The sequence below is a fragment of the Brachypodium distachyon genome, chromosome 3 (genome assembly GCF_000005505.3).
Source record: "Brachypodium distachyon strain Bd21 chromosome 3, Brachypodium_distachyon_v3.0, whole genome shotgun sequence".
Lineage (NCBI taxonomy): Eukaryota > Viridiplantae > Streptophyta > Magnoliopsida > Poales > Poaceae > Brachypodium > Brachypodium distachyon.
The window spans coordinates 26,211,676-26,282,419 of record NC_016133.3 but is presented as its reverse complement, the minus strand read 5'-3'; the positions used below and the strand labels follow the sequence as shown (position 1 = coordinate 26,282,419).

Sequence of the window (70,744 nt, the reverse complement as noted above, 5' to 3'; positions counted from 1 at the left end):
AAATTTCCCCACAATTTTTGCTTGCTGTAGCTAAATCGCTTAGGAAGAATAGAAACTGAGCTAAGGGTAGGTTCTAAGAAGCCGCCGATGGGTGAGTGATTCCTTGCAGGAGCAGGGGGCAGCTGTGGGGTGGATGACGGTGCCGACGTTTGGGGACTGGGACATGAAGAACGGCCCCGTCCCAGACTACTCCATGGACTTCTCCAAGATCCGAGAGATGCGCAAGCAGAACAAGCGCGAGCTCTCCCGGGCCAGCCTCGGAGGCGATGACGACCTCCTCGCCCAGCAGCAAAAGGCCACGCAGCAGCCGCAGCTCCAGCCCGGCAAGGCCGGCTTCGCCTCTTCAGCCGCCGACGACCCCCACCACGCTGACCAAGACGACTCCCCCACGGTAATCCTAGTCCTTCTAAGCCTTTCAACTCAATAGTACTGGTAAACATGCATGACTTGAGTCTCGTTTCTTTCACCACGTCTTGATTGTGTGATCGATATCTGGTTGGGGAAGTGTGCGGAAATGAAGTGAAATTACAGGGCACACTTTTTTTCTAGAATTTGAAATTTGTGCCTTGCTTTAAAAGGCCAAAGCTAAAAGCACATAAATAGGTGCTTCTTTGGCTTATAAGCCAAAAGTCAAAAACGCAATGTAAGACTAACCGAACAGGGCAGTATCATTGGATTTGTTATGATAAAAAGTTTTCTAGTATCAGTTTTATAATCTTTTAATCACGTCTTCATATAAAAAGCAATGGCAAATGGCATGCTAACAATTGTATCGATGTCCAAAACTAGGTGTATCTACGAACAAAGCAAGCAGTATATATTCATGTGAGTTCTATACGGTACTGCATCCCATATTAGTAAAACGGCACCCATTGAATTGCCATGATTAGTTTGATTTAGTGGCAGTTTAACGACTGTAGTGTGATGGGAGAGATGGGAAGGCTGGCCGAATCTCAGATGATAGCACAAGCTAATGCACCCAGTTATGTGCATGCAGTGGAGAGTGGATACGAGTAATGCTCCTTACAACTTGGCTAAGGACATGTACAAGTGTCCATAATTATTTTGGGTCGAAATTTTATGCCGAACTTTGACCAAAAATTACATTGGTAACATGAGATTATTTTCGCACAAAAATGATATTGTTGGATTTGTATTGAAAAACTCTTTCTAATGGTATAACTTTTATATACATACATTAAATATTTTTTGTATAATTGTTGGTCAAAGTTTGGCACGAATTTCAATTGAAGCCTTATAAACCCGAACGGAACAAGTAATAGATTTGGATGTGCGCGTCGCATCAATGCTGAGGGGCTTGGGGGTTGGACCTCCTCTTGGAAAAAAAGTTGTTAAGGAGCGCACTGGTATGTGTATGGTTAGGTCCACTCTTTGGTAAAAAAAAAAAGAGAACCACTACGCGTATGGCATTTTCAGTACGATTTTTGTACAACACTTCACGGCAGCCATCAATTGCAACACTTTGATGTGCCACGGCCGCTGATCAAGTCATCGTACAAAACTGGGATGCAAGAAGATCGTGCGTGAAGTACTTCCGTAAAAAGAAATGTAACACACTCCGTATGAACTCACCATTCCATAATCTAACTATTGATCAAAGTTGAATTTTGAGTTGAGTGCTTGTCTTGATAGAACGGTTTTTGATACGTGGGCATGCATCGCTGGGTAGAGCTCCGGCCGTTGTCCAAGTGGCATGGGTCTTATCATAACATGGTACAACAGGCTTGATAATTAAATTTAACAGGTGGATATATATCGATCAAGTCATAACCAGCTTTAAGGCTAAAGAAGTGGAACGATTATGACTGACAGGTGGTTATAGAAGTATTCTTTCAGAGGAAGTTAGTGTTTGCTTGGATGTGAATACGTGCCGCAGGTTGGTGGCAAGTTGATGTTGTTGGTTTACTACGGAGTATTCTATTGATACCCTACCCTGATTAAGGTTTATGGTAGCAATTAACTTAACTACACGCAAAGTAGCAGACAGATATATTTGTGAGCCGTCATGGTTTGACATGTGAGCTTGATCAGCTTTCGGCCACGTATCCATCAGGATGACTCCTTTTAGGTAGACAATCTATTTGACATTTTCGATGTATCCTTTTAGACAAGCAGTTGCATGTCCAACTTTTCCTTCACCCAGCATCACATGTTTACACATACTCCTTAATTCATTTTGAGTGGAGGATTGAAAACTTTTAGCGACTCGCTTAATTCATTCTGCCTTCCTTGCTGCACACTAACTCTGATTTTTCAGGGAAGGAAGAAGTTCCTGAGCTATTTCCAGTGCTGTACCAGAGCTTGAAGGTTTGTGGACGCTGCCCATGTCTGTCACGGCACATAACTCCTGCGCAAATAGCATGCAGGAACCGTCTCGTATTGTAAAGTTTGCATAATACTCCCTCCATCTAACCAAAGATGTCTCAAGTTTGTTAAAATTTGGATGTATCTAGACATGACTTACTCTATAGATGCATTTAAATTTGATCAAAATTTAAATGACATCATTTGTTGAACGGAGAGAGTATGTAATTTCCTGTTCCTCTTCCCCCATTCAGCGAGGGGGAAGCGAGGGGGAAGGGGGAAATTTTGAGGGATGAAAAGAGCATCCGTACTTTGTAATATCATCTTCTGAAGGATGATTGCATATGAATTTGATCGGGTTATGGTTGGGACAATATAACTTGTACCGATTGGTTGTTCAATGTTCTAAGTAGTTTGTTCTGTTGTAGTAGGGCTGCTTGCTGTAGAAGCGAAGAATTTTTTGACGATCGAGACAAAGCTCTTCTCAAGCGGAGAAAAGAAAGAAGAGGGGGGAGACGGAGAGCGGCGAATTTAACGGGAAGGCTACCTACCTGCGCGTTTTTCACCGTCCACTGCGTCGTCAACATTCGTGCAAAAAACACAGGTTCACGCGAGCAGATATTTTCGTCGATCTCCTCATCTCCTCCCCGATCCAGAGTTCCAGATCGGGCGCTTCCTCTCCCCTCCTCTTCCCTCACTGCCTCTATTTCCTCCCCCACCTCAACCCGACGGCGCCTCCCTCCCTCCCGCTCTCCTCCTCCCCGCCGCCGCTTGGTAAGGAGGCCGTGGCCCCTGCTGGCCGCCCCTCCTTCCTCCTTCGCACGATCCGCGCCGCCTACCTCACGCTCTTCCCCGCCGCCGCTCGGCACGGAGGTCGTGGCCCCTGGTCGCCGCCCTGCCTCCGTACTCGCCTGCGCGGAGGCCGGCGCCACTGACCCGGGTCTCGACATGCTCTCCCCTGGCGGAGGAAGAGACGAACGGCGACGTCAAGGTGGCCTGCGCCTGCTAATCAATCGGATCTGGTGTGCTCGTTTCGCCCATGTCTCGTCTCTCGCATCTCCAAATCCAGGTCGCCGCCTTCTTCGTCTCCTCCGACAGGACGCGGCCCAGGTCGCCGAGACCACTACCTTCTGGATTTGGGGATATTTTCTAATTAGCTGCCATCTTGGCTAGTTGACTTGGATTTGGATTTCGTAATTAATTTGCTTCTTCCGGTTTGTTCCTCTAACTCATTGAGTTTGTTGGCAAATTTTTGTGATTAGGCCCAGATTTGATTGCGGTAATATATGGTTCAGCAAATTTCATTGGTATATCATTGATGTATCCTCGATTTGTTCAGTTCGAATCAAATTTCAAATATATATCATTGATGTATCATTTGTTTTGTTCCATACCAAGCAAATTTCAAACAAATCTTATTGATATGTCAAAGAAATTTCATAGATGCATCATTAGAATCCAAACATATCATTGATGTATCATTTGTTTTGTTCCGTACCAAGCAAATTAACAAATCTTATTGATATGTCAAAGAAATTTCATAGATGCACCATTAGAATCCAAACATATCATTGATGTATCATTTGTTTTAGAATCCAAACATATCATTGATGTATCATTTGTTTTGTTCCGTACCAAGCAAATTTCAAACAAATCTTATTGATATGTCAAAGAAATTTCATAGATGTACCTTTAGAATCTAAACATATCATATTTCATTGATACATCATTTTGAAATTTGTGAATATCGTTGAACTCTCGTTGATGTATCAGTGAAATGTCCTTAGCATAAATCATTTCAATGATATAACAACAGAAAAAATGATATAGTAATTAACTCATTTTTTTAATAAAATTATAATTGATATTCAGTGATACGGTAATAATATGGCTGGTGATGCATCAATGGTATGATGTGCTTCAGTGAAATAGTAGAAATGAGCACGTGGGTGAGACCCAGCTGTTAAAATACACAACGAATAGTACTAGTTATGGGGTACAGCTGAACTCTGTTAAGTGGCAGACCGTGATTGGAGAACCGGGGCCGGTAGGTAGCCGGCCCGGTAAATAACACTTTGGCGGGGGAGACGAGTTTGCTTTTATTACAAGCTTTCCCTGCGTGTGCCCACAAGAAAGTGATTTGAGCGGGAAGTTGGAAGCCTGCTCCGTTCTTGTTTTCCCGGAACATAGCAACCAAAATTAGACCATGTACAAACTAGTGTGATATGGAGTATTTTCGAAGTATTGCATTTATTTTAGGACGGAAGGAGTATTTATTTTTCTTTTGAAAATGGTTCCAAAATATATGACCTGACCTGGTAAAGAATAAAATACTTCGACTCTTTTTCAAAAAGAAGGATGAGACCTCCGACCTCAGCATCAAAATGACGCACATAACTATTTTTATTATCCCAATTGCTTGAAAATGCTTATGCACTCTATGGACGACGCGGGTGCGCAGGCTTCATCACCGCTCGTTTTCTTCTGGCGAGGGGCGCGTCGTCTGATTTTATTTAGACAGAGCCTATCTGATTCTCCCCCCATGTGCCCACACCCACAATCGCTGGTTGGTAGACCCCCCATAGACCTCCGTTTTTAAAACCCGCGCCGGTACCTATCCCCTCTCTCTCGCTCATTTCCCCCTCGTGTTCTTCCCCCTCCCGTCTCTTCGTATCTCTTCGCTCGCGGGCGGCGATTTTCCATTGATTCGATCGTATCCGTCTCGGCGCTGCTCGATATGAACATGCTAACCATGGATACGACCATTAGAACCCTAATTGTTGGTGTATCTAATAACAATTATAATAAGGTAAATTCAATTGCAAAATGTTTTCAATATGTTACTTGCAAAGAGGCGGAACTACTATCTTGTGTCATCTTATTATGTATGCATCTTATTGAACTTTACAAGTCCAAAGTGAAGATGAAGTGTGACAGCCTGCAAAAGAAGATTCAAAGTGAAGCCTATCAAGTCTACTTTACAACAAATCAAACGGCACATGATTCTGAGCTTGATAGAGAAAGATATCACGAATTAAAGTTGAATCCGATTCGGGTCCGAGCTGTCAGGAGACCCGAATTTGTTTTAATCACTCAGGCCGCATAAGGAGTCCAAATCAAGCAAACAAGTACTTGTTGGAAAGGTAATTACAAGACCTTTCCAACGGATCTGGCCCCATCAAGAGATTCCACTCGTGCTGACCGCGGAAGACAAAACAAGTTGACGGATCTGTTTTTCTGTTTCCTAAAGAGTTGTAGTTCGTTAGGAAAGTTAGAAATAGAGTTGGATTTCGGCCTCCTTACTCAAGGTGGACGAAAATATCTCTCCCTCCTCCTTTATATACCCCATGAGCTCCCCTAAGGAGCTTTGGGTTTTGATTAAATAAAGTTTAGCCTTTGCTACTAAAAAGGGCATGTGATGAAATAAATGTGATACCTGTTGAATTTTCTGCACCATGTGAAATTATTGTCGTACATGGTGATTCAAGTGCACCTACTGTTGAAATTACTTCTTCTAATGATTTGAGTGCACAAATTAATTTTGATATTGATGAGAACGAATCATGTGAGGAGATAACTAATGTTTTGGGAGAAACAAGTGAGATAGATAAATTTGATTTACGTTGTGTCGAGTTGATTAGACATGAAGTGATTGATACACCTATGTATTTGTCACATGCAATGGATAAAGTTTCTGAATTAACAATGTCCAAATCTTTTGCTAATTCTCATGGATACGCTATTCATTTAATTGGAGAACATGATGTGAACAATAACTTTTTTGTGGATGAAATTTGCATTACTTGTGATAATTTTCCTTTCTTGAGAGAAAATAAATTTTTGCATATGCGTAATCATTTTGATAAGAGCTCCAATAAAGGTGTTGATTATTTGCCAAGTAGTTCTTTACACGATTGTTTGAATATTAGTGCTTTGACATGTTCTAAATTTCAGCATCTTGTAGTAACTAATTTGGGTACCATTAATTATTATTCTCCAGTGTTGGGATGGTATAATGGTGAGCGGTGCAAACCAAATACAAGATATTGTTTCACTTATATATGCAAAACATGTTGTCAATCTTCTTGCTGGAATGATATTCATGATGATTGTTTGACTAATTATCTCATGAGATTGTGTTATAAAACATTAATTGTGCAACATGGGAGTGGAGTTAAAAATAACGATATATACATATACCATGCGCATACCTCGTCTCTTTTGTTAGCATATTTTCAGCATAAACGACGCCGAGAACGGCTTTCCTTTCAAGAAAGGGAGGATGATATGGACATGCTAACCATGAATACGACCATTAGAACCCTAATTGTTGGTGTATCTAATAACAATTATAATCAGGTGAATTCAATTACAAAATGTTTTCAATATGTTACTTGCAAAGAGGCGGAGCTACTATCTTGTGTAATCTTATTATGTAGGAATCTTATTGAACTTTACAAGTCCAAAGTGAAGATGAAGTGTGATAGCCTGCAAAGAAAGATTCAAAGTGAAGCCTATCAAGTATACTTTCCAACAAATCAAACGGCACATGATTCAGAACTTGCTAGAGAAAGATATCACGAATTAAAGTTGAATCCGATTCGGGTCTGAGCTGTCAGGAGACCCGAATTTGTTTTAATCACCCAGGCCGCATCCGGAGTCCAAATCAAGCAAACAAGTACTTGTTAGAAAGGTAATTATAAGAGCTTTCCAACGGATCTGGCCCCATCAAGAGATTCGACTCGTGCTGACCGTGAAAGACAAAACAAGCTGACGGATCTGTTTTTCTGTTTCCTAAAGAGTTGTAGTTTGTTAGGAAAGTTAGAGATAGAGTTGGATTTGGGCCTCCTTACTCAAGGTGGACGAAAATATCTCTCCCTCCTCCTTTATATACCCCATGAGCCCCCTAAGGAGCCTTGGGTTTTGATTAGATAAAGTTTAGCCATCTTTGCTACTTTCGTGTAATCGCGTGTGTCAGTTAGACCATCTGTTTTACCGTCGTCAAGACTCCAACTTATCGTCTCGTTGAGACATTGGTTTGATATAGTATACTCGCAATTTTAGATTGCATCCCCTATTTATCTTGTTTTTGCTTGTTCTTCGATGGCTTGCAGGAACAAAGACCTTCGTGGTCAGGTTGATCGTGCCCCCGCGTGATCAATAACCCTCTGGAGTTGGTGTATCGATTGCTAAGGCGTTGCCTCCTAGGCCGTAGTCGGATCGTCAACATCACCTCCTACCCAAATCGAGAGTTATCAATCTCATGGAAAGATCGGGCCACCCCGACCCACAGTGACGTGGTCGCGAGAAGGGTGGTGCGGCACTCGGTGGCAAAGGCTATCGAGGTCGAAGGAGGGGGGGGGGCTGATTTTCTCTCAGCGTCGTCGGACGGATTGCGGGCGGTCGGGGCTTGCTCGGGAGTTGCATGTCAGAGGATGGGGTGTTGGCGCTTGCGTGAAGCTGTCCCAGGCAGTGATTCGACTGCGGCGCGTGCATCGGCGACTCCAAACTAGTTCATTGCGCCGTGCCCCCAAACCATCCTTCACGGTGAGCGCCCTGCACCAAAGCCACCCCTCACCCCCGCGATTCATCCATCACATGCCCTTCCCTTCATGATTTTGCGCCTCGATTTTGTGATTTCTACAACGAGCTCTAGTATGGGTTTCTACGATGTGGATGTTACCGTGTGGTATGGGGTTCTGAATGGCTTTTGAGGCGTACTTGAGGCATCTATTCTATCCATGGGACCAGGGATTCGCCATTGGATCATACCGTGTTATCTAATCTGTTACTGTGCGGTCTAGCTCCGTGGGTTTTTGCGTTTCGTGCATCAGTGCGTCTGATATGATCATATGTTCATGATTGGGCTTTTGATCGATGTAACCCTAGGTGTTCAGGTAGGTTTAGTTGTTGGGGTTTTTGATCTGAATCCTATTGCCTTGCAATTTTACCACCCAAAACCTAGATTAGCTTTTGTAGTTGCTTTTTTCCCGATCCAATGGCCATGCAATTTTAACTGCTTAACATGTTCCTAGACGTTCTACAGATGATTAGCCCCCCTAATTCTACTTGGACTCTACTTTGTGTAATGTTTCTACAGGCAACTTATTTTTTGCACACGATTAATGCTCACTCGTTTGTATGTGCAACCTATCATTAGTTGCTCAAGCATATATATGTGTGTGTGCAACTTATCATTAGGTGCTCAATCAATTTTTCGTGTGTTGTTAAGGAGTTGCTTCAATATAGGTGGTTTTTGCATTAATAAGTAGCCTTTGCGAGATTGTGTTTTCAGGTTCAGTAATTGCATTAAGGGCAGTTTGTGTTACTTGTCCATCACTTTTATGCGGGCAACTTACGCTGGTCTATTGTTGCTCACATGGAAGATTCCCAAAACGCATGTCATGCTAGGAGTTGCTTCATTCTAGTTATTTTTGCATTACATCCAATTTAACAACTTCTGGAGTAAAAGTTGCTTCTCACCTTAATTGTTAACCCATGAATCGCATTCCTACGAAGCATATTTTCCAGTTTTATAGGTTATACCAAGTTGCCTGTTAACCTCAACATACTTTACTGTGGTAAAATTCGATTCCCTAGCTTTAAATGTTGCCAAATGTTTTGACATAGAAGTTGCATAATCTAGGATTCAGTCCTTCATGCAAATTTTTCAGCTTTTTTTTGCTATAGGTGCATGTGTTATTTTTGTTCCTATTCTATTTTGACATCTGTGTTTGCTGCACCGGGGGGCACCGTGAATACAATCGATGATGTAGAAGAGGTTGAAACAGGGGATTTAGTGCATTTGGTTGTGCAGGAGTAAATCTGTGTCAAGCTGCTCTTCAAGCAACAGCCTTATCCATAGTTGATAATGCACTGCAGGTTTGTGCCAAAGCGCCTGAAACATGTATCGCTTAATATGGTTTGCCCCTTACGTTACATTGGTTTCACTTCATTTTAATGGATTTTTTTTGTTGCATTTTTTATTTTTTGCATGTGGAGGCTACCAAGAGTGATGAAGCAGAACCTGTACCTAAGCGCAGACGCCACAGTATCACAGTGCAAGATGTAATCCTCACAACTCTATTTGTTTTTTTACTTGATTCTTAGTTGGGTGGTTGTTAATTTTTTCTTACTTCGCAGTATCGCTGTTAATTTTGTTGTTGTTAGGTGCTTGTTTATTTGATTTGCCTTAAAATTTTCTACTGTGATTATTAGGTTGGCAGGAATAGGGCCTCACCAGAAAGGCTATACAATCTCAACAAAGAGTTATCCCCAGAACAGATAGCTTTGATCAAGTCCAGGGGTTTTGGGGGTTTAACCAACATAGCCCGGAAGTCGCCAAGTGAGATGAGCAAGTGGCTCATGGGCACATACAACCCAGAGTCAAGCGAGATGGTTAGACTAGAGAAGGGCAGAATCGCAGTAACAGCTGACCGCGTTTACAGGAACTTTAAGTTGCCAAACACTGGCAAGAAAGTGATTTACGAGAGGACCCAAGAATCTGTAGATTTTATAGCGAAGGAGTATGGTATTGAGGGGGGGGGGGGAGTCACCTGTAATCACTGACTGGTGCAAGATGATAAAGGATATGAAAGGGAAAGATGACGACAAGTTTTTGCATGCCTGGCTTATTGCAGCAATGAGTTGCTTACTGTGGCCAACAACCAGCCTTCATGTCCGTCCACGATGTTATCCAAACTTCGTCAACCTCCAATGATGTCGTCAATATTAACTTCTGCGAGTTTGTGGCTGACCAAATTCATGAAGTATCCTTGAAGTTGGGCGATAAGAGCTCAATGAAATGTTGCGTCTATCATTTATTGGTAAGTAGTCATTCATCCCTATCTCTTGCTTTTACTAAGAATCACTGCCGTGCAATTACTTGGATCTTTTGCTTTTTTTATCAAGCTTCAACTAATTTCATTTTCAGCATACCTTTGGCAGATCTTATACCGATTAGCTTCACATCAACGAGGCCGTGAGCAACTGTCCTATTCGGGCCGAGGCATGGACAACAAAGCTGATAAACAAAGTTGTCCAACTAGATACGAAGGCAGATGGAGGATACAGGAAACTCGATGTAAGTAAAGCAATAGGGATCACCACCTAAAGCAACACAGGGAATCCTTGTGTATATGTCCTTACTTCTTTTTTTTTGGCATGCAACAGCATAAAGCACACTCTGGTGCTCCAATTGACACTACCGCAGCTAACGATGATAGCCTGTTCAAGGGCTTGGCACATGCTGAGAAATTTGTGTCCTCAAAGTTGCCGGACACGTACAACCCCAGCGTATGTGACTTTTTGTTTCCTTTTTTCCTGTGTATGTACCGACTATTCTGGTCTAGTTGTTCGTTGCCAAAACAAACATGCGTTGATTCAAAGTTCAATCTATCTGTCTTGCAGAAAAAAAGGAAGATTGCAATAATGGTAGGAGACTTATGCATTGTTCTACATCGATTCAAGTCGGAAATTTCAGGCAAGCGTCGTTTTTCCCCTCTTAGATCGATTCCGCCTAGCAAACTCATCTAAAATCCTCGTTTGCTGCAGTAGATTGACCGCTCTCGCCGAGTTAGGGCTTTGCGGTTAGGGTTTCGGTGATTTCTCTGTTCTTCACCAAGCTCATCCTAGGTACACTTCAAATCTTCATTAGATGAATCCTCACTCCCGTAGATTTCTATGTTTGCGTAGATTGATGTGCTCCGTATTTCCGAAGTTCTAGCTAAACAGATCTAGGTCGAAGCTCTCTAGTAGTTTTTTAGTTTAGATCTGTGTAGCTGTCTTCGTTGAAGAACAGAGCTGTCATTCTTCACAAACGTAGTAAATCTGCTTCAACTAAAAACTCTTTGTCAAAATCGTTTTGTTGCTGAGAAATTGTGTACTTCTTGCCTATTCTTCGTATCCTCTACTTCACGGGTATCACCATGTCTGATTCAACCCGCTCCAGCAATGACTCTGACAGAGAAGAACGGTACCAGTTTGACTCAACGCCTGAGCCCTCACCGCCGGTTTCTCCTAGAGTAAACATTGAAGACCCAGATGAAGAAATTGAAGACCCTGTGCCTCTGAGAGTGACACCCTCTCCTGGTGTGCGCCTGAAGTATGCCATCAACTCCCCACAGCCCGGTGAAGTATTGCCCAGTCGTGGAAAGAAAGTGGCGTCGAAGCCAAAGGCAGAGAAGAAAGAGAAAGTGAAGAAGTTCGAGGATGTGCCTGCTCCCACTGTTGAAGAAATATTTGTCTTCTATTCTTCAGAAGAAGATGTGCAAGGGGAGACAAGGATGAAGAGAAAGCACCGTCTCCAGGACATAATCCGCAAGCACTCCCAAGCGCTAGCCGCTGAGATTCGCTGAAAAACCAAAGAAGCAAAGAGTGCCAGCTTATATTTTCCGGCTCCCAAGCTGGGAAACTTCAAGATTGCCCACAAGGAAGGCAGACCTCACCATGAGGAATTCAACAGAAGAGCTCTGCTGATCATCAGAGATATCAACTATGTTGACCTCTCCAAGAAGCCCAAGTGCAAGAAAACTTCAGATGTTGAAGACAGCGATGTGTTCTTGTCTGAACCAGCCGTTGAACTGCGCGGTCCTGCTAGAGCATCCAGGATCAGAGATTCTTCACTGCCTCCTCTTGCGCCTCGCAACAAGCCCAGTGAAGACTCCAAGGGCAAGGCCAAGATGCCTGAGAAGAGGAAAGCCGCTGAAGACACAGAGAAACAGTTCCAAAAGTATCTGAAGAAAGCTAGGAAAGCCTCTGCTGTTGGACCCGGTTCCTCATTCAAGGACGCTTCTGCTGCTACTGCTGCCGCCATGGCCTCTGGAGAAATTCCTTACCCTCCTCAAGTCGTTCACATTGATCCAGTTCTTCTTGCTGCTTTCAATGAAGGAACGCTTCCAGATTCCCTCATGAGCCATGTTGAAGGCCTGATCGTTGCCAAGAATCAAGCTGAGGAATGGGAGAAGAACCGCACTGTGCGTGTTGCCAAGCGGTTGGAAGAAGAAGAACGTGCTGAGAAGAAACGTGTCGAGAAGGAGAAGGCAGAAGCTGCCTTGAAGGAGAAGAAAGCTGCTGAATTGCAGAAGAAGAAGGCTGAGAAGGAAGCTGAAGAAAAGAAAAGGGCTGACCTCATCGCCCTGGAAGAAAAGGAACTTGCGTTGAAAACTCAAGCTGAGCTTGAGAAGAAAAAGAAGAAAGCTCTGCTCGCTGAGCAGATGAAACAGGGAAGAAAGCCGCCGAGAAAACGCCTGAAGTACAGGGCGGAAATGAAAAAGTTGATCGGGAGAAGACAGAGTATGAGAAGACGAGGGATGCAGCTCGTGAGACCCGTCGTGAGATTGGTCTCAAGGCCAAACATGATTCAGCTGCCCCTCCGCACTGAAGAAAGTCAGGATTTACCTCAAACTGTTCCATCAAAGAAGATCACTATGACTCGTCAGGCGTCTCAGATCGCTGAAGTGAAGAAGACTGCCAAGGAGTTTGGTCTGAGGATCAAAGTTCCCGCCAGAAGAAGCACCTCCACTTCATCATCTGCGGCAGTTTCTCTGAAGAAAGCTATTGACACACCTGTGCCAGATACATCAACTGTCAAGCTTACTTCACTTGTTGAGGAACAGGAACAAGCTGCTTCATCCTCCACAGTACTGTCCGAGCACACCGCTCAACAGGAAGAAGGAGATGAGGTGCTGGGGAAGAACCAAGAAGACCTCAACCGTCCTGAAGAACCCCCCACCAGTAGCTCGTTGCCTCGCACTGAATCAGTGGATGCCTCTACTGAAAAAGGAAGAACTTGTGACTTCGAAGCTGAAGCCACTCGTGATTTGCATGCCAATGACGTAGAAACTGATGCAGATGCCCCAGTGCCAACACCGGAAGTTCGTGTGAAGAAAGTTGTAAAGAAGAAGAAGAATGTTGCCCCGTCTGACCCATCCGACCCAAATTCCTCGAGTGATGAGGAGAAAGAAGAAGAGAAGGAAGAAGAGAAGAAGGAAGAAGAGAAAGACCCCGCGCAAGCATCTGATGATCTGATGGAGATTGACCGTCTGCCAGAAGATCTGCTGAAGCCTGCGCCGAAGAAGAGACGATCCGGAATTGCCAAGGATCGTGAAGACAGGAGACTCTCACGGATGCTTGTGAGATCTCAAACTATGTCTGATGAGAACCATGAGCTGTTGTCTCCCAAGCCAAAGATGCCCATATCCTCTGACCGAGAGAAGGTCTACTTCAAGGCCCCGAAGAACGCTGAGCTTCGCCTCGTGAGGCTGGAGAATGGGCTGAAGTACAAGGAGGAGAGATCAGCTGAAGACCAGAGGTTTTGGTCTTTTGAGCAACAGGACTACTATGCGCAGATTCTTCTGCCAAGGACCCACTTTGCCAAGATGAAGTACATCAATGATGAATGGTTCGACACCAATCGTCAGATTGGTGTCATGACTGCCGCGAATGCTCTTAATGATCTGCATTTGCTCAAGTTTGTTCAGACCTGCCAGAACTGGAATGATGAGCTGATTCTTCAGTTCTATGCTACATTCGGCAGAAAGGTCTGCAGATTTGAAGACAACTCAAAGGGCTACAACATCTACTGGATGACTGATGGTGACAGGCACAGCTGCACCTCCAGGCACTTCAAGGATTTCCTTGGTCTCGCTAAGTTCGATGGCCAACCCAAGATCCACGAAGAACAGGCTGCCTCAGATGAAGACGTCGCCATTCTCTATGAAGAAAGATTTTCTGGTGCCTATGGAGAACTGGCTGGGTTGAAGCCTGAAGTGAAGATTCTCGATGACATTCTCCGTTTCACTCTCTCTCCCAAGCAAGGCAGCTCCAGTGAGATAGACGGTTTTCACCGCAATCTGCTGCTTGCCATCCTCAAGGGTGAGAAGAAAGATTTTGGAGACTATATTCTTCAGACCATCACCCATGCCTCAGCAGAACGTGTGCGTGCCCTGCCCTATGCACCTCAGATTATGAAGATCATCCTGCAGTTGTCTGAGAAACGCTTTGAGTTGGAGCATCAGCACAAGTACTTTTTGCTGAAGTCTCAAGATCCAGAGCCATCTGTGCTTCCTCCTACCTCGGTTTCTGATTGCCCGGAGTCTTCACAGCCCATCCCGTCGCAGCCGCAGCTGAAGCAAGCCCTTCGTCCATCTGACTCTCAGTATGAGACCAGCTCCGGCACGGATGGTTCTTTGAAGAATCTCATTGTGAAGCTCTCCCGCGAGATTGAAGATCAGCAGGATCTCCATGAGAAGCAGGCCGCTCTGTTGAAAAATCAGCAAGTACTCCTCAAGAAGCTGGTGTCACGCGAAGAGAAGACCAGTGCCTTACTTCAAGACTTCCTCGCCAAGCACTACCCCAACGTTCTGAAGCCTGAAGACAGCGAAGCTACACCAAGCCAGTAGTCTTCAACCTTTTTGGCGTCTTGATGCCAAAGGGGGAGAAGGAGTCAGGGGGTTGTTTCGCTTTATTTTGATGTAGGGGAAGTTTTGCTTTTTATCTGGTTCTTCGTCTTCGTCGTCGTCGTCGTCCTAAAAACTTTTAAGTCCTATCGTGTGTGGTTTAAAACTCTTGGTTGTGTTGAAGTAAAATTAATATTGCCTTTTGCATGAGGATTCTGAAATGCCTGTAATAAATTTAATCTTCATGCATTTTCATTCCTCATGCATGCATGTTTACTTCAATACTTGTTGATGCTGCATCTGTTTACTTCAATTTATGAGCATGTATGAATTCTTATTATTTCTGCTCTAACCCTGTACACGATGCACACCCTTGCTTCTGAAGAATATGAAGATTTGCTCACACTCCTAAAGCACTTTGCACTTGCATTCAAACGCAATCTAAATAGTGCATATCTTCAGGGGGAGTCTTCATATAACTCAGAAGCTAAAACCTTCACACTTAATTTTTCCCATCTTTGAAGCTTTAACCATTGTTGTCACCAAACACCAAAAAGGTGGTGATTGAAAGGGAAACCTTGCCCCTATATGGGTTTTGATGAATGATGACAACATGGTTGAGGAACTAATGAGTTACACTGAGTGTTTCAGGTTTTAGTTCCTCAGAGGAGTTGGTTTAACCAGCATCGATGACCCCTAAAAATTGAAGTAAAGGTACTGGCGTGAAGTATGAAGAACTCAGTGAAGAACGGTGAAGAACGTGAAGCATGGCATTCTTCATAGGTCTTTCCGTAGCTTTTTCTTTCACTTGAGTATAGGAACGCCGTACTATTAAGGGGGGTTTGAAGTGTGGAGCTGGTTAGGTGAAACCTTATTCTTCATGTTCAGCTTAGGCGAAAACCATTTTCTGTGTGAGTGTTTTTCGTCGGAGTGAAGAATGGAGCATTTCGGGGTTCATAGAAACTTCCGCGTGAAGTCTTCGCTCTTGAGTTCAAATGTGTTTGAAAATCTGTCGCTTTCGTGCTTGACCTCCTAATCTAACCGTTGTGAGACAAAGTGATAAAGTGTAAGTTGGAGGCTCAAAGTTCACTTTATCCAACGGGTCACAACGGCTAGATCAGCCGTGGCCAAGGCTATATAAGACGACCCACCCCGAAGGAATTTGGTGGTGATCCCGAGTGAGTTGTTTTGAAAAACACCTGATAAAACCCTTAGAGCTGAACTGAGCGTGAAGAATGGGATCCCCTCTCTAACTGAGCACTTGAAGCTTGTTACTCTTGGTGATTGGCATCACCTAGACGGCTAGGAGTCAGTGTTGAAGGGCAATCGAAGATTGTGATTTGCCATCAACCAGTCTGTGAAGGTCCGGAGATCACCTCAAGATCTACCACGAGTAACTAGGCGAGACTTTGGTCTTAGCTCAGGAGAATTGGGTGGACTTGTGTGTCCGCGAGTCTTGTGTGACTCAGCCCCCTCAACGGAGACGTAGGATTGTGCCAACAATCTGAACTTCAGAAACAAATCCCTGTGTCTTCAGTCTTGGTGATTTCGTTCCTCAACCTTTACTCTCTGTGAAGTATAACTGTTTCATTGTGTTCTGTCTTCATTGCTGCTGCTAAACCTGTTCATCTTTCTTCTTTCCGTTGCAACTCTAAAACTGATAAGTGTAATCTAAATTGTTGATGTATTGTGACTGTCTTCAGTCTTCATTTTGAAGAAAGAATTAAAACTGGTCACATTCACCCCCCCCCCTTTGTGACATACTCGATCTTTCAAAATGAAACAACAATTTGATGTAAACTGAATTCTAGGATCAAGAAAGGTACATCTTGGCTGTTGGACGAATGACCGGCTTCTCAGCTTCACAAGAGGGCCGCTTGGTGGGGAGACGAGTAGGACCACGTTGGTACACTTTGTCTGTACCAGAGCTGGAGGCAGCCCCCGCTGAGGCTCCCGCGGAGGTACCAACAGAATGATCCTACAGCTCGTCCTCACCAAAGTCCCCAGCCTCCATCTCAATCTCCCTCACCTCCTCCTGAATCTCCTCCTCCCTGTCATCCTCAGGATCGTACAGTGGATCGAGTGGCGGCGGCGAGGGAGAGGGCTCCCTCCTGGCTTTGCCCTTTGCTTTACGTGCAACGGTCTTCTTCGGGGGTTTTGCCTTCACTTTAGGCGGAGGGTATAGCTCTTCGACATGCCTCTGAGAGGTACTACGCGCGCCCACCATGGTTCAATCACCTGCCATGAGGAAAAGTGAACAAGTTAGTATGGATTATACAAGTCAATGTAAATAAATGAAACAACAACTTGATGTAAACAAATGAAACAACTTGATGTACAACACAAGTAAAATTGAGATTCAACGAACTAACTAATTAAGTAGGACGGATTAAGATGTAAACAAATGAAACAACATCTTGATGTAAATTAAGAAACACTAATTAAGTAGGACGGATTACAACTTGATGTAAACAAAAGAAACAACTAAGCATGGGCATGTGGATTGTAGTCTTCGTCATCGGGATCAACTAGAAGAGCCGCATCAAGATCACTCTCAACATCACTATCAACATTGGCCTGTTCCTCATCGTCGTCGTCACCATCACCATCAACCTCGTCACCTTCACCGTCATTGTCTACTTCCGTGCCCGGAGAATCGGTATACCGTACCACGAAATCAGTTGTGTCCCCGCCAGCTTCTTGGAAAAACTCGTTGCCAGGCTCTCGTCGCGGCAGATAATCTTGGTCGTTTGGTTCTGGTAGTTTACCATGTGGCTGCACGGGGTACACGACATCCAAACACTGAAGGCGAGCCAGTTTAGTGCACGGGTACGGGAGGAAATAAACTTGTGTGGCTTGTTGAGCCACAATATATACATCCTCGCATTCGAAGACACTGTCTCGTTTTACTTCGACCAGGCCAATTGTGTCATCCTTGTTAACGTGTTTCGGATCGATCCAACGGCATTTGAATACAACGACCTTTGGAGGTTTGGGGCCGCGGTATTGTAGTTCGTATATCTCCTCAACCCTTCCATAGAAGTCATCTCCACCGCATTCTACGAACACCCCGGAATTTGTTGAGGTTCGATTGGGCCGACAGAGGTCATACCCTGTTGTATGGAATCGATATCCATTGACGTCGTAGGATTTGAATGATCCGACCTTGACATCAAAACCATTGGCAATTTGTCTCAATTGGGAGCTCATAGACGCATCTTTGTTAGCCTACAGGTTTAAGCAGAAAAGCATCATGTATTAGTCGCACGCAAGGCCTCTAGGTGTTGAAACAACTAGGAGCTAAGAAAGAAAGTACTTGATTTTGGAACCACTCAATGAAACCGGATCCGGGGCCATTTGGACCATCTCTAAGAAGGGCATCATGTTCTAGAGGATCGGGTTTTCTTGTTCGCTTCCAGTTGAGTTGAGTGAATGTGCTGAGACAATGAGAATAAGATGAGTTAGAGACAAACTTGTGATCAATTGCAAAAAGGAATTATTTACTGGGCACTTACTTGATGTACGGCTGGACTTCGTCGAGGTTGTTCAAGATATATAACGTAAAGGATCGCCACTCTTGGTAGGACAGGGTGACTGTTTTCTCGGCTTTAGAAGTTCCAAGGTGCCCTCTGAATAGGCTCATCTTGGACTCATCTTCAGGGTTGCCAAGATTGTAGCGAGAGACTGGATTATGCAGCGTGGCAATATTGGAGATATAGTAACTCATCACTGCGTTTGACACTTCCTCGAGACGGCTTGCCTCCCATATGCATGCTTCAACTTTAGCTTTGTTTAATAACAGAACTAGCAACACAAGTAATTAGTTTCGTCAAATTAATTATGTCACATATTTTATTTGTTCACTGAAAAGGGCATGTGCTGAACTATTCCACTAATAGGTAAGGATAGGTCCTAATCCCACCCGACGGTGTGTAGATTGGGCCGTTTCCGTGCTCCAGTCCGGTCCGAGACGAAATTTTGGCAGCACCTCCCCGCTGTTCTCCAAATACACGTCTCGACAACAAGCCAAGAGAATGTGCATCCGGAGAACAACGGGGAGATGCTGCCGAAATCACGTCTCGGACCGGACTAGAGCACGAAAACGAACCCAATCTACACACCCTCGGGCTGTCAAAAAAATGTGGACAATCCGAAAGAGTTATGCTTATAGATATGCAAAAACTTTTCGGACGGGAGACGCATAGGGTTACGCGACTTTGACATTTAAACTACAAGTGTCATCGGCTCGATGGCCGGGACAGAGCAAAAGGGGAAGGCGAGATAGAGGGAGATGCTTACCAAGCTACACCATAGATGAAGTAGTCGAGGTCGATGTCACCTACATGAGCATGAACATTTTATAAGCATACAAGCATACATGCATGCACATTCGCAAAGAAGCATACATTTTATAAGCATACATTTTATAAGCATTAACATTTTACAAACCCTAAACCCTAACCCTCTAAACCCTAAACCCTAACCCAACCCTTAAACCCTAACCCTAAATAACAATTATACAAACTTAATTATACAAACTTAATTTTTGGATGAGAGCAGAGCATGACATAACTCTGTTTATTATGATACTGATTCTGAAGAGTGAGGGTGTAGGTGTGCCCATGTATTTTTATATACAAAGTATGTTAAAATTTGATTGAACAGATGCAGAAGGGATGGCCCAAGAGCCATTTCAACTTCAGTTGTAGGAGCGATTCCTCCAACAGTAAGACCCATGACTGATGAGGCAAACGATTCAACAGTCAAAATGCCATTGGATAGAGAATGGATCCAAATATCAATGGAAATGTTGCAAGATTTAAACATGTGTTGGATGCATTCGAAATTGCAATATGTCTGTAATCACTACTATTTCAGAACATGGGAAATTTAAAACATTAGTCCTATACTCCTATTTGCTGCATGTCAAGCACAAACTCCACAAATAGGTGAATGATTCACAATCACAAACATTCAGGTATTTGCAAACTGGCACACATTGCTGCTGCCTTTATTTTACTTTATTTCAAAAGCAAAACACACAAATCACACAAGCAGCAAGGTGAATGCATGCAGGCAGGCAAGCACGCACAACCAACTCAGCTGTTGCTTTGTTCAGATACATGGCAAACCCTCTTGTGTGGTCACACAAATCACCCATGTAATTACAGAAGAGAGGTAAATTCAGTCCATTGGTGAGTTGTCGGTTATACCTGCAGCGCTGGCGGGAGGCTTCGGTTGAGGCGGGAGGCTGCGGTTGGGGCGCGAGGCCGCGAGGCGCGGCCGGTGCGCGAGGAAGTGAGGCGCGGCAGCCAGGGCGCGCGAGGGCGCGTGGGATTGCGAGGCTGCGGCTGCGGTGCAAGAGGCCACGAGAGGGAGCTGTGGGCGCGCGGGCTACGAGAGGGAGCGTGAGGGCGGCGGCGAGCGGGCGAGGTGAGGGGAGGGAGAAGGGGGCGGCTGGGGAGGGGGGAGGGAGGCGGGGGAGGGAGAAGGGGGCGACGGGGGAGGGGGGCCGGCGGGGAGAGGCAGGGGGCGGCCGGATCTGGGTGGATCCGGCCGGGGGGCGAGGGGCGGGGACGGGGGCGGCGGCAGCGGCGACGGAAGGCGGCGGTCGGGCGCGAGGAGAGAACACGAGAGAGAGAGAGAGAGTGAGAAAGAAGGGGTGGGGGGCGGGGTGTTTTGTTTTTTTAGGCACCCTTTGCCGGCAGCCCGATAGAAAGCCGCCGGCAAAGGACCTTTCCATTTTTTTTTCCAGTTTTTTTTTAGAAACACAGTACAAACGCAGACGCTCACAACACGTGCATACACTCACCCCTATGAACGCACACATACACATACTACCCCTATGAGCACCTCCGAAAGACTGGAAAACCAAAAATTTAATTCAAGTCCTCGCTAATTTCAGCTGCGTCGATTCTAAATCAGACATCACCCTCTCCTGTGGGCCTCGTGGCGTCTGCGGGCTAGCTTTTCACCAAAACTTGGGTTTTCATACCACTTTACTCTATCATAGTGTTGTATTAGGATATGCCAACATGAAAAAACAAACATCTACCCAAGTCCTCAACGGATTCGGCTCCGTCTGTCCGAATTGCGACTTTTCCCCCTTTAATTGCAGAACGTTCGTGCAGGTTAGTCTAGTTTGTGAAGGATGTGCAACCTCAGATACTTGGATTGTGTTTTCCTCTTAACACCATATTTATGTACCCATTTGATGACATCATGAAATATTTCAAGTTCTCTGGACAGTTTGTCGTGTGATTTCAGGCATCGCCCTCTCCTACGGGCCTCGTGGCGTCTACGGGGTAGCTTTTCAGCAAAACTTGTGTTCTCAAGTCACTTTACTCTTCCTTTTTGTTCTATTAGGACATTTGAACATGAAAAACCAAAAATCTACCCAATTTCTTAAAGAATTTTGCTCCGTCCGTCCGAATTGCGACTTTTCCCCATAAGTCTGGAACTTGCGTGCGGGTTCGTCTAGTTTGCGAAGGAAGTGCAACATCAGATACTTGGATTTTGTTTTCCTCTTAAAACCATCTTTATGTACACATTTTATGACATCATCCAAGATTCCAAATTCTCTAGACCATCTTTCGTGTGATTTGAGGCATCGCCCCCTCCTGCGGGCCTCGTGGAGTCTACGGGGTAGCTTTTCATCAAAACTTGTGTTCTCAAGTCACTTTACTCTACGTTTGTGTTGTAGTAGCATATGAGGACATGAAAAACCAAAAAGCTACCCAAGTCATCAAAAGATTCTTCTGCCTCGGTCTGAATTACGTGTTTTCCACTCTAGGGCTTGGGTTTGAATGTTCCTTAGTGTTTTGTTACTAGCTGTTCACCAAAACGGCCGCCAGCAATGAGTAATTAGTTTCTTTATTTTATATGTGCAAATTTGGTTCAATCTAAACAACAATATATATCGCTCTATGTGTTTACAATATGGTTGATTTACATCACAAAACAAATGAAAAAGGAAAAAAAAATAAGCTTTGCGGGCGGCTATTATTTTTCGGGGCCGCCGGCAAAGGGCTATTTTCCTTTTTTTTCCTTCAGTTCAATTCAAATGGGTCATTTGGGAAAAAAAAAAGGCCTTTGCCGGCGGCCTTTTCTCAGGACCGCCGGCAAAGGGTTATTATTATTTTTTCTTCCCCGTTCAATTTGAAGGGGGGACATTTGGGAAAAAAATAAAGAAAAAAAAATAACCCTTTGCCGGCGGCCTTTTCTCAGGGCCGTCGGCAAAGTGTTAGGTTATTTTTTTTTCTTTCGGAAGGGGGGACATTTGGGAAAAAAACCGCCTTTGCCGACGGCCTTTCCTTGGGCCCGCCGGCAAAGGGTTAGTTTTTTTTTTTAATTCGTGCGCGTGCGTCCGAATTCAAATGGAGTGTGGCAGGAAAAACGAATCTCTTTGCCGGCGGCTTTTTTTTGGTGGTCGCCGGCAAAGAGAGTTTTTTTTTCTCCCACCGCCGGCTGTTTCGCCCGCCGTTAACCTCGCACGTGGGCCCACGTGCAGGGGCTCTCTGCCGGCGGCCATGATTTGCCGACGGCTTTTTGGAGAATTTGCCGGTGACGGACCCCATGCCGGCAGCTTTTATCGGGGCCGCCGGCAAAGGTTCTCTTTGCCGGCGGCCCGATAGAAAGCTGCCGGCAAAGGCCTTTGCCACCGACAACGGCCGGTTTTCCCGTAGTGCTTGCAAAAATATACTGCATACTGCATTCTACCTTCTATATACTGCTTCTGAATGTACTCAATGCTATCTTCTATATACTGCATACTACCTTACCACCTTCTATATACTCCATACTACCATACTACCTTCTATATACTACATACTGCTCCCTCCATTTCAGTTTACCGGGCCGTTCTCTCTTTTCACTGCAACCAAGGAGAGCGATCTGTGGCTAAGCGAAGCGCGCCCGAGCGGCCTTGAAATTCGCCCAGATTTGTTGGCCGCTGAATTAACTGCCATGTAACGCTTGAGTTTCCCATAATTAAAACAGCGATCCGTGGCAATTCTGTGATCTGCGGCGATTTTTTCGGCCATGCAAGTAATCGGGGCCGTAGATATGTTTTCGCGGTTGGATCGTGACCAGATTCTATCCTATTCGGACGTCAGTTTTGGATGAAAACAACGAAATACCCCCGCCATGTCTTTCGGCAACTACCGATCGCGCAAAAGTTTTCTCCAAATTTGAAACCAAAATTTTCGCCTACAAATCCGGCTCCTCCTTGCTCTCTTCCGCACTCATTCCTTTCCTGCTTCTTCCAAGTTTCCAAGTTTGCGCAATGGTTCTTCCATTCGACTTAAGCATTCCACCAGATGAGCAAGATGAAGCCCCCTTCCATGCTGAGGTACGAGGGCACTCCAGCCATGAAGATGGAGCCGCTGGACAAAGCTTATTGCAACGTCGTCATCTCGGTTTAGCCGGCCGCGGGCACGCCGTGATCAGTGCAGCCGGCATCACCAATATGCCGCTGGATCAACTCCGGCATCTCGGACGTGGACGGGTCACGAGTCGCAACACTGTGCACGGTGGCGGGCGCGGTTCTTCGGCGTCGGCGGGACGCGGCCAAGCTGATTCGGCATCGCCTGGACGCGGCCGAGGTGCTGCGACGTCTGCTGGACGCGGCCGAGGTGCTGCGCCGTCTGCTGGACGCGGCCGAGGAGCTCCGCCCTCGCCTGGACGTGGACGAGGAGCTCCGCCCTCGCCTGGACGCGGACGAGGAGCTCCGCCGTCGCCTGGACACGGACGAGGTGCTCCGCCGTCGCCTGGACTCGGCCGAGGTGCTCCGCCGTCGGCAGGACGCGGCTACGGATCTTCGCCTTCGACTGATGACGGCTCAGGACACATCGGGCATGGTTCGTCGTCTTCAGATGGAGAAGACGACACCGGCAACATGAACGGTAGTATCGATCTAAGTAAGTTACACTTTCGATCATCACTTTGTACCACTGTAGTGCTAGATTGAGTCGATAAAAATGACCAGCATAGCAGTAGATTGAGTAGTTTGGAGTATTTGAGTTCATCGAGCAGCTAGCATGAAATGCTTGTATGTTTATTTGAAGGTTAAGATATTTTCAGGGCATGAATATTGCTCTTGTACAGATGGTTGAATATTTCACCATTTTAGTTTAAGATTGATAGTTTCTGTTTTCAGTACTCTTATTGATTGCAGAAAATACTCATGAGTTTATTTGTTGGTTTGTTGCTGCAGATCATTTACACTACACCACGTTCTAAATTCCGAGGCATTTTTAAAAGCCTTAAAATGATGATATATTGCCTCAAAACATATTTAAAGGCTTTTAAAAAATGACAAGGAAGTTGGGGAAGGGGAATGTCATTTTAGGCATTTTTTCAAAGATAACAACCGAGGCTTTCTTTGGAAAATCCTTCAATTGTTATTTGTGGCTTTTTTAAATTGACTCGAAATATCAAATAAGATCCAATTCCATGCACTTTCCAATTCGAGTACCATGCACTTTCACCGGCCTCTATTATCATCATTACAACCCAAATTATATTTATTACTGCCATTTTTAAGATATAATCACATCGTTATCTTCTTCCTTCATATATGTTCCTGGTTTCTCTCTTGCTTTCCCATCCTCTCTGCTTATGGACTTATAAGGTGGTAGATTTTCCTGTTGACAAGCCATGTGGGACTAATATCCAAAGCTGTCCATCACGCAGTAGGCATCGCCCAAGGAAGAGATGTTCGCAGCAAGGAGCTATCCAGAGGAGCGGCGGCGCACAGCGCGGCGGGGCGTCGTGGCAGAGGCAAGAAGATGTCCTGGCGTGGAGGAGGTGGAGAAGCACCGTCGCAGTCAGAGCGCCGGCGGCGGCCGAACTGTAACAGGGGATCAAGAGCAGCGGCTGTGCAGCGGGAGTCGGGACACGCCGTTGCGCGGCGCACAGCGCGACAGGGAGTAGCGGATCGAGGAGTCTAGGATGCTAGCACGGCTGGCCTGGGGCGGAGGAGGTGGAGCACCACTGCGGCAGGCAGAGCGCCGCCGCATTGGGAGAGATTGAGATGGGGAGAGAGAAAGAGAGGAGGAGGAGGAGGAGGAGAAAGATGGTGATGGTGGCGGATCCCTTACACGAGATGGAGAGGGAGGCTCCCATGGTCGTTGCCTTGTCGGCCGGCTTGGTCATCGGACCAAATCGTATTTGGCCTGTGCGGTGGTTCCTCAACGGAAGGAGAGAGGAAAGTGGAGCCTCGAAGAACATGAATAGATCAAAGTGGGGAGGACTCATTTGCATATGTCACAGTTTTTGAGGCATTTTCTCTAAAAAGCCTTGGATCTTAATAATTTCAAAGGCATTTTCTCTAAAAAGCCTCCGATGTTGACAACTTTTGAGGCTTTTTCTGAAAATGCCTTCAATATATTAAAAGTTTCTGAGGCATTTTGTTAAGTTTGCCTTCATAACCTTGCATTTTGGAGGCTTTTCATGGAAATTGCCTTCTATAATGAGTAATTGAGGCAATTTTAAAAATGCCTCTCCCAAAAAGCCTTCAAAGCTCGTACGTGGTATAGTGTTAGCTAACAAAAAGAGAGTGAATTATTATGAAGACGATGAGAAACAGGCTTTATATGCCATGATTTTACACCGCAATGGTGGTGTTGGAAACCTGAAGCATGGTGTCACCAAGTCCTTATCAGCTGAGACCGGTGTGTCACGTCGGTCTCTTACACGCATTTGTCAGAGGAGCAACAAGGGTTTAGGGATCAATGGTGTGATCAACAAGAAGAAGAAGAGATGTGGAAGGAAGAAGATATTGATGGACACTGTTGCAATGGAGGCTATCCCGGTGGAACAACGCACAACTCTTCTAGATTTGGCCAATGCTATGTTCATGTCCACGACCACTTGTTGGCGGCACTTGAGAGAGGGTGCTTATAGGCGGCACAGCAACGACGTGAAGCCCTACCTGACGGTTGAGAACAGGAAAGCTCGTGTGCGTTACGCATTGGAACACCTTCAGCCTGCTAGCCTTCCGGAGAATCCAAGATTCCAAGCTGGTTTCAATGTTGTTCATATTGATGAGAAATGATATTTCCGTACACGGATTAGCCAGAAGCTGTATTTGACAAATAATGAACCTAACCCCCAGAGGTAATGCAAGAACAAGGGTCATATCGACAAAGTGATGTTTCACACGGCTATTACTAGACCCCGTATTGGCCCCGATGGGAATTGCAGTTTTGATGGCAAGATTGGTATTTGGCCGTTTGTTGAGATGCAGCCCAATGTTAGAACATGCAAGAACAGGGTAAGAGGTACACTAGAGTTGAAGACATGTCTTGTTGATAAGGCGAAAAGCCGTGAATTTCTCATCACAAAAGTTATTCCGGCAATCAAGGAGAAGTGGCCAGAATCTGACCGGGCTTATCCCATTTTTCATCCAGCAAGATAACGCCGCAACACGTGTTAGCATCAATGATCCAGCGGTCAATGCGATAGCACAAGCAGGAGGATGGGACATTAGAATCATGAACCAGCCTCCAAACTCACCAGACACAAACATACTTGATCTAGGATACTTTGCTGCAATCCAATCACTCTTCCATAAGAAGATGGCTAAGGATCTTGTGGACATGGTAGAGAAAGTGATGGAATCATTTGCCGAGTACTCCGTTAAGAAGTTAAACAGAATTTTCCTTAGTCACCAAGCATGCATGTGGGAGATTTTGCGGCAAAAAGGGAGCATGCACTACTCCGTTCCACATTTAAAGAAGAAGGCAATGGAGAGAAGAGGCGAGCTGCCGGTCACATTGACTTGTGAACCGGAATTTGTTAATGCAGCGATAGAATTTCTGAATGCATAAATATGTATGCATGCCATGGACTGATAATTTGTCTTATTCCAATCATGTGCTATATTTAGTTTTTAATATGAAACTATTCTCATTGCAATTTCTAGTTGTTATTCTACTCTTTGCCAATGTCTAGTACAGATGCTGATTACTCTTTGCCAATGTCTCACACATTGAAAATAAGTACTCTAAATAATGGCTAGAAATTAAAAACAATCCATGATTCAGTAACAATAGATGTATGACATAAATTAAAAACTCTTCCCATTCCCTACTTCCTTTTCTACCTCGACGATATCACCTAATGTGTCCGGTACAGTACTATCATCTTCATAAGTGTCCGGAACATACATACCAAATAATGGAACGCACGATTCAGAATCTTGTGCGTCACACAGATTCCGTCATCATTCGGATCGATTGTCTCCGCATCAGAGTCGACTAATCCAATTTCTTGTTTGCCTGCATCATCTTGATCAACCTTTTTCACTTGCTCGGACCCAACAACATCTTCTTCATCAACCTTGTTCACTTGCTCAGACTCAGGAGCATCTTCTTCATCAAACAACCATTTCTTCACAAGTTCACGGTACGAGCACTTGGGTTTCTCGTGCACTATTATCTAGAGTACTCTATTATCTATTATCTTATACTCTGTATCATATAATCCATATCCATTCTCGTCTCAATGATTTGTGCCAAATCAAAAAGTGAGAGCAACTCCACTCATTCTCCCCAAAAAAAAAAAAAATCAAAATAAAAGCGCCGGAGAGAGAAAACGCTTTCAACCGCAATTCCTAAAACCAATTTTCATGCCGGCGCAAAATTAATTTCCCACGGCACACTCAGCCCAACTCCAAACCAAAAGGCGGCAAGCCGGGTCGCCGGCTAAACAGCCAATAAAATAGGGCACGCGTCCCACAGCTTCTTCTCTTCTCTTTCATCTTTTTTTTTTCACTGACACAGGTCTCTCCGCCCCGACCTTTCCCTGTATCTCTCTCCCCAGCTGGAGCTCTCTCCGTCGGCTCCTTCCCTCTCTCTGCTGCGGCCGGCACGCAGCGAGCAGCTCGTGGCGGAAGCGCGTGGTGGGCGGCGCGCGGCGGGCAGCGCGGGGCGAGCAGCTCGGGGCGGCGCGCGGCGGCAGCGAGCAGCTCATGGCGGCAGCGCTGGAGCATTTCGGGCCACTGTCGTTGGCGAGCCGCATCGGATTGGCGCCACCGTCGTTGGCGCCGTTGTCGAGGCGGTCGGCGAACCGCGGGAGCGCCTCACGCATCCACCAGTGCGGGCAGCGGTCCATGGCCTCAGCCACGGTGACCCAGGCCCAGCCGCGGCCGGACATCTCGGGCCAGCGCTCCAGCTCGTCCGTGACCCGCCGCGGGGCGCCCGTGATCTCGCTGCGCACGCTGGCCTCCTCCAGGGCCTCGCGCCGGGCCGCCTCGTCCATGGGCTCGTCCAGCTCACACCCCGCCCCGGCCCCCTTCTTCCGCGAGCAGATCACCGGCACCTCCACCTCGCCATCACCGCGCACGCAAGGCTGATTTGGAGTTCGAGTTCCTGCCCGAGGTGTTCCTGGTGGCTGCGGCGAGTCTGCGCGCGCAGCTCCGAGCGCGGCTGCGCGGGGCCGTGTCCCAGCCGGACGCGGGGCTCGCCAGCGAGCTCGCCCTCGCTGCTTGCTGCTGTCCATGGCCACTACGGTGGCCCGCACGGCCTCTTTCCCCTGCTCGCCCGGCCATGCCCGCGACGTGTTTGTTAAAATGTCAAGCAAAAATTTTGTTTGGTATGGGGCCTTTGACTGGGTCCATACTACCCCCTATAATAAAAAAAACGCCGGCGCCCCCCGCATGAGCAAACGCCGGACCTTGTATGAGCAAACGCCGGACCTCGTATGGAGATGCTCTGATGAGAGAAAAAAACAAGTGATGCAAACAAAATATAGTGACATAGTCCAAAGGTGATGGAAAGCCGCCACCAATTTAGTCTTTTCTAGGAGTAAAGGTATGCATATATGGAGGCAAATCTAAAAACATGAAATTAGTCTGTGAATACGCTGTACCTTGTTCTCCTGCATGGGCTTCCGTTATTTCTCTTGAATAATGTTGGCTGCTCAAATTGATATAACCTGCAATATCTTCTGGTTTCAGAGCAACAAGAACAGTTACGGGTTCTACATGAGAAGTTCAAGGACGAGGTTAACCATCAGTTGCTTGGTTTCAAGAACTCTCTCGAGGATTTTGACGCATATCATGCCGAACTTAAGGGGGTGGCTGACAAGCAAAGTAAGTTTAACTTCCAGCCTAACACTGGAGCAATGCAATTGAATTTTTTTTTTGCTGGACCATGTACTACAAGGATACTGTTTCAGATTCCAAAACACTATAAACATGGGAATACCCTAATTATAGATTGGGAAAAATATACTCCCTCCGATCCTAACTTGTTGTCGAAATATTACATGTATCTAGACGCTTTTTAAGAATAGATACATTTATATTTGGGCAAATTCGAGTCAAGAATTTAGGATCAGAGAGAGTAATCATATAACTGAGCCAGGCATTTCAATTTTCCATTCCAAAATTGTTTCCTGCATGAAGTTTGTTGCTGCATAATATTGATAAATCACACATTTAATGGAAAAGAATGTTTGTCAAATCTGCATTGCCACATGATTGCAAGAAATACTGACCAGTCAAGTAATTACAGTCTTGGCTCGTTGTTATCATTGTTTATTGAATTAATTCATCAGAACCCCTTGAAGGAACCTTTGTATAAATATCAAATGCTCCGTGTTTCTAACCATTGGCTATCTGAATTCCCACTGAACCATATGGTGGCCTTTTATGATTATATCAACAGAAGTGTCACACAAAAAGCTCCTCCAACATGCTGATAAAACAATTGGCTCTCAGCTCAGCGATGCTGACATCAAAATCGCTAAGGTTCAGAAGGTAAGGAAAATGCAGTTCCTAAACCCCAGGGTTCCCCCTACCAACCAAAATGCTCACCTTTTCTGTGACAAAATTGTTTCACAGAGAGCTCGAAAGAAGATAAACAGCCTAAAATGCGTGCTCAAGGAGCTTATCACAGAAACCGCTGGTTGACAAGTTCACCCACTCTACACAAGGCAGCTAAGGCGAAACGAGTAGGACGTAGAGAATCGACACCATAAACAGATCTATGGCTCCATTTTACAAAGAGTACAGGAGGAAGCTGCCGGCTTCATTTCTTACAATTGCAAGTTGAGCTTTTCCAAGACAGTTTAGGCCCCCTTCTTTTCAAGCCACTAGCTGAAAAGAAGGGAAAACTTCTCCAAGGCTTATTTTCCCAGCTGCAGCTTCTCGTAGTGCAAATCCAAAAACTGCTCTGGACCAGCTTCCCGAGCTTCTGCCGCACCGTTCATAAAATTGCTACCACAGCGAAACGTTATTACAAGCATAATGCACCGAGACCTGTCCCGAGCCCCCGACTGGCCGACTCTCTCCCTCCCTTGCCACCCGAACTCACCTGCCCGCTAGGAGAGGCGCCGCCGCCGAGTTCCGGATTCCTAAACCGCCGGTGACGCCCAGCCTAACCCCTTCTCCGCTGTCAAGGCTTCCTCCCCTTCTGCTGCCGTTGTCGCTGGAGTACTGGACTCACTCCGTTTATGTTCAAAATTAGTAGCAGTGCATATGTTTATGCTCCAATTTCATGCCCAAATTTGGTTCTAATGCTATGGTGTTTTGGTTTTCTATTAATTTGGTTTTTACCATTTTGTTCTTACAAAATTTGGTACAGTCTGTAGCCTTTTTGCTGTTTTAGAATTGGCAAAGAGGTTGCATGAAGCAAAAACGAGTGATTTCTTGTGTTTAATTTTATCTGCATATGCGTCCGCATTGTGTTTAAAATAGTCATAATTCTTATTATTGTGAACAAATGAAGTCCAGGGGCATTATAGCCTTTTCCTACCCAAATCCAAGGGTAAGCTGTGAATCTGGAAGCTAAAAAGAAGGGGACAAGGGCAGTTTCTCTGGCTTCCTGGGGCAACAGCTTCTCAGAGAAATTCAGCTGAAGCTGCTTCTAGAGAAGCTGAAGCTGAAACGAAAGGGCCTTAGAAGGCTATCCTATCCATATTATCGTTTCTCCCGTTTTAGCTCCTTATTAATAGAGTTATGTCTACTTTTTTGCGTCTGTGGCTCACTAAGTTACCATCCGGGAAACTATCCAGCATGGTGTCTTAATGATGAATCATTTCTAAATTCTTTCTAGACTTGTCTGAGATGGGAGTACACTACTCTTCTCGAGTAATGTAAAAAACTACAAATGCTTAGGTTGGATTAACTGCATGTGAATGTTACAGGGAGATATCAAATTGACTCGTTTGGTGATGTCTTTAATTCCTGTTACATTCTCAACATGAGTACAACGTCGTCTGAATCAGATGTTGTAGTTAGAATTGAGCCAATGCTTGAATCAAAAGAAAATGAGCTGCCCCATTAGGTTAACTTCAGTTTAGTACACAGATCCGTGAAATAAAATGCATATACGGTAGCAAATATAACAATTGGCGCACTAACTTGAGGGAAAGAGTAGGGAGATGATATCAGTTCCCTTCTGAACCTATTTCACTTTCATATTCGACAACGGTATGTCATTATTTCAGCCTTCTTGTTTTGAAATGGAGGCTAAAGTTTTGCCTTCTGTCATCGACTAAGAAGTTTCAAAAGCAGGTGAATTAACAAAAAAACACAATCCAATAGACCAATACCATCAAGGAACATACGCTATTCCAGAGCATCAGAGGCTGATCCGGCCAACAAGGTGTGCTCCACACATACCACCAAGAGAAAAACCACCATCAAGTTTAGTCACAATTATCATCATCATCACACATAACTCTTTGAACGCGTCTCGGACTTCAAGCAAACGGCCACAAATGAAGCCCTCACCTCGGCAGCCCGCAGGCGGCAGCCGCACAAGTCCCGTCTGGGCTAAGCCAAACAGCCACCGCCCAAACATCCCGAAAATAAGGAGTTTGACTTCGAAGACAACCTGAACATCGCCGCACAGCAAACTGCCTTTCACGAGGCATCACCGCACAGCAAACTGCCTTTCACGAGGCATCGCCACTGCCTTGCCGCAAGGAGCACCCAACAAGCTCACCACGAACTGCATTATTTGGTTATTGCTATTATATGCGAAACAACCGTCCTTTGCAAGTTGCATGTACCAGAACTGCAATCAAAAAATTGGCTGTGTGCATCGGGGAAGATTCCCTTTTCGAAAAAAAAATGTACCAGAACTGCAATCAGAAATCATTGCTGATCTAAAAATTGTTCTCTGTATGTACACCCTTCCCATTTTATAAGCCATCCTCGTATTTCATGACTTAACTTTTACCATTACATAAATGATTAATATACAAATAGTTGTCAGAAAACTTACGGTATATTATTGGAAACTTCTTTAAAATGCAAATTAGACGATACAAGTTTTGTGGAACATAACCCACATTTTATTGGCTAAATTGATAGTCAAAGTTGAAACTCAAAATGAATTGAGAAGAGAATATATATAACTAATCTACTGAAGGAATATTGGTTAGCGAGATGCTTATTGCAGCAATCCCGCACCTCAATGATCCGGGACATATTGTGTTTTCTTCATCAAAAAACAGATATGGACATCGGCAGCACTATAGTATAGCTATACACCTGTACTTTTAGCATCAGACGCTAAAGATTTGCCAGAGGATTGGTCAGTGGAAGTCTGGCTGGCCCGTGGATGTCAAGCAACGGTGCCACATCCGGCTGTTTGGATCGACAAACCTTGTAGACTTGATCACTTCTGGTATTGGCAAGTAGACGTTATGTGTGTTGCATACTCCAGTCGTGATGCCGCTGAACCCTGCAAAGGCGCCATGAACCTGCGAGGTTCCATCATGTACTTCACCTCAGACAACAGAACTCACAACTTGTTGTAAGATAGACAAGGCAGTTGGGAGAAATGGTGTCTTACAGCATTCTGACCGAGCACCGTGCACAGGATGGCATCAGATGCGTTGGCACGCACCGCACGAAGCATGTACGTAGGATCAATGTACTTCACATCAGAGTGGACGCCTATTTCATTGAAATGAGACTTGATCTGTGGCATAGCGTGATTTATGTTAAATAATGTTCATTCACAGTACATCAGTCAAGATGAAGATCATTGAATGACATGGGCAAACCTTCTGTTGAAGGTGCGCGCCGATATCACTAAGAACCATGTTCCCTGAAGCATCAGTTGCGTTCGACTTTTGCAGATATTCCTGCAAATATATTGCAGTAGTTTTTACGTAGTTCTTTTAATGGAATATATAGAATAGAATCAATAATTTTCCCTTTTGTTCTCTGGAAAATCAAGGAGATTCAATGCCTAAATTCAAGAGATCCCTGGAAAATCACTTATGCTGGCAGTAAAGTCCCAAAAGAAAATTTGTTTTCTAACGTGAACAAGTACTACCTGCCCAGCTCCTTCGGCAATACAAATCAGAGCAAACCCCTTGGTGTCAATCAAGTGCTCAAGATGTCGAAGAACTCCGTTGGGACCATCAAGAGTGAACGGTACCTTTATTTGGGTTATCATGAGATAAATTAACAATGGTGGCATAGTAACACTAAGGGCATACACAGTAGAAGAGTTGAATAGTTGATACCTCAGGTATCAGGCAGATATCAACTTGTCCACTTGATAGGGAAGCATGCATTGTGATGAAGCCACTGCTTCTTCCCATCAGCTTGACCAACCCAATACCATGAAAAGCAGAATGTGCCTAGAACATAAAAAGTTAACCACAAATATAATTTTGATTGGCAACTAACACGAGAACACATTACACAGGCTACTGGCAGATATGTATGCATGAGACTGAGAGGTTACTTAAATGAATCACCTCAATATACGCAGAGTTGATAGCTCTTTGTGCTGCTTCCACTGCAGTATCAAATCCGAATGTCTTGTCCATCAGCAGTATGTCATTATCAATTGTTTTTGGGACGCCCACAATCGACACTTTGAGTTTTCTCTTGCGGCACTGAAATTAATTTTGCGAAAAGCAATACACAGATTTAAGTATATTACCATTTCCTGCTATATTAATCAATAATCCCAGAATCCAGGATATAGTATAAAAAATGATTGAGGCCAAATATAGTTTGTTTATTACAGCCTCTGATCCAAAATGTGGGTCCTTTTAGAATTTGTACCAGTGAACTATTTTGAAGTTTGACCATCTATAAAATAAGAAATACTAGCATCTGAAACATCAAGCTGATACTACTACATTTATCAAGAAATGTGCACGCATGATGTATAAATATTTTTGGATAGGAGGTAGTACAAGCTGGGAACTGAAGATAAGATACATTTTGTTCAGATGAAATACATAATTTAACCGACCTCCTCATGTATAGCATTAGCTCCAGCATGAGTTCCATTTCCACCAAGTACAAAGAGCATGTCAAGCCTCCTGGCCTGAACGTGGTTTGGTCAAATAAAGTCTATAAGTCTTCCATGTACCACCTTGTTGTAAGCATATCTTGCAGAGTACTAGAGTTGCATATACATGCCTGGATGCTGTCGACAATGTCTGAAACACTTGCCCCACCACGAGAAACTCCTAAGAAGCTGCCACCAGAAAGATTGATATTTTGGACGACATGTCTATTAAGCTGAATGAACGAAAAGAGCCCTGAAGTTAACATCATGATGATTATTAGAGTTTCCAGATACTTGAAGAGGTACAAAGACTTCTTACGGGGACTTCTGATAAATGATCTTCAAAAAATCCACGGAAACCATGCTGTATCCCAACAATGTTCTTCACTCCATATTTTTCAAGTGTAAGCACAATCTACAAAGTCAAGAGCGCAAGATTTAAATGCAGGTGCAGTTCAAGATTGAAAATGGTGTTTTCTTCAACATATTTTTCAGAAGATATAATCATAATTTAGTCTAAATGCCTAATCGTCATTTATTTATCAGTGCAGACAGTAACGATTAAGTTGTTGAGTTCTGTTCTACCTGCCGGATAACATCATTGAGACCAGGGCAAAGTCCACCACAGGTAACAATTCCAGCCTTTACACTCTGAGGCTCAAAATATATCTGTTTGCGCGGGCCAGCACGGTGCACCCTGGAAAGGACAGGAGTTGGTGTTACACAAATAAAAACGATGTTCCAAACATCCAGCACTTGAATTTGTGCACAATCTCATCACCATTGTTCAACCCAGCTGCAATCAGGGTCAATGCAGTCAGCTCCAGCAGACGTTGGCGAGGCAAACTTAATGACCTGAAGAATAAGCAAATAATCTGTAATGAGAACTTTACCTTGACCACAGAAATGATGCTGCACACATGCATATTAAAAGGTCAAATTATCATACACACGAACTATTTCCCCGACGTGCAAAAAGAAACGGCACATAATATATAATTAGATTTATATGTTCAAATTCTCTTCACATAGCGACAGAACCTATTGAAGTGATTGCTGTGGAGATGATCCATGTTTAGAAAACCTGATCACTCAATCATGAAAGTGTACCTTCAAAAGTGCTCTGTCATCATCATTAACATAGCCGTTCCATGATTCATCAAAAGGACCGCTCCCATTCTCCAGAGGAGTCCTGCTGTCAACAAGGAAAACCACATGAATCCTAAAGAGATATGTTTCAACCACCAACAGTGTAGATTAGGACAAATGAATTAGACAGAAAATCAAGCCAACATATGTCACCTGCTCTTGAGGGAAAATGTCGTTGGCCTCGGCTCCAAATGAATTACATCGGTCAAGTGTGGCAAACTGAACCGCCTATCAAAATCCTCTTGGAATAGATTCTTCCAATCCGGAATCGAGAAGTCCAGTTGTGGGCGATCCACAGATATGGCTCTGATGACCAACTGATCTGACGTTCTCGATTTCTTTTCATATGCATTACAACGTAAGTGATTGCAGCTGTGCACTGGGAAACAACTGAGGCGCCTCTGGCCTGAAGTGATTGGGCCAGCATAGTCCACTGGCGATGCTATAGCCATTGTCTGTATTGGTCAGCATGCACAGCCCTGTCAGACAGGTTCCAGTTCCATGTTGCCATCAGTAACAGATGATGGTAAAAAAAAGAGTAAATCATTAAATCAAGCATTGACAGTTTTTCCAGCAGCAATTTGAACTATTAATTAATTTTTAAATAAACTTGAACTTTTTTTAGATCAAAAGGGCCCCGCTCTGTTCCATTACTATGAATGAAACACATGCTCCAGCGTTTTACGGCGCAGTTCACAGCTTATCAAAGACAGAACATCCTTAGGCACCAAGAAACAACAAAACTAAACACAGCTCCAGACTAATCAGACGTTTTCTCATCACAGGAGCGTGAGGAGAAAAAGTCTGATTTGAACATTCCGCTACTACAGAGGCAAAAATAACCTGCACAAGATTTTCGTCCTCCTTATTTCTGAACAAGTGGACTAGAGTACAACATGTGTGAAACTGCAGTATTTGTAAGAACTCGTACAAAAGCAGCAGAAAAAATAAATCAGAAGGGGACTAGAGTACTAGACTCTAGAGCTGCTTTTTCATTGCAATAAAAACTGAAGAATAGAGATAAAAAAAAGTCCAGCTTTTTCCCCCTGAAACTTGAATATAAGGGAAGATTCACGGATTTTTTTTCTCATACATGCTACAGGTCACACCACAATTGTTCCTACATAGTAAATACATAGGTGTACCTAACACCGAAGGAACAACAAAGCGGAATCACCCCTGAATGAATTGCGAGAAACGAACCTGTGCTCGACCTATGATGCAGGCACAGGCAGAGAGTGAGCAAGCGAAGCGATCGAGAAACTGGTGGCTGGAGGCGAAGTGTTATAGAGTCGGGCGGAGAGGAAGCCGAGGCGGCGGCGCCTTGATCTGTCCGTCACCGTCTCGGTTTCTTGGAGAAGGAGAAGGAAAAAGAGCGGAAGGCCAAGGGCGGAAGCCGCAACAACAACGGGGAGAATAGAAGCAGCGGAAACAATTTTGAGGAGAACGGAGAAAATTGGAAAGGAAAGTCGGGGCGGGGGTTTGAGGGCGACGCTGACTGTCTGCTGATGCCGGTCGCCACGCGCGATGGCGATCGATCGATTCGGAGTTTTTTTAAAGTCAGATTGGTCAAAACCCTATATTGATCTGCGTTCATGACAATTTATTGCTGTTTAGAACATTTTCCAACGGGAGTAATACAATATCCAAATCCTCAAGTTGATGCGTTTTTTATAAGGAGCCCCCTAAGGCTTAAGGGCATGTTTGTTTGTAACAATCCCTGCAAGGAATGGCAGGGTTTAGAGGAAAATTGAACTAAAATTTTACCATTTCGTGTCAAACCCCACTTCGGGCCTACCCGAACTAACCCCAAATGGATATTGCTTTTAGTCTTGGGATCTAGGCGTCTCGATATCAAAGCCATCTTTTCTTACATTATACTGGTCAGGTTTTTTCGATACTTTTAGTACAGACCAAAATTTTTTACCTGTGCATTTCGTATTCTCTCCGACTGCTTACTTTGAATGTCATTTAAGGACCGCGCTACATAGCGGCGTGCCCCAGGACGCGATCTCCAGCGGCGCCCGTTAACGGAGCCTCGCACCCGTTACGCGCGCGCACGCCCGTGGCCACGGCCGACTGCCCCCCCCCCCCCTCTGCATCAGCCCAGGATCGACCCAGCTCGCGCCTCCACGGCCAAAACTTGAGCCCCACGACATCGACCATTATCGTCCACCCCCAGATCTCGTCTCCCCCAGCTTCTTCTTCCTCAAGACATGCATAGAGCAACGTTGCAGAAGGATAGAGGAGAAGCCATGGGGATCACACGCCCTTGAAGCAGTTGGACTGGATTTTTTCAACAAGGGACAGAGGTAACCCCCCCACTACTCAATCTGGAACCACCCCCTGGCACCCAACCCCCCCCTCCCTCCCCCCCTCTTCCCTAGTTTACCAGATTCAACATGTTCAAAGAGGCAAAGAGGTAGGGGTGGGGGGGGGGATAAACTAGTAAGTAACCAGAAGTTTTCCATATAGAATCCGGCACAACAAAAGTCGTAGTGCATAGGTGTAAAACACATGATCACAATCACGACAAACCACACACATGCATCACACAACGATTGTGTTCCTAATTACATGACATACTTGGGCTAGAAAAAGCACATCTGAATAAAGACGCATCTGAACGAAGTTTTGTCCATACAAACTACATGAACCAACACACACCAAAGTAGTACTATATCTCCAGCATCAATACTTCAGGCTTCACCTCCATAAAACACCGGCTTTTACTTCCAGCATATTGATCATTAAGACACCAGGCCAGCAATGTCGCCTCCCAATCCCTGTAAAACAACAAGTTATTTACTGTCATGCCATAACAACTTACAAAAACTTCTCATTATGTGCAAATGCAGTGATAGAAAGTCATCAGGACAGACTATTGGGCGCCAAGCAACATGGAGAATCAAGGTATTTGTACAGCTAAAATTGCCATCGTGTACATCCTAAGTTGCCAGGTTCTGGATGCTAAGTTGCCAGGTTATTCCTGCTAAGTTGCCATGTTATAAAACCTTGGTTTCCAGGTTATGCTTGCTAAGTTACCATGTTATAAAACCTAGGTTGTCAGGTTATGCCTGCTAAGTTTCTATGTTATAAAACCTAAGTTGCCAGGTCAGTACCAATTTCTAACTAACCAGGTTAGGACTGCCTAAATTGCCATGTTATACCTGCTAAGTTGACAGGATAGTTGTAATGAGTGGCCATTACACATTATCTAACAAGATTAGGAATATTGTCATATAAGTAGTGATGGATAGCCAGATTAGAACAGCTGAACTAAAAAGGGTAGAACAGGGGACGATGAATTGCCAGCATACTACTGCTGAATTGCCATGATATACCTGCTAAGTTGCCAGATTAGTACTCACGAATTGCTATGTTAACAAATACATAAACTGCCAAATTAGTGCCAACAAAAAACTGAATTTGTCTAAATAAACAGGAACACAACAAAGCGAAGGGAGTAACACATGAGTGGATGGAGATTTAGATACAGGAGGGCACAATCCACCAACATTTACTGAAGCTACATTGGAAGAATCAAGTGCACACACGCCGCCGGCAGCAACCAGAGATGGGAATGAAATGATATCAGAAGTTATGTCAACGCTGCAATGTCCATACAAGGAAATGGTGTTTGATAGCGTAAAAGCAGCGGAGGACCACTACAAGATGTATGCCAGAAGGTACGGGTTTGGCATTAGATATGACTACAAGAGGAAGTCTGAAGTTGATGGTGAAATCAGTAGGGTTTCCATCGTGTGCCACAGGGCGGGTGTCCAGTCCACAAAGAAGGACACATAGAATCCCGAGCCTGTTGTCAAATTGAGAAGCAGAAACATTACGAAAAGAACTGGTTGTAAGGCTAGGATGATGATCAAGAGGAGGCCAAATGGATGGTTGGTCATTGAGTTCACGGATGAACACAACCATCCGTTGATCAAGAAATGGTTGCTGACAAGTTTCTTGCGTCCGCATAGGGACATCCCCGAGGAAGATAAGCAGTTCATAAGAATACTCCACTCGGTTAACATTGAAACAAGTAGACAAATGCAAATGATGGCAAGGCTGTATGGATATTTGGATAACCTAGGATACACACTGAAGGATGTTGCCAACTATCGCGCCTCAATACGAATGGAGCACAAGTACACTAATATGGAGGACACAATGGATTATTTTCGAAAACTTCAGCAGCAAGACAAGGACTTCTACTACAAGTACAAGCTTGATGAGGAGTTCCGAGTCCAGAACATCTTTTGGGTAGATGGAGCAGCAAGAAGGGTCTACAAGCACTACAACGATTGTGTCTCTTTCAACACGACGTACATGACCAATATCTACAAGATGCCGTTTGTGCCATTCATAGGGATAAATAACCACGGATAGTCAATCCAATTTGGGTGTGGCTTTCTACGGAATGAACTGACGGAGAGTTTCGTTTGGTTATTCAGAACATTCCTGAAGGCAATGGACGGTCTCGCGCCGATAAACATTATAACTGACCAGGATTTCGCCATGAGGGCCGGAATTGATGAGGTATTCCCTAACACCAGGCACAGGAATTGTAGGTGGCATATCATGAAGAAAGCCACTAAAAAGTTAGGGTCCTACCTTGCTGGAAGAAAGGAACTTCATGCAGAATTCAACGACTTGGTGAACAGCAGCATGACGCCGGATGAGTTTGAGGAGAAATGGAACACTATGGTGCAAAAACACAGCTTGGAGGAGCATGAAGACTTAATCAGCCTATACCACAAGAGAAGCTGCTGGGTGCCCGCATACTTTATGCAAAGCTTCTACCCATTCTTGCAATCCACGGCACGAAGCGAGGGGTTCAACGCCGTGCTAAAAAAATATGTTAACCCGCAAAATTCAATATCTGATTTCATAGAACAGTATGCTGCTCTGCAGGAAAAGATCATGAGGGCTGTCTCTAAGCAAGAGGCTGACATGGCAATAACAACAGCCCCAACATGGTCTTGGCACCCTATAGAGGTTCATATGTCTAAGGTCTACACCCGGAATATCTACAATAGGTTCCAAGCAGAAATGCAGCAAGTCATGTCTTACCATTGCAGCCAGCTGAACAACAACTCATTTATGCTTGTTTGCATCACAAGGTTTGTGCCGGACCATGGAAATAGATCCTATAGAGTAACTGCAGATGTCGGAGAAGCGAAATACTCATGCGAATGCTGCAAGTTTGAGAGGGATGGCATGCTATGTTGCCACATTGTGAAGGTAACCAAAAACATCCCTAAGTTGCCAGATTTTTGTTTCACAGTTGCCACTTTGTTGACATTAAGTTGCCAGGGTATGAACCTAAGTTGCCAGGGGATAGACAGGTGGATGAATTGTCATTCAACATTTTCATAATTGCCAGTTTTTAGAGTGAGGGGTTGCCATGTTAACTACTCTAAATTGCCAACTTCATCTAAAAATATTGACAAAAACCCCATAGGTTGGCACTCTGTTGCTGCTTAATTGAGACTTCTAATGTACATGCAGGTGATGCTGCAAATGAACGTGCTTGAAATGCCAGATGCATATATATTCAAGAGATGGACATGGGATGCAGAGGAGGCATTGATAGATGAATCAGCACAAGGCGGAACAGGGAGAACGGAGATGCCCGAAGAATCAAGGAGAAAGATGAAGTTCGCATTGATTAGCGCACAATACAGGAACCTATTTAAAGTAGCTTGCCTAACAGATGATGGTCAGCGCATAGATGCAAAACATGCAAGGGAAATGAAAAAAGAGCTAGCAGATCTAGGCCCTGTTTGTTTCAGCTTCTTCTTCAGCTTTTGGTGCTTTTAGCAATCTCAAAAGCACTTCTTTTGTTTACACATGAAGTTGAGAAACATCTTCAGAGGTGTTTCTCAGCTTCATGTGTAAACGGGAGAAGTGCTTTTGAGATTGCTAGAAGCACCAAAAGCTGAAGTAGAAGCCCAAACAAACAGGGCCCTAGAAAAGGATCAGCAAAGAAGAGCAGCAAGAATGGCAGTAGCGTCAGCTAACGCACCTAGGTCACAGCACACAATAGTAGACGTAGGGGAGGCACCGATGTAGCAAGAAACACAGGCAAGAAACGAAACAAGGCAAGCAGCACCAGTAACAACACAACAAACACACACGGTGCCTGCTCCAAGGATGACCAACCAGGCAACTCAGGCCGCCAGTGCCGCGACATCTGAAGCATCGCAGATAGGACAGATAATGGACCCGCCAAAATCAAACACAAAGGGGAGGAAGAGAAAGAAGGCATTTTAGCATCCCTTGGACATTGTTGTGAAGGAAAAAAGGACATGCAAGTTGTGCAGATCGGTAGAGCATGATACACGAAAATGCCCACAAAGAGTAAATAGAACCAACAGAGAAAAAAAGTGGAGAGCATGTGAAAGCTTCTACAATTTCCCTTTTAATTTTAGTTGATGTAATCCTTGTATTGCTATTGAATAGCAAAATTTGATCTCAAAAATAAAGTACTATGAAATTCTGGTATTAATTGATTTTGTAATTTCATCTTGTTATCGGCTGAATTAGCAGGATTACTGTAACTAATCGCAATGATAAAAAACCATGCAGTTGTCAGTTTTAACAAAATTGCCATACCAGGTACACGTAGTTGCCACTATATGTCAACACAGGTGCAGCTGAAAAAACAAAAAATGCTAGGTTTAAAAAAACACAGTATTTGATTTGGGGGAGGGGGGTTACCTTCACTTATTGTTGTTTAGATGCCACTCCCAATCTTTGCACCTGCTGAACTCAGCAGAAAGCCACTGGTGGGCCATAATTTTTCTAATCTTGGGGATGTCAGCAGCACGCAATTGGGGCACGTTTTGCCCATCCCATATCTCAATGTACTTAAGCATGAAAACCCCGCAGTTCTTGCTGTAGCAATACATAGGAAAAAAGGAAAAAGCTTATGTTAGAGGGGAAAAAAACCCGTAAGCAAACAAGAAGAAAAGACACGTACCAATTGCCCTACTTTGGAACATCAATAAAAACTAATTTGTAGTCCCTGATCTGAACCCTTGATTTATGATAGTACATACTCCACGCTTCTTTGATTTTCCCCATTAGTCTAGTTGCATGATGTTCAAGGCAGATATTGCCAGCACCCCGAATTGAGTCCAGAGCCTCGAACCTCTAGGCTATCAAGTTAAGGCATAGCGCATACCAACGGCCCCCACCAGCATCTTTGTCTACAATCTCCAGCACTGGGAAGTAAATCTACACAGTAACAAATTTGGCAGGTTAACAAGATAAGATTCACATGATTAGATAGATGCCGTATGAAACCTGCCAGAATAAAACAACTAATTTTTTTTTGACGAAAAACAGTAGGGAAGATCCCTACTGCGTCATTTTCATTATAGAGGTGGAAATATGTACAATGGTCTATTTACAGAGGAGTAAAAAAGGAAATTATAAGGAATCAAGCCAAGGACTCGTTCCTTCCTTGAGGCTGGGTTTGGCTCTATGTCTAATCAGACCGAAAAAATCCAGAAAGTTGCAGAACACAGTGTCAATATTCCTGGCGACATTGTCAAAAATTATCTTATTCTTGTGATTCTAGATGCTCCAACATCCAAGAATAATAGATTCTTTGAAACATATATTGGCTGCTTGTAGCTGAGCAGTATGGATGAGCATATCAATAATGTCAACTAAATTGCCAGAATAAAACAAGCTACTTGCCAGATTTCAACAAACTAGTTGCCAGCTCCAACCTAGCCAGTGGGGGAATAAAAATAACCCTAATTGTCAAATATAAGCAGAGTAGTTGCCATCATATAACAAACTAATTGCCAGAACCAAATTCTTTAATTATCAGTTTCACATGATTAAAATCTGCCGCGTGGAACCTGCCGGAATAAAACAACTAAACTGTCAGAATAAAACAAGCTACTTGCTAGATTTAAACAACCTAGTTGCCAGCTCCAAAACTAGCGAGTGGGGAAATAAAATAACCCTAATTGCCAGGTATAAGCAGGGTAGTTGCCATAATATAACAAGCTAATTGCCGGAACCAAACTCTATAATTGCGAGCATTGACAGTGTAAAAAGAACTAATTTTCAGATTTAAGCCTAATAGTTGCCATCCCTGAACAAGTTAAATGACAGCATAACTAAAAAAGAAGTAAACTGTTGCTACTTACGCTGTCCTGGCAGCTGAGAGCAAACTTATTAGACCTTTCAAAAGCATTTGCGATAATCCTCATTTGTAATGTGCTATCAGGTATGATAAAATAACCTTGTCCTCAACTTTATTGGTCTCTTGCAAGAAGTGGACAGCAACTTCGCAAAGGTTGTTGGAGAGCTCACCTCTCGGGTGGACAGCATTAGCAAGCTCTTGAGTTCAACAAAGATGGTTTTGTAATCAATGATTTACACGGTCTCGATGTTAGGTCTTTGACTTCGTGGGCATGTCATAAGCTTGTCGTACACATCTTGCTGTTCAGTAGTGACTTGAATAGATTCATCAAATGGAGAACACACAAAGCGCGAAGGCCTCTTTACCCTGGCTTTGTGAGGATTTTCCTTTGGTGTTTTGCTTTTTTCACCTTCAGAAGCAAACTGTACCTTTGAAACAAGGCTGCTAGTGCAGCATCCAGCTGATCAATCTCGAGGGACGTCTCGTCCTCAAGATCAGCTGCTAGATTAAACAAGAAATGGTTTGCCTTCTCAGATGCATTCCAGATAAAATTCTCAACGATGGCCTGATGCTCTCCAGCTTTTTAAAAAAAATTGCCAGCAGTAAAATATTCATAGTTGCCAGATTAAAAAAAAGAAACTATTGCCAGGTTTACTGATAAAAAAACAGAAGGATGAACTTTTTAAGCTGACAGGTTGAAAAATATGCACGCCACTCATGCAAAAAGGTGGCAGGTTCCTTGTACAGGATTGACGGATTAAGTGTGCACATTTGACAGCTTGCAGGGTTGCGCAGGTTAAAAATGCAGGGTTGCCAGGTTAAAACAACAGGGTTGCCAGGTTAAAAATGCAGGGTTGCCAGGTTCACCATTCGTAGTTGCCATGTTTGGTATGCAGAGTTGACAGTTTTAGTATGCATGACGAAGATGTAACTTCGACAATGTCCATATTGATGGATTTCTATCAAGGAAAGATTTCGAGTGTGTGTTGGCGAACTCGTCGGCTAACGAGGACACAGGGGACACGATTTACCCAGGTTCAGGGCCCTCGATGAGGTAATACCCCTACGTCCTGCTTGTCGGATCTGTATTGATGAGTCAATTACAATGGGGTGCCGTAGAGTCTAGAGGTGCCGAGTCGTCAAGTGCGTCTAGACGACTTGTATCTAAGTTGAGGTTGTCTTCTTGGCTCCCCCTCCTGGTCCTTTATATATGTAGGAACTCAGGTCTCGGGTAGAGTCCAAGTCGGTTACAATGAGGAGATATACTCTAATTAACCTTCCTTGTCTTGAGTCGCAAGATTTGGCATGTAGACTCCTGGAGTCGAAGTAGGCTTCCTTGTGGGCCCCCAGCTGGGCTGTACCGGGTATACCCGAGTCGAGTACGTGGTTAGTCATAACCACATCAGTAGCCCCCAAGTGCCTGGTTGAGTTGAAGACTCGACTAGGGACTTTTTCTCGTAAAGAATGAGATTATTTTGCTGTTGAACCAGTTGCACAGTGCCGTAGACTTTGGCATTTTACCGACTCGTACTTCGAATGAGAAGTATTTTGACTCAGAAAATGTCTGAGCTGATGCTTTAGTGCTTGACTGTTAAATGGCAGTTTCACAATATGACCTGATAGGAGATCAAAGCAGTGAGTAAGAGTCATAGGGATATTTGCTTAATGTGCCTAGATACTCGAGAAGTCGAGGCCAGTTAATCGTTCTAGGATGAAAACAACACTAGCTTTCATCAGCATTCGAGTCCCTGGGCTCGAACCTGGCGACTGGCGAATTTTGACTTGGCCTGCTGGGGTCTTATAGAGTCAAATTCCAGTTTTTAAGTACTTGACTCATTCGTCAAGATTGCTTGAACTGGAAATACGCAGCTATAGAAAGCCTACGGGTCTTATCTTCATGTAATGAACATGGTTGCAGGTAGCGACCCTTAAGTGAAAATTGTTACTCGAGGGATGCAGCTGATGCATATCCAGGCCTAATTTTTAGGACTCACCTTCATACAATGAGTATGGATTTGACTGGAAATAACGTAGCTGGTACGATTCTAGGCCCGTAAGAGAACTTTCGGGTCTTATCTTCATGCAATGAGCATGGATTTACTGAAATACGTAACTGGTATGATTTCAGGCTCAATAGAGTGATCCATGAGGCTTATCTTCATGCAATGAGCATGGGATTTACTAGAGCAATGCAGCTGGTACGGCTCCAGGCTCTTTGGACGAAACCCAAGAGGCTTACTGTTATGCAAATGAGCATAAACAACTGAGGTGGCGCAGCATGAAATCGACTGTTTTGTGTCAGGGCCATTACCCTGTTTTTACTGTTGTAAGTAAAGAATAAACAATAGTTGACTGTATGAAGTCTACATAACGCAACAACTGGTTAATTTGCGACTCGAATGAGAGTGTTAGTGTTCACAGTTGAGACTTAAGACGAGTTTCCACATTTAAGATAAACTCCGTCATCCTGTATAAAAGATAATTTTGAGTCATGATATTCGAGTCAGACTTCGTCATTGATGACGTACCTGCTGGAGGTGAATAGCTGTTTTGGTCAGCCGATGTGACAGGATGTACAGCCTAGCCTGACAGCTAGGCACACTGTAGACGTGGGTCAGTGGAAAAACGATCACACTTTGCGCAGTAAACAAAACACAATGATGATCTCATTGGTTCTTGCGCCCATGAAGAAAGCAGTTACTTTCATCCTTGCCGTTTTGTATTCCGACTGATGCGGAACACGTGGCCATGAACGAGATCGTGCGTCCCGGATTTTCTGCCAAAGCAAGGATAAAAATGGAGGTGGGGTAAATTAGTTTTAACCCTTCTTCCTCCTCGCACCCAGACCTGAGATGCCCAAAGCTTTAGCTTTCATAGCCAAAAACCCTTCGTATTCCCTGTTAATCACGTCCTTCGACCCAGCGAGATGGGGAAGAACAAGAAAAGCGCAGAGGCTTGGCCGCTGTCCTCCGTGGATCACGAGAGGGTGGCCGGCATGCAAGAGGAAGGGTTGCTGTCCCTGCAGCCGGGGCATGTGTGTTTCCCCAGCGAGGAGGTAATCCCTCGCCCCATGCATGGAGAGTGAGTGGTGCATTATGATTTCATGACTCGTGGTTTAGCATTCCCAGTCCACCATTTCCTGCGTAGTTTGCTTTTGGCCTACGGGCTGCAACTTCATAATCTTTCTCCAAACTCCTACCTCCACATCGCGTGCTTCATGACGCCGTGTGAATGCTTTCTTGGAATAAATCCCCATATGGGTCTCTGGAAGAGAATGTTCACCATCAAGTGCCAGGGCAAGGACGCGATTGGATGTGTGGATATTCAAACTCAGGCGGATGCCAAATTCTTCAACCTCCGAGAGAGGAAATCATCTTCTCGATGGAAATCGAGGTGGTTCTATGTCATGGATGTGCCGGCCGATGGACGCGACTTCAGTCTTCCCGAATTCTCCGCGACCGCGTCGGTGAAGAAGACGACGGCCTGGAGTCATAAGTTGGGAGGAATAGAGGGCGAAGAAGCCGAGACTCTGCTGGCCCGAGTCCTGTCTCTCATGGAGACTCCTCAGTTGAAGGTGACTAGAATTCACCTCATCGCCGCTTTTATCCGGAGAATAATTCAAACTCTGCAGGCTCGTGTTCATCCCATGCGGGTATATCGGGGGGTTCGTGACCCGACCCGAATTAGTACCGAGGAATTTCGTTCGACTGAAGTATGTCGACGAGTTCGGCGGCTTACTGACTTGGGCGAGTCAAAGCCATGCGAGATTGACCCTCCGGTGGCTCCCTATGGACCCGACAGGCCCTGAGAAAAGGTGATCATCGAAGCATCTGACAAACCCTGCCGTTTTTGGCATGAATTATTTCTGACCGGGGCTTTGATTTCAGGGACCCGACAGTGATGTAAGCGGCGCTTCTCCACCGGCAAAGAAGCGCGGGAGAGAGGATAATGACCCGCCGGTATAGACCCAAACAACAGGCTCGAGGGACCCGAATGTCGAGCCGTCGGTGTCTGTACCTGCGTTCAAGAGGACCAAGTCCGACGGGCCAGTCGCGGCTCGTCGCTTTGGCCTTTTTGCATGAGTCAACCATGCCAGGTGAATCTTTTGGCAATCTTATTTCATCATCCTAGAGATTTTAACTAAACCTCTAAAAACTTCAGCGGTGGCTCAGTCGAAGGCAAAAAGGCTCCTGAGACTCAATCGACTGGTCAGGACTCGAAAGGGTCGGACCAGCCGACTAAAGAAAAGGCAGCTCACACCGAAGAAGCCTCAGCGGCCAATCCGAGCGGAAGAAGTCGACCAGATGAGTCGAGCATTCCTCAGGCGGCGGCTCCTGCGTCGAGTCAACACATGAGCAAATTTGTCTTTCGCTATTATTTTGCCTCTCGGTGGGAGTGATGCTCAAGAAATGACTTGAGATTGCTCTTTGTTTTTAGCCGATCATCCGCTCCATGACAACTCTTATTGAAGAGTTTGAGGAGACGAAGGCAGATCGGGAATGACTTCGAGCAGAGCTGAGTCAATGTCGCCAAGAGCTTCAGGAGCATCCTCCGAAAAGAGTCGTCTTCAGCAACGTATAGACTCCCGTACTTCCGCAGAGGAAGAGCGGGAAAAAAAGTTTGGATTGAGCGACTCGAAAGTGCTACTCGCTCTGTTGCCGGTGAGCGTTTGAATCCGTTACCCAAGTTGCTTTTCCTTCTCATGTAAAATTTGACCGTTTCTCTGTTCTTTTTGCATGAGTCCTTGATGCTTCCGCTGAGGTTCAATTCAAAGGGAGAAGCCGGAGCTTCAATGATGCTCTAGAAAACGTCGAAGTCATCAACGCTGAAGCCAAGGGCTAGCTCCGGCAAGTGACGAAGATTCTAACTACCGTAATCAGGAAAATGTCTCTTGATGGGTCAGTGCCGGAGTCGCTGAATGGCCGCATTGACTTCTTTGCTGCAAGTCAAGACCCTGTAGAGGAGTACTGCCAGCATCGGTCAAAGACCGACGCTGAGTTATTTTTCATGCTTGCTCTTGCGCATGGCGTTGAGGAAGACACTCTCCGTCGAGTAGCCTCTCAATCGACTCGATTGAGAGCAGGCGACACAGTCAGCCTAGGGCCCCTTATGGGAAAGGGCAAAGAGCTGGCTGAGATCTCGTTGTGGCAACCACATAGATCAATCGAGGAGATGAACCCAGCTTCATTCGGCGGCCCAAAGGTGGGCGATCTTTCACTAGATATATTTGATTCTCTTTGTCCTTTGTGAATCCTCTTCTTCTGTTCTTTTATCTTTGTAAAGAACTGCTCTAGCTGAGCCTTTTTTGGAAAGAAATCAAAAGATCTTTATTTCCACCCATGAAGGGGTTCTTTAGGATAAATGCTGAGGCAACTTGAGTCTTTTCCGCGCAATGGGAAAAAGGACAGTCAAGTCACTCGGTTCCAGCTACAGAGGCAGCCTCTCACAACGATGCTCCAGCCAATCTTAGCGGAAAGGGTCAGGCTGGGACTACTCTGTCCCCAAAGCAGTTACGAGAAGTTGAGGCTTGACTCTCTAAACTGAAGCGTGACACGCTGGGTGACGCTCAAAGTAGCAAGTCTAGCCTGAAAGCTGCGACCAACCAGGAAGAGTTTGTCTTTGGAGAGCTTCGCAACCTGAGCGGCCAAATCCAAGGCAAGGATCGCAAGACTTTGCCTTTCGTGACGGTCTGCAAAGTAATCTTGTCATCTTCTGTGCAGCTGTTCACTTTGATCCTGACGATGAAAAGGCCAGAGTGAACGTTGCCATTCAAGCTCGCCGAGTGCATGATCCATCACCCTTTTGGCTGGATCAGTCGAGGAGCTACGACTTGATGCTGTTGATCGAGCGGATCAAGCAGGTCAAAAGGTACTTCACCTCCTGCCGTGACATGCTAGCTTCGACTCATCGGGCCATAAGCAGGAGAAGGTGCCTCATAAATTGGGCAGCCTGATGGTGAAGTTTCAAGGCGAGGAGAAGATGAAGGAATTGGTTCGACTCCAGCTGGTGAAGGGTGCCCAGATTGCCCTCGCATTTGTCCGAGTCAACTGCCCAGAATTGGTTTTCTAGCGAATTGCTACATTGCCAGCTACTCCCACCCAGGGTATAAAGTCGTTCCTGGAGGCTGGGCAGGCAGCGGCGCTGCAGATGATTCGGCCATACCTCGTCGTAGATAGTCATGTAATTCTTCTTTTTTGTAAAGAATATTCTACCGGGTGGGAGTAGCCCCCGAGTTCGGTTGCGACTATGTGTAGTGGCGACCGGACTCAAGGTTGTAATTTGGTATCCTTGAATTTCTTGGCGAAGTTGCTCCCCTTCTTTTATGGAAATGGAACGCCATGACTTGCTAATTAGCGCCAAGTCGAATTCCGACTTGTGGAAGTCGAATTTGAGTCGGATTTGAAGTACTCCCGGTGGGAGTGCCTCACAGTCGAATATAAATAACTGAGTGCGGACTCGAACGTACTAGCCAGCGCAAGGGATTTGTCCTGCTAATTAGCACTTGGGTCTCGCGGGAAGAGATGGATTCCTCCAACGCACTCGAGGTTATGCATATCCGTTTGGGACATGTTGAATACCAACTTGTGCAAGCTCAGGAGGGGATCTCCTTGCTTAAGTCGGAGAATCGGGCCGCGTCAGGCCGAGAAGATTTCCTCCTTGGGGAAATCGTGAAGCTGAGTTCAGATTTGCGAGGTAACGGTTTAGTCCTCTGCTTGAAATTGATGAGTTAACTGAATTTCGACTGACTTGGACGTGCCATATTTTGCAGATATGATGCCAGAACCATACGTTGAAGCTGAACGTGTAAAAAGTCGTCTTGATGCTTTAGCACGATCTGGTTCAGAGACCCCATCCTTCTGGTCGAACCGCGACAAGGGTTATGGCCTTGTACTGCTGCAGGATCGAGTTGCAAGAGCAGTGGTCTGCCTGAAATCCTGCAGTCACTCTTTGACTGAGGTGCACCATAACTTGTTTCCAGAGCTTCCTGTTCCTGTTGACCTGAAGGGATTGATCGAGAGATTTTGCGAAGGAGCAGTAGTGAGGGGGGCTACTCATGAACAATTGGTGGAGGGGGTTGTTCTAGCCCTCTCGTTTGTTCGTCTTCGCTACCCCTCCTTGAATCTGGACTCCCTGCATTTGACTCCCTCCTATGTTCCAGATGATGGTCAGCTTGGACCAGTTTACGACATGATGGAGAACACGGCACGTCAGCTGGTGACTCTTATGGCCTTGGAGTAGAGTAGACTTCGATATTTGTTAAGGATGTAGGCGTAGTTGCCTGAGTAGCATTATTACCGGGTGCGAGACCACGCCCGGGTCTGGGCATGACTGGTTTGCAGTCATGGGGAGACCCAAATACTTTTAAATCTTTTGTAACTAAAAACTGTTAGCATCGTTGAAGAGGTCGCACCTTGTTGTTCTGTACTTTCTTTGATTTTGCATGAGAAAACATCGTGATTCCAATTTTGCATGCTTGGAAACTGCCGACCGTTGAATGATTTTGCTGATGTTTGTTACGGGATAACCCGTGAATGTCGGGTGCGTACAAGGAGAGGTTTTAGAGTCGACTGGACGCAGCCCCCGAGAGTTGGGTGCGCCAGATGACGAGTTTGTGGTCGATTGGACGCAGCCCCCGAGTATCGGGTGCGTCCAATGACAATGTTTTTGGTCGATTGGACGCAGCCCCCGAGTGTCGGGTGCGTCAAATGACAAGTTTGGGGTCGATTGGACGGAGTCCCTGAGTGTCGAGTGTGTCCAATGACGAATTGCGGTCGATTGGATGCAGGCCCAGAGTGTCGGGTGCGTCCAATGACAAGTTTTTGGTCGATTGGACGCAGCCCCCGAGTGTCGGGTGCAACCAATGACAAGTTTGCGGTCGATTGGACGCAGCCCCCGAGTGTTGGGTGCATCCAATGACAAGTTTTTGGGTCGATTGGACGCAGGCCCCGAGTGTCGGGTGTGTCCAATGACAAGTTTTTGGGTCGATTGGATGCAGGCCTCGAGTGTCGGTGCGTCCAATGACAAGTTTTTGGGTCGATTGGACGCAGGCCCCGAGTGTCGGGCGCGTCCAATGAAAAGTTTTTGGGTCGATTGGACGCAGCCCCCGAATGTCGGGTGCATCCAATGACAAGTTTGGGTCAATTGGACGCAGCCCCCGAGTGTCGGGTGCGTCCAAACACAATGTTTGGGATCGATCTCTCAGTTCTGAGTGTGATGCGATCGCAACAAGGCAAGTAAAAGGAAAAGACTCTGAGTGGAGGAGCATAAATATTTTTATTACATACCGATGGTACAAGAGGGTACTTAAAAAATGCAGAGAAAAGAGGACAAATAGATGAAAAACTAAAAAAGGAAATCAAGTAAAAAAAGCCTGGCGCGGTTGCGTGGCGTTCCGTGCCTTGCTTCTTGAGTCCCCGGCTCTGGATTGGAGTCTGAGGGGGAGGTTTTTGATTCTCATATCCCGCAGTCGAGTTGGCTGAACAGCCATGTGGAGGCATGGATGAGCTCGCAGGTATGTGTTTGCACTGACTCCTTTGATGAAGAGGCCTGTGCTTCCTTTGTCTTCAAGTCTACACCTCCTGTGGCCTCAATGGCTCTTTTCTTAAGGACGGAATTTTGGTCATCGTCTGTTAAGACGTAGGCCTGGCCAGCCTGGTCCTGCGCGGCAAGTGACTCGGAAATTTTATGGAATTCACGGTCGCAGTGATCAGACCACAGGAAGCTTCCAGAGATAGTTATCACGCTGTTGGGTCCAGGCATTTTGAGCTTTAGGTAAGCGTAATGCGGGATTGCCATAAAGCGTGCTAGCGCGACACGACTCAAGACCACGTGGTACTGGGATGGTCAGTCGACCACTTCGAAGTCGAGTCTTTGGCGTCTGAAGTTGTCGGGTGTGCTGAACACCACGTCAAGGCTATCTTTGCCCAGTGGAGTGGCTTCTTTTCCTGGGATGATCCCATGGAAGGTTGTCTTTGTGGGATCCAGCTTTGATGTTGAGCGGTTCATCTTTCGTAGGGTGTCGGCGTAGATAATGTTTAGCCCACTTCCGCCGTCGATGAACACTTTGTTCAACATGTAGCCCCCGATCGTGTGTCGAGCACCAGTGCTGCGTTTCCCGGTTGCGGCATGCAGGGTGGGTGATCTTCTCTGCAGAACGTGATCTCCACTTCCAACCAGTCGAGGTACTCCGTTGAAGAGGGAGGTGACCTCACGGCCATATGGACCTGCCGAGTTATAGACTTTTGGACCCGATTCGTGGGTTTCCCTTTTTGAATCATGCAGATGTGACCGACTGGAGTCGGATATGAACTGGTGACCGTTGTCGGCGCTTCTGGTGGCGGTGCAAGTGCAACTGGGTGCACTGCACCAGCAAAACTAGCTGGGCGCGGAGGCGGAGGAGCAGCACCGATGGCTAGAGCTCCTGGTATGCAAGGCGGCAATGGTGCATTGACCTCTTCATTAGGGTATGGAAGCATCCCTGGTAATTGTGAGAAGCCAGCACTGGTTGCCGACTACTGTGTCCTGGCAAACTCAGCCTGTAGTTCCTTGAAACGTCGGCACTCGGCTAGAGGGTGACTTGGCTTGATGTTGCCTTCCTCATCCCTGTAGACGTGAAACGGGCAAGGGGAAGCTTCTTGAGAAATGGTGGGTTGGTTCCCTTTTCTCTGCCATTGTTGCTTGCACTTGTCACCACCACGAAAACCTCCACCGCGATTTCCGTTCTCCCAGAGCCAAAATCTGACGGAGAGGCTGCTGCGATGAATTCAGGTGGGTGCGATTCTTCGAAGGCTCGGTTTTTGCGCTTCCTCCTTCGATCGTGACCACGATCACCCTCTTCTTCTGGAGATCGATGGCGTTCGTTGCGAACTGAGACTTCACCGTCAACCCATCGATTGACAATTTCCATCAGATAGTTGATGGTTGTGGGCCGAGCATGACCCAATTCTTCCTTGAGTTCGACTCGTCGGAGTCCTCGTTTGAAGGCGTCGATGGCGCTTTCATCGGAGGCTTCCTCTGTAACATCCCAAAATTTCAAACCTTTCATATGCATTGCAGTCATGAGCATCATGCCACAATTGCATTTTAAATCTTGTTTTGAATTCCAAAAAGGCTTTGAAAAAATTTTATTTCATTTTAAACCTTGGCCTTTTTACCCAATTGATTTTTGGATTTTAAACCAATAGGGTGTTGTCCATAAAAGGGGTTTATTGCATAAATGAGCTACCCCATATTTTTGTTATTTAGTTTGGAGGTGAAAAACTATTTTATTTAATTAGTTATAAAGCCCTAAAGGCAATTTATAAGCAAAACTATTTTTAACTATTTTATTTTGAGGGAAAATTAGTCCCAAAAGTTGAATCATATTATAATATGATTTTACAAATTTTTTGGAATTTATTTGAATTTATTTGGAGTTCAAAATCAAAAGTTATGAAAGAAAACATGAAAAGGAAAAAAAGGAAAAGAAAGGAGAAAAAAAAAAGAGAAACGGACCGGCCCGGCCAACTTGTGCCGAACCGGCCCACTTACCCTCACGTGGCCGCAGCCCAGCAAGCCCCGTAGCGCGCGCACGCCCGAACAGCCACTGACAGGTGGACCCCACCTGTCAGGGTCTTCGTCCCCAATGGGCAGGCGCCGGAGATTACGCCCGGAAATCCCGCGCGCGCGCATCTCGCCGCTGACGCCGCATGCCGTCTCCTCCGTGCTCCCCGCAGCCTTCCTTGCACGTCCCTATAAAGTCCGCGCCCTCCCCACTCTTTCCCCCTTGCTCTCTCTCCCGCTTGCGCCCCCAGGCTGCCCGAATCGCTCGCCGGAGAACCCCACGGCCGCCTTCTTTTGGTCGCCGCCGGTGACACGGTGAGACATCGACCCCCATCCCAAGAATTTATCTTTCCCCTTGCCCTCGCAAACATTCTGACGTGCGTGGTTTCTTGTTTCGCGCACCATAGCTTGCCGTCGAAGTCGACCCGAGGAAGCTTCGCCGCCGCAGCCGCCGCCGTCTTCCGGTCGACCTAGGCGTCGTTTTCGTCACCCCCGAGCGGAACCGAGGCCACGAGGAGATCCCCCGAGTCGCGACGTGCCTTCTCTGCCCTTCCTTGAGCCCAGCCGTCGCCGGAATCGCCCCGTGCCGCCGTTCCCGTGCCGTCGCCGCCGTCGAAGCTCACCGGAGAAGAACCCTAGCGCCGGTAAGCCCCAGCCTCCTTCTCAGCCGTCCGATCCAGATCCTAAGGCTAGGATTAGATCACTTAACCGAACCGGTACGCGCCAATAGGAACGCGCCACGTGTCACGGTTTTTAAATAAAAACTTAATTCCCTGTTTGATATAATGGCAGTTTTATAGAAAAGCTCCTGGAACTTTAAATGCTCATAACTTTTAAACCATTTGGCCATATTTGATGAACTTTACCTTTCTGGAAACCTTAGAGCAAGTAGAATATTTTGGCACTGTTTAAATTCAAATTTGATTATTTGTTTCTGGAGTTCTTTAGAGAATAGTGTTTAATGCCATTTAATCCATATCTATTGTTTTAAAAATCCTTTTTAATTGAAACCAGTGGCCAAAAATTTGTTTTATTGTTCTCTATTCACTGGAAGAGAGAAATAAATTTTTTGATTTAATTAGTTGGCTGATCCTAATAAAACTTTGTTTTAAGCTTTTAAAACCTTTTATTTATAAACCTTGTTTTAGCCTTTTCTTTTTGATTTATTTTTGTTTAATCCTTTTGACCAGAGATGTTGTATGCCTGAGAAACTAAACCCTTTCTCGGCAAATAAAATAAACCAAATCATGTCACATGCTTGCATTGTATCATAGCATACTTTCTTTTGCCGTGCTGTGAATTGTTTGTTTATGTATGTGTATTGCTTGTTTATTTTAGTTGACTCGGAGAGCGAACCGTGCGATTGTGACGAGTGTCTGAACTCCAACTGCTACCAAGGCAAGTTCACTTTGATCATTATCCTATTATTATTGTTTTTAAATACTTACGCATTAGTGCTGCTTATTAGAATGCATTGATAGGATTATTACTCGTACTTATGCTAGCTATGACTTGACCTATTAGTGATAGGATTTTCTTTGCCATGAATCCTCCACCAATAGCACCGTGAATAGTTGTTACTTAGCCATGCTACGTTTGTATACGTGGGAGGGAATCTCAATTACCATGAAACTGATAATGTGGAGCATTTTGGGAAACCTGGCAAAAACAACTTTAACGAATCATCCTGGGTGGGCGGCTTTGAGTTTTCGAGATGTTATGCGTAGGTCCATTTCTATGGGTCCCTCTGAGTCGTCTCCCCGTGGATTCGGGGAGGGATCGTCCATGGACGTCACCTCGTGGATTCAGGGAGCGCTTGCGTCGCAAATGTGGAATGCCACCCGGGGTAATCAGAGACTGGACTAGTTTCTTGTATCGAAGCTTCCAGTACAACCACATGGTAATATGGGCTCTGCCAGGATGGAGTAAGAAATATGAACCCGGATCCGAGGATGACATCGGTATGTAGCTGTGTAGGTGGGAGCGCGTCCCTCAGGTGGTCTGGGGAATTATGTTCTGAAAATTCTTGTAATCGATGCCGTTGCTACTCTACCCTGAGGACAGCAAGGGATCAACATGTCGGTTTCTTGTGGGTAAAGTGTACCACCTCTCGAGAGTGTCAAACTAAGTACTTAGCCGTGTCCCTGATTACGGACAATTTTGAGTAACTAGATTTGGGGGCTGTAAGGAAGGTCTCACTCATTCTAATTTCTAAATAAAATGAATGGTTTGAACTTGGGTTAGGAGCATCGATGTGTCTACTCGATGTCCTTAGTGTAATAGGAGCATCGGTGTTTCTACCCGGTGTCCATTAGTTAACAATATTGTAACATTCAATTGTAGTAAGGTAAACTATGTTCTGCTACCACGCCAAAAAGCCTGAACCTCACCTTGTCATATACTGCATGTACATTGTTAGGTCTGTTATAACTTCAAGGTGAACTTGCCAATACATTCAATGTATTGACCACGTAGTGGCTGCAATTAACAATGCAGGTGAATCAGACGAAGAGTGAGGTCCGTCGTTGTTGTTTGGGTCATGTGCTTACATTCCAACATGCTCTCTCCTTGGAGTAGTTGTGGCCCATTTGTTCTACCTTTCCGCTGCCTATTTTGAAACACTGTTTTGTTATGCTGACCCAAGGGGTCATGCAAGGTTGTAAGTACTATTAAATTCTAGATGAATGCGTTGTAATAAAGTACTTTGACCTTTGCATCTCGATATTTCATCTTGAAATTGTGTGTACTAGTGAGTCGATCCAGCGACTAGGACTATAAGCATACAGATCGAACCCTGTACGGGGGCGGTCGCTTCATCCTCAGAAGCATGTTTGGTGTTGGTCCAGCACTGGACGTACGAACGGATGGATATCTCCCTCGTTTTGAATGCAAGCTCGGAGTTGCTCAAGGGAGACGGGTCGTTTGTACGTGGACCTGAAGTTGCGGGTGAAAGCTTGGACGAGCTCCTCCCACGAGTCAATGTCGTCTCGTGGTAAGCCAGTTAGCCATGTACGTGCAGGGCCTTTGAGTTGCAGCTATAGGCACTGCATGGAGGTAGTACGCGAACCGCCTTGGCAGCGAATCCCGGTGAGGTAGTCTTCCAGCCAAGTCTTGGGCTCTTGAGTGCCGTCATACTTGGCTAGATCGGTCGGCGGTTTGAAATTTCTAGGCATCCTAGATTGACGGATGCGACGGCTGAAGCATGGCGCTCCGCATGTCCTAGCCTCATGATCGGAGTCCGGCGAGCGGTCACGATACCTGTCTCGCCGATTGCGGTTTGCGACCCGGGGAGACCCCGGTGTTTCCCTCGGGTGCGAGTCGCGCTCCCTGCGACTTCGTGGAGGCTGGTCGAGGTCATGCTGGATTTCTCCAACACGGTGGAATGGAGTCTTGTCCCGCGGCTGCCTTTGGTTGTTGAAGTCTTGGCTGATACAAGAAGCCCCCGCTTTATTCAATCCTTCTAGAATCTGTTTGTGAAGCCGCGAGTGCGGGTCACTATCGGGTGGCTGGATTGTTTGTAGGTAGGTATTGGCTGCAAGCAAGGCATCCTCCGGGGTTTCTGGTATCATATCGCCGTGGTCGTCAACCGACATGAAGGTTGGAGCCAGGTTTCGGGTCGTGTGATCACGACGAGAGATGTTTCGTCTGGGGACATCTCTGGGAGGTGTGGCTCCGTCAGAGTCGCTGAGTGAACCTGGGCGAGTTCTTTTGGGTGCCTGGATATCTTCATCCAGTTTCTTCAGCCTCTCCGCTTCAAGCTTTTGCTTCTTAACGAAATCCTCCTCTTTGTTCAGGTCACGTTGAGCCCTGGCAAGTGAGTTGGCATATAATTGCAACTCAGCGATGGTGGGATCCTTCATGAGGACTCCCAACTCAAGAGCTACCTGGACTCGAGCTTTCTCTGCCGCAGAATATCCAGCCGGAAGATTTGCGGATGCACTCGCGACCGGAGGAGTCTGCTTTGGGGCGGCGGGATTTGTCATGAAGACTTGAGCGATGGAGCACTCGGGCGCAAGATCGATGCTACTATGGTAGCCTTCCCGCGCTGAGCAGTTGCCGGCGTCACCTGGGACGGGGCTTTCTGCAGACTGGGGTGGATTGCTGTCAGAATCGGAGGAGGTTCCTAGGGAAACCTGCTCTATTTCGTCGAATGAACCCAGCGAGGTGAGGTTGTGATGGCAACTCCCTTGTTCTGAGCGGTCGCCAGCGTTGCTAGGGACGGGGCTGTCCGCACGTGAGGATGGATCGTCTTTAAAATCAGAGCAGGTCTAAGAGGGGACTCGCTCTGCCTCCAATGAGTAGCTCTGACGAGCTTGTCGGCAGGTCTTTCTCTGAAGGAAAAAGGAGAAGCAATTCTTTCGGAGTCGAAGGAGTCAGACACAGTAACCAAAGGATACCGGATCGGACGTGGAACTCGCCGAATATGAGGTCCAAGCGGGCATCAAGCTTGTCCAAGACTGCGGGGTTGGGCTGAAGGCGAGTGGCAGAAGACTCCAGGATTGTCGACTCCGCCTGAGTCGATGATGGTGTTGCTGGATCTGGAACCACCGAGGTCGTGTTTCCAACACACGTTCTTCCCACAGACGGCGCCAATGACGAAAATGTAACTTCGACAATGTCCATATTGATGGACCTGTATCAAGGAAAGATTTCGAGTGTGTCTTGGCGAACTCGTCGGCTAACAAGGACACAGGGGACACGATTTACCCACATTCAGGGCCCTCGATGAGGTAATACACCTACGTCCTGCTTGTCGAATCTGTATTGATGAGTAGATTACAATGGGGTGCCGCAGAGTTTAGACGCGTCGAGTCGTCGAGTGCGTCTAGGCGACTTGTATCTAAGTTGAGGTTGTCTTCTTGGCTCCCCCTCCTGGTCCTTTATATATGCAGGAACTCAGGTCTCGGGTAGAGTCCAAGTCGGTTACAATGAGGAGATATACTCTAATTAACCTTCCTTGTCTTGAGTCGCAAGATTTGACATGTAGACTCCTGGAGTCAAAGTAGGCTTCCTTGTGGGGCCCCAGCTGGGCTGTACCGGGTATACTTGAGTCGAGTACGTGGTTAGTCATAAAATATGCACGCCACTAATGCAAAAAGGTGGCAGGTTCCTTGTACAGGATTGACGGATTAAGTGTGCACATTTGATAGCTTGCAGGGTTGTGTAGGTTAAAAATGCAGGGTTGCCAGGTTCACCATTCATAGTTGCCATGTTTGGTATGCAGAGTTGACAGTTTTAGTATGCACACTTGCCAGGTTCTAGGGATCAGAGTTACCAGGTTCTAGTGTGAAGAATAAGAAAATGCTTTAAGTGTGAGTATTTACCTTGAGACCCTCGATGAATAGCAAACGAAATCGGTGATACATCTTTTGGTAGGTGGCTCTCTGGAATAAGGGCAGCCTCAGCTGCAGGTGTTGTTGGCGACATGAGCTCGAAAGAAGGTGGCATGAAATCTAACGGATGTCGCCTAATCCTTGATGATGACCTCAATGAAGCACGGCTCGTTTCCGCCGTCTTTTTAGAACCATCAGAAGGCAAACTGCCGGACCTCTTTTTTGCATCCCACAAACCAGCTACAAGGTCCTTCACTTCGGGCGGTGATAGCCTCGGGGTGTCCCGATATTTCGATGAGATACCTAATTATCGATTTTGTAGGAGGTGATGTTGACAATCCGACTACAGCCTAAGAGGCAGCGCCTTAGCGATAGATAACACCAACTCCAAAAAGTTATTGATCCCGCAGGGGCACGATCAACCTGACCACAAAGGTCTTTGTTCCTGCAAGCAATCGAAGAACAAGCAAGAAGAAGATGAAAAGCAATCTGAAATTGCGAATAGGAGAGATGAAGGTTCACGAATCTGAATACTCAATATAGTTGGAGTCTTGATGACGGTAAAACAGGTGGTCTAACTGACACACGCGATTACACGAAAGTTGCAAAGGCTAAACTTTATCTAATCAAAACCTGAGGCTCCATAGGGGGGCTCGTGGGGTATAAATAGGAGGGAAACTAGGTGGTTTCGGCCAGGCCCTTGAGGGACTCCGTAACGGCCTAGGAATCCTCCTAAAACACAATGAAAACATCTAAAAACTGGCTGGACCCTATTACATGGCCTTAGGCCCAATAAAGCAAGGTTATAACTCTCATCTTTAGCCCATAGATACCCATTGGAGGGGCAATCCTCCACTTGGCCGAAATCACATTGATGAAGAGGATGCGGCCTTCTTCACATCTCTCGTTATGGCGGTTTCAATGTTCTGAAATCATCACTTGAGCTAGCTAGCGCCACCTTGCTGCCACCTCCATGGTTTGCTGTCCAACGCTGATCCTTGAGGTCCAAGCTAGGTCCTTCATTCCTAAAACACATAAAAGAACCCATCTTAGGCAATAGCATATTCTCATTAATATTAAATGAAGTACCGAGGAACGAAAGTACCTGATAATTTAGTTGTCGTGCACGAGCTCTAGTAATTGGTCCGTGTATCTCCGGTACTTGAGGTGTAAGTGCTGTAGGGGCTATGGTTGTATCATTAGTTGGGATGTGCTCATCATCCTCCCCTTCTTGAATCGAAGTCGTCCTCGACGGTAGTTCATCTTCTTCTCCCAAATAAGGCTTCAAATCTGCAATATTAAACGTGGGACTAACCCCAAAATCTGCAGGTAACTCAAGTTTATATGCATTATCATTAATTTTCGCTAACACCTTAAAGGGACCATCAACTCTTGGCATTAACTTAGACTTGCACAAATCAGGAAAATGATCTTTACGCAAATGCAACCAAACAAGATCTCCAGGTTCAAACACAATTTGTTTTCTGCCCCTATCTCCTGCAAATTTATACTTAGAATTCATATGCTCAATGTTCTCTTTAGTCGTCTCATGCATTTTTATAATAAGTTCAGCACGTTCCTTAGCATCAAAGTTAACTTTTTCAGAAGTTGGCAAAGGTAACAAATCAATTGATGCACGAGGTATAAAAGCATAAACAATTTCAAAAGGGCACAATTTTGTGGTAGAATGCAACGAACGAGGTATAAAACCATAAGCAAATTCAATATGAGGTAAACATTCTTCCCACATTTTCAAGTTCTTCTTTAAAACAGCCCTAAGCATAGTAGATAATGTTCTATTAACAACTTCAGTTTGCCCATCTGTTTGTGGATGACATGTAGTACTAAAAAGTAATTTAGTCCCCAACTTAGCCCATAAACATCTCCAAAAGTGGCTAAGAAATTTCGTGTCATGATCTGAAACTATTGTATTGGGCACACCATGCAAGCAAACAATTTCACGAAAGAATAAATCAGCAACATCTATAGCATCATCGCTCTTATGACAAGGTATAAAATGTGCCATCTTAGAAAATCTATTAACAACAACAAATATGATATCCCACCCCTTCTTAGTTCGAGGCATTCCCAAAACAAAATCCATTGATATATCTTCCCAAGGAACATTAGGAACAGGAAGAGGCATATATAAACCATGAGGATTGAGTCGTGACTTAGCTTTTTGACATGTAGTGCAGCGACCAATAAATCTCTCAACATCCCGTCTCATCCGAGGCCAAAAGAAATGATCATCGAGCACATCTTCGGTCTTCTTCACGCCGAAGAGACCCATCAACCCTCCTCCATGTGCCTCCTGTAACAACAAAAGACGAACAGAGCTATCTGGGATGCATAGCTTGTTAGCACGGAACACAAATCCATCATTAATGACGAACTTGTTCCTCGTTCTGCCCTCTTTACAATGCTGCAAAACATCCTTAAAATTTGCATCATGTTCATATTGTTCTTTTATAGTCTCCAATCCAAATATCCGAAAATCAAGCTGAGATAACAAGGTATAACGACGTGATAACGCATCAACCATAACATTATCTTTACCCTTCTTATGTTTAATAACATACGGAAAAGACTCAACCCATTTAGCATGACGACGGTTCAGCTTTGCTTGACTACGAATATGCTTCAAAGATTCATGATCAGAATGTATAACAAATTCTTTGGGCCATAAATAATGTTGCCATGTTTCTAAAGCACGGACGAGAGCAGATAATTCCTTATCATAAGTAGAATAATTCAGACTAGGCCCACTCAATTTTTCACTAAAGTATGCAACAGGTTTTCCATCTTGTAACAACACATCTCCTAAACCGATTCTGCTAGCATCATACTCCAACTCAAAAGTCTTATTAAAATAAGGAAGTTGGAGTAAAGGAGCATGTGTCAACTTATCTTTCAATATGAGAAAAGCTTCTTTTTGTGCAGCGCCCCATACATATGGAACGTTCTTCTTTCTGAGCTCATTAAGCGGTGCAGCAAGGGTGCTGAAATCTTTTACAGAGCGGCGATAAAATCCAGCGAGTCCAAGAAAGCTCCTCATTTGGGTGACCGTTGTTGGAGTTGGCCAGCTTTGAATAGCGTCGATCTTGGCCTTATCAACTTCTATGCCATGTGGAGTGACAACATAGCCAAGAAACGAAACTCGATCGGTGCAAAAGGTGCACTTCTCAAGGTTACCAAACAAACGTGCATCTCTCAAAGCATCAAAAACAACACGTAAATGATTCAAGTGGTCCTCTAAAGAGCTGCTGTAAATCAATATATCATCAAAATAAACCACCACAAATCGTCCTATGAAAGCACGTAAAACTTTGTTCATTAACTGCATGAAAGTGCTAGGTGCATTAGTAAGACCGAAAGGCATGACTAACCACTCATATAATCCAAATTTAGTTTTAAATGTTGTTTTCCATTCATCGCCTAATTTCATTCAAATTTGGTGGTAACACGGTAGAGCCACTTAATTCATCTAACATATCATCAAGTCTAGGAATTGGGTGACGATAGCGAATAGTAATGTTATTAATAGCTCTAAAATCTACACACATACGCCAAGAACCATCGTTCTTTGGTACCAAAATAACAGGAACAACACAAGGACTAAGGGATTCACGAACATAACCCTTGTCGAGCAATTCTTGAACCTGTTGCTGAATCTCCTTCGTCTCCTCTAGATTGGTACGGTAGGGCGCATGGTTGGGCAGCGGAGCACCAGGAATTAAAACAATTTGATGTTCAGTCCCTCGAATAGGTGGTAATCCTGGTGGTACGTCTTGTGGAAAGACGTCGGAATACTACTGCAAAACATGAGTAACAGCAGTCGGCAAAGAGGGAGGCATATCCTCAAATAAAAACAAAGCCTCTTTGCAAAGGAATGCATAGCAAACAAAATTATTCACATGTAACTCAGAAATATCAGATTTTCTTGCAAGCAAATGCACCTTTCAATTTAATTTCATTAACATGTTTCGGTTCAGATTTGCTAGTAGACGCTTCGCGCTTAAATTCTTTAGCGACATTCTGGTTCTCACTCTTATCCTTTTCTTTGCTATTTGCTCTACTGGCTCTAGCAAGATCATCTTTCACAATTTGTTCAGGAGTCATAGGTTTCAAACAAATTTTCTTACCATCATGCAGAAAAGAATAATGATTAGTTCTACCATGATGAACAAAATCTTTATCATATTGCCATGGATGACCGAGTAACATAGAACATGCTTGCATAGGTACCACATCACAATCCAGAAAATCAGAATATGTACCAATATTAAAGTGTGCACGGACTGTTCTAGTTACCTTGAGCTTACCGCTGTTGTTAAACCATTGAATGTAGTAAGGGTGGGGGTACGGCCTGGTGGTAAGAACAAGTTTTTCCACCATCTCCGTGCTAGCCAAATTATTGCAACTTCCCCCATCTATGATGATACGAACAACGCTCCTTGAACAGCGCGCCCCTTTTGTTTGGAACAAGTTATGCCGCTGATTTTGTTCTGCGTGGCTCATTTGGACGCTCAAGGTGCGTTGTGCAATCAAACTCAAGTATTGATCAGCGGCTTCAGCTCCCATTAACTCCTCGTCATGGTGGGCAGCGGGATCTTCTTGCTCTTCCTCGGCAATGAGAGCATAGCAAGCTTCGTCAAAATCACTAACTGAATCATATACTCCATCTTCACGTATGATCATAACGCGTTTGGTTGGACAGTCCCGGAGAAAATGCCAGTATCCTTTGCGCCTACGACATTGGTTATCGCCGGTCCGTCCGGTGAAAGCAACGGACGCTGCTGAACTTTGTGCAGAGGCAGCGGGTGTGGTTTTTGTTGCTGCTGGTCCAACCTTTGCGGATGTAGGTGTAGAGGTACTTTGCTTGTTGGTGGAAGTAGTCGGAACAACAGGACTTGTAGGGGGTGCAGCTGGCCGTGTGGAAGGGGCAGCGAGGCTGCGTGCTGTCCATGAGGAAGTACGACCTGCAGAAAAGTTAGTCCATGCGTTCGCGTGTTGTCCCTGCACTTCCCTTTCAGCTTTGCAAGCAATGTGAAACAATCGATTGATAGAATTATACTCCTTATAATGAACAATGTCAGCAATTTCACGATTTAAACCACCAAATAATCTAGCCATAGCAGCTTCCTCATTCTCAACTAAACCACAACGTAACATGTTCTTTTGCATTTCTTGATAATAATCTTGGACATAATTACTACCTTACCTTAATTGTTGCAGTTTCTTTAACAAGTCACGCGAATAGTACGAAGGAACATATCTAGTGCGCATAATTCTTTTCAAATCATCCCATGTTGGTGGTATAGCATTAGGATGTGCAATACAATACTCATGCCATGAAACAGAAGTAAAATCAGTAAACTCACTAGTAGCAGCCCTAACCCTCTTATTAGCAGGAAAATCATGGCGTGTAAATTTTTAACTCAATTCTAATTCCCATGTAAGGTAAGCATCAGGGTCATATTTTACATCAAAAGGAGGAACCTTAAGTTTAATAGAATGCAGTGAGTCATGTTCCTCTCTTTGAGGTCATGTCGGTCCCATACCTCGGCGGTTGAAACGAGTTCGGCGATGATCACGGTCGTTGTGATGGTTTATGGCCCCGTCTTGTTCCGTATCCGCGGAGTAGTCATCGTCATTCTCCTCAACCTCGCTTGCCAAGGTACCGTTATTAGCGGTCTGCTGGTTGTGTGTATTGTTTCCACCCGGTGTAGCGGTGGCCATCGTTGCAGCAAGTGCCGCCAGTTGCGTCGTGATTTCTGCCAGAGAAGTACTAATGGTAGCAATGGAATTCTGTAAAGATGTTAGCTTAGTATTTGTTTCAATGTGCGCTCTCTCCAAGGAACCAAGTCTCTCATTCGCAACCCGAACGTCCTCATCCCGCTCCTCGTTACGGAGCCTAACCTTGCGATCAAAATGTGAAATAATGCCCTTTGTGCGTGAGAGTGGCCTTGTCCATCATCTTCAGAACCTGCCATCGTTAGGAGAAAACAAGAAACAAATCACAAGGAAAAGTCCCTATGCATTACGACGATGTGGGGTTCCAAAGATCACTCCACTCAACTTTTAATCAAGTTCTTACTCGTTCTTACCCAGCAAATAGGAAGCTGATGGCCAGCGGCGAGAACAAGCCCTCTGAAGATTAATGTATCGATGCCTCGGGGCAAACCAACCTAGGTGTAGAATCTGTGGAGCTTGGAGGCTTATGTGAGTAGCAAGGAAAAGAAAATAATCAAATCAGCAATGCAAAGTTGAAAATATGCTAAAATATGCTAGTCCTAGCTGCTAGAGTCGATATCTTTCCTTTTCCGAAACTCTTTCCCAACTCTCTCCTGATTGGACTCGAACTCGGATTCGCGGCTGAAAACTGTAACTTGCCGACTCGATGTAGGACTCGAAAAGGGACTCGGTGGAAGATATGGTGGCGGCGGAAGATAATGGCGATGGTGTGGCAGGAAGTTTGGCGGCGGAAGATTGATGCAAAGCCTGCGTCACACGAAATCAAAAAACAAAAACAAGTTCGATCTAGTAGAAAAAAAATCTGAAAAGGGATCCAATCTAATCCAACAACTTGACACGGTCAATGCAGCAAAGATTCAACAATGCAAAACTAATGTGAAAATTGCTAGGCTAATATTGGTTCTAGGACAAGGTAACTAATCTATTTTCTTTTGGCTTTTTCTTGACGATAGGTAAAAACAGATCTAAACTAGGGATAAATTGAAAGATCTCACCGAGCAACCTTAAGCTCTGATACCAGGTTCTATGGATCAGAGTTACCAGGTTCTAGTGTGAAGAATAAGAAAATGCTTTAAGTGTAAGTATTTACCTTGAGACCATCAAGGAATAGCAAACGAAATTGGTGATACATCTTTTGGTACATGGCTCTCTGGAATAAGGGCAGCCTCAGCTGCAAGTGCTGTTGGCGACATGAGGTCGAAAGAAGGTGGTGTGAAATCTAACGGATGTCGCCCAATCCTTGATGACGACCTCAATGAAGCACGGCTTGTTTCCGCCGTCATCAGAAGGCAAACTGCCGGAACTCCTTATTGCATCCGACAAACCAACTACAAGATCCTTCACTTCGGGCGGTGATAGCCTCGAGGGTGTTCCGATCTTTCGATTAGATACCTAATTATCAATTTGGTAGGAGGTGACGTTGACGATCCGAGCGATCGATACACCAACTCCAAAAGGTTATTGAACCCACGGGGGCACGATTAACCTGACCACGAAGGTCTTTGTTCCTTCAAGCAATCGAAGAACAAGCAAGAACAAGATGAAAAGCAACCTGAAATTGCGAATAGGAGATATGAAGGTTCACGAATCTGGATACTCAACATAGTTGGAGTCTTGATGACGGTAAAACAGCTGTCTAACCGACACACACGAATACACGAAAGTAACTAATGCTAAACTTTATATAATCAAAACCCGAGGGTCCATAGGGGGGCTCGTGGGGTATAAATAGGAGGAGAACTAGGTGGTTTCGGCCAGGCCCTCTAGGGATTCCGAAACGGCCTAGGAATCCTGCTAAAACACAACAAAAACATCTAAAAACTGGCTGGACCCTGTTACATGGCCTTAGGCCCAATAAAGCAAGGTTATAACCCTCATCTTTGGCCCATAGATACCCATTGGAGGGGGAATCCTCCACTTGGCCGAAATCTCATTGATGAAGAGGATGCGGCCTTCTTCTCATCTCTCGTTATGGCGGTTTCAATGTTCTGATCACTTGAGCTAGCTCCCGCCACCTTGCTGCCACCTCCATGGTTTGCTGTCCAACGTGATCGTTGAGGTCCAAGCTAGGTTCTTCATTCCTAAAACACATAAAAGAACCTATCTTAGGCAGCAGCATATTCTCATTAATATTAAATGAAGTACCGAGGAACAAAAGTACCTGATAATTTAGTTGTCGTGCACGAGCTCTAGTAATTGGTCCGTGTATCTCCGGTACTTGAGGTGTAAGTATTGTAGGGGCTATGGTAGTTGGGATGTCCTCATCAGGCGGCACAAACATAGATGTGCCCGCCGTGTTCCATGGCAGCTTGCTGACAAGTGTTTCTGCACGGATACTGGGAGATGATATCAAAATTGGCTTTGTGGCTGAACTAGAGCTTGGACCAGGATCTGGATGCACGCTGGGTGACAGCACGATTGCTCTACACAGGCTGCCTCCAACAGCATCGTCACCGTGTGCGGATGTTGATGCCTCCAAAGTTGTACCTGAGCTAGATGGTTCTCCAACATTTGATGATGCAGCAACATCATGGCCTGCCCCGATGCTGGGCCTCGCTGCCGGAGAAAGAACAATTGCTGTGTCGATGCTTGTGCCATCTCTTTCTACAGTGCCATCAACATCACGGGGTGGCTGCGCCTCAAGTGTAAAGCGGGGGGATCTCCTTGTGGCTACTCTCTTCACATGACGCTGCTCGGGCCCAAAACTTTTTCCTGCAAAACACAAGAGATACACAAATTAAAACCCCCACCACACAAATTAAAACACAACGGGGAATAAAATAAGATGGATACTTCTAAAAAAGGAAATGAACCTCTTGGGGGCTTTCCTTGTTCGCGTAGCAGCACTTGCTTCAGGTGTCAAATACATTGCATCGGATGTTTCCTCCGCATCTAGTTTGCTTGCAAGATCCACAACCTCAGAAGCTGCTTACCTCGCAACATCCACGACCTTAGTAGCAGGTTCAGAAGAAACATCCATGGTTTTGCTTGCTACATTCAAAGGCACACATGTTGCTTGGGCTATTGGCTCGGTGGACAATTCAGCGCCTTGATTGCAAGCTGAAGGAACAGAGTTTTTCATGTGAGAAAGGCACAAAGACAGAAAAAATGAGAACAACATCTTACATGAACCTATGCGAAACATAAAAAGTAAGCATAATAGCCAGGTTGATTGAGCATAATTGCCAGGGTGAGTGAGCAGAATTGCCAGGGTGAGTAAGCACAATTGCCAGGATAGAAGGTAATGAAAATGCCAGGGTAAAAGAAAAAGTGATGCTAACCTCCAAGGCACACTTTTCCTTGGTGGACGTTGACTGAAAACTGATACAATTGTTTTCTTCCGCATCTCAGTGGCGGTTCACATGTATCCTTCAACAAGCCAAGCTCTTTAGCAACCATCTTCTTCAGTTCGTTGTGCGTCCTCAATTCTGCCTCTGAACGCTGGACAGCAGGACGGGACAGCCGGACATGCGAGAGCACATTAGCCAATGATGAAGCAGTTTCGCGTATTGTTTCCCCATCTTCTTCGTCAGTACGGTCATCATGTCCTGGGGGGTCATCTTGCGTTGGGCTCAACTCATCCCCTTGCCCTTCAGAATTTGACGGCAGGTTGATTTGTGATAGTACAACTCCAGGCGATGAAGCTGGTGCACTGGTCTCCTTGCCTTTGATAACAGGCCTTCTAGCAAGCTTAAACTTGTCAGCATCATTGTAGTCGCTGGAATCAGGCTCATCTCCGTCCTCGTCACTTGAATCATCTGTATCATTGCCGCTGTTGATGCGCCGTTTGCCATGAGTGGCATGACGTTTTAATGCAGACGGCACGAGCCCGGTTAAGCCTTGCACCAGCTCACTCAACATGTTGTTTAGGCCAATGGAAAATTTAGTCACCATCTTGGCGGCTTCAGCACGTGTCTGTTGGGAAAATTTTAAAAAGCACAAGATAGGAAAGTTAGCTACCATGAAAAGACATAATAATTGCCATATTAAAACAACACAATTGCACACACTGAACATTGTAATTGCCAGATTAAAACAACATAATTGCCAAGGATCACTAACCCTAAAATCACAGATGTACATTTTAGGGCAAAAAAGAAACATGTCGGGAGGGACAAAAACCTCAGGGGGGCATTCGGGATCGACATTCAACTTCATCCAGCCCATAAAAGCATCGACCCTGCCAAACAGGCCGTACTCTTCGCTGAATCCAGGTTTAAGCTGCATTTTGTTGACCGTAAACAAATAAACAGGTTACAGAAATAATACAAAAAATGGAACAAGTAACTGTCACTTGTATGTTGAAAAATGTACTTATAGACAACATGTGGAAGCAGGTAGAGAGAGGGGTAAAATTAACTAACCTTTAAAGCGCCAAAACAATTTGGATCTTCTTCATTTGCATGAAGACAAGCAACGGCAGCAACAGTCACCCAGTTCCACACATTGATCCTGAATGGGCCATCTTCTAATTCCAGCTCCACATGGTCACAATCCAACTCATCTACGTAACTTATCTATAAAAATAACCAAATTGGAACCTAAGAACCGACCACGCAATTGTATAGTAAAAAAAATGCAGGGAAGGACCGTGACCCAAAAAAATGAGGCATCTAGGACCAAAAAGAACATGGCAGTCATCACATACGAAAATGACTAACTAGTAGTACGAAATAATGGAGTTACCATGCAGTAGAGGAGCCACCCCTTCTTGAACTTGTTTTCAGAAAAGTGCATGTGCAGCTGGTCGGCTCCAAATTTGCATAGATTCAAGTCCCCCATCCTGTTGATATAAGCCTACACACAAGTCATAAAGGGGGCTACGTTAGGAAACAAATAAAGACAAAGTAATGATCCAGCGAACAAAAAAGATGGAAAACAACAAGTGAAATGAAGGCCAAAAAATTACCAGCATAGGATAACAAAAAAATGACTAAAGCTAGGCAGCGCCTAGAGAAAGTGATATTTTAGAGGGGGATAAAAATACAGCCTACTTTCACGCCTTAGCAAACCAGAGGAGGAGAAAAAAAAGAATTGTTGCTCTTGATGGGCCTACTGGGCAAATCAATGATAATGAGGTTATGCTTCAACTGGCGGTGGATTTCTATAAAAACTTGTTTGCCAAGGAAGACATGCTAGATATTAATCTAGATGCTGACTTTTGGAATTTAGAGGAGCAGGTTACTGCAGAGGAAAATGAGATGCCAGATCAGGACTTTTTTGAAGAAGAAATTAAAACTGTTGTGTTCCAATCTTATGCCGAGGGTGCTCCTGGCCCTCATGGCTTCCCCTTCCTATTTTATCGGAAATTTTGGGAAGTTATTAAAATGGACTTAATGGCCCTTTTCAGGGATTTTGACCAGGACCAGGCTGATCTGTTCATGCTCAATTTTGCCATGTTAACACTCATCCCTAAGGAAGCAGATGCTACTTCCCTTAAAAAATATAGATCAATAGCCCTTTACTAATTGCAGATTTAAGATCTTTGCTAAGGCCTGTTGTCGCACCAGTGGCACCCAGGGTGCCACGAAGTAACCACTCACTTGTTCCACCGAAAACTCTGGAGAAAACAACGTTGCAAAGCAACTGAGTACAAAGTACTCGCAAGACTTACAGGAGATCAAAACTAGATATGCAACAAGTCTCAAAGGATGGATAATATGGTGGGGTCATGCAGCAGCAATATATCTAGAGAGACACGCTAAGGAAATTGATACGGGTCGGGGTGGCCCGATCTTCCGATGAGATTGATAACTCTCGATTTGGGTAGGAGGTGACGTTGACAATCCGATTACG

At 45.2% G+C, this 70,744-nt stretch overlaps 3 protein-coding genes and 2 long non-coding RNA genes across 7 annotated transcripts in view; 4 read left to right on the top strand and 1 right to left on the bottom strand.

The window, feature by feature from the left end:
- The window catches only part of LOC100843481, a 3,197-nt gene extending 471 nt beyond the window's left edge, over positions 1 to 2,726 (top strand). The window contains exons 2-3 of the mRNA XM_003573854.4: positions 110 to 391; positions 2,279 to 2,726. Of these exons, the coding sequence (XP_003573902.1) occupies positions 110 to 391; positions 2,279 to 2,326 (330 nt within the window). The 3' untranslated portion in view covers positions 2,327 to 2,726. The remainder of the gene's footprint in view (positions 1 to 109; positions 392 to 2,278) is intronic.
- Positions 2,727 to 27,036: 24,310 nt separating this feature from the next.
- LOC104583641 lies at positions 27,037 to 30,388 on the top strand. Its single transcript, XR_002965518.1, has 4 exons — positions 27,037 to 28,537; positions 28,684 to 28,818; positions 29,396 to 29,487; positions 29,572 to 30,388. It is a non-coding gene; the product is annotated as an uncharacterized LOC104583641 (long non-coding RNA).
- A 1,507-nt stretch (positions 30,389 to 31,895) lies between these two features.
- LOC100842872 (ATP-dependent 6-phosphofructokinase 5, chloroplastic) lies at positions 31,896 to 36,659 on the bottom strand. 3 transcript variants are annotated; one of them, XM_014901664.2, is made up of 14 exons: positions 36,350 to 36,659; positions 35,300 to 35,625; positions 35,108 to 35,192; positions 34,779 to 34,852; positions 34,583 to 34,694; positions 34,317 to 34,412; positions 34,129 to 34,230; positions 33,959 to 34,033; positions 33,453 to 33,593; positions 33,216 to 33,332; positions 33,023 to 33,127; positions 32,748 to 32,828; positions 32,534 to 32,662; positions 31,896 to 32,422 (listed from the first exon to the last, which is right to left on the bottom strand). In XM_014901664.2, the coding sequence occupies exons 2-14, from the start codon at positions 35,596 to 35,598 to the stop codon at positions 32,357 to 32,359; spliced, it is 1,482 nt and encodes a 493-aa protein (XP_014757150.1). In that variant the 5' UTR covers positions 35,599 to 35,625; positions 36,350 to 36,659; the 3' UTR covers positions 31,896 to 32,356. The 3 variants fall into 3 exon arrangements, with proteins under 3 accessions (XP_014757150.1, XP_003573900.1, XP_014757149.1); XM_003573852.4 differs by having other exon boundaries at positions 31,896 to 32,441; positions 36,350 to 36,653; XM_014901663.2 differs by having other exon boundaries at positions 31,896 to 32,441; positions 35,108 to 35,189; positions 36,350 to 36,651.
- A 1,344-nt stretch (positions 36,660 to 38,003) lies between these two features.
- LOC112271952 lies at positions 38,004 to 39,065 on the top strand. Its single transcript, XR_002965519.1, has 2 exons — positions 38,004 to 38,059; positions 38,592 to 39,065. It is a non-coding gene; the product is annotated as an uncharacterized LOC112271952 (long non-coding RNA).
- Positions 39,066 to 39,208: 143 nt separating this feature from the next.
- LOC100825932 (protein FAR1-RELATED SEQUENCE 5) lies at positions 39,209 to 41,780 on the top strand. The gene is made up of 4 exons (XM_010238273.2): positions 39,209 to 39,501; positions 39,604 to 40,393; positions 40,661 to 40,809; positions 41,771 to 41,780. Exons 1-4 carry the CDS (start codon positions 39,209 to 39,211, stop codon positions 41,778 to 41,780), a joined length of 1,242 nt encoding a protein of 413 aa, XP_010236575.2.
- Positions 41,781 to 70,744: the final 28,964 nt, after the last annotated feature.

Bases quoted from the DNA above. Each gene is read 5' to 3' on its own strand.
- LOC100842872 (XM_003573852.4), bottom strand. From the start codon at position 35,598: ATGGCTATAGCATCGCCAGTGGACTATGCTGGCCCAATCACTTCAGGC. The intron at 35,193-35,299 runs GTGACATATGTT...CCTTGTTGACAG, and splicing joins ACATTTTCCCTCAAGAGCAG to CAGGACTCCTCTGGAGAATG. The intron at 33,128-33,215 runs GTATCAACTATT...ACCCAAATAAAG, and splicing joins ATATCTGCCTGATACCTGAG to GTACCGTTCACTCTTGATGG.
- LOC100825932 (XM_010238273.2), top strand. From the start codon at position 39,209: ATGGCAAGGCTGTATGGATATTTGGATAACCTAGGATACACACTGAAG. The intron at 39,502-39,603 runs GTTTGTGCCATT...TTGGTTATTCAG, and splicing joins ACCAATATCTACAAGATGCC to AACATTCCTGAAGGCAATGG. The intron at 40,394-40,660 runs GTAACCAAAAAC...ATGTACATGCAG, and splicing joins TATGTTGCCACATTGTGAAG to GTGATGCTGCAAATGAACGT.